The following is a 72,089-nucleotide window of genomic DNA, read 5'->3' as shown; positions in this document are numbered from 1 at the left end:
AGACCAAAACAACCACCACCCTATCATGCATGATCAAGGGTGATGGTGACTAAGAAAAATGACATGTTTCATCACTTTGAGTATGAAACATCTCATTTTCCTTGTATTTGGATTAACGTCCAATCCAAACACATGCAATGTAACACAACATGCTGAACTTGCTCAAGTTTTACTTGTCATGTTTTATTTACTCATTTTAATTACCGATCCATTCTTTAACCGGCTAAGTCCAAAAGATAAGAGTCCTTTAATGGAAAAAGGGCTTATGCCACAAGTACCTTGAGCACGAAAGAGGCCTCATGCTGTTGGTAATGAACTCCCAAAGGAATTAAACCATTAGGCATGAGGGTCTCAATTCCACACTCAAGCCAACAAGAGGCTCAAAGCCACTTTCAAAACAAAGTAAAGAGTAAAGAATAGAGAGAGGTTGCAAATATTTCAGTGCTGACATGGCATGCAAAATGACATCAAATCATGCAAGCAACACATGCAAGTCATGTTTAAGAGCCTAACTCATTAAGCTAGTGAAGACCATTACACTATAGCCATGCAATACAAGCTTCAACTGACCAAACCAGCTCAAAATAGAGTTAAAATATGCCAAAATAGTGGCTAAAACTTGCTGAGATTAAGGCATAAAAGGCTAGAAAAACATGCTCACATGTTAGCTTGCAAACAAGACTCAAGAGCAACTCTAAAAAGAAATGAAAGAGTGAAGCAAATGAGCATGTGATAGACCTATAAACACTGAAATTACATGTAAAAAGACACTTCAACATGCAACCATCTCAAGTAAATCAAGTTTGAAGGGCTAGAATGCTAAGCTAGTGAAGCTATTGGCACTACAATTATGCAAAACAAGGCTCATATGGCCAAGACAGCCCAAAACCGAGCTAAAACCAGTCAAGACAGTAGCTAAAACATGCTTGCATTAAGCTAAGTTAAACCACAAAAACATGCCACCATAGGATGCTAACTAGGCATGCAAGTGAGACACAAGGAGGGGAGGCCAACCCCTCCATATTTGGACTTCAAAACATGTTTTCCACCACTGAAATAACTCTGAATTTCAGTGGTTTACAGGCCCAAAAATTTTGATTTTAATATGCTAAAAGATGGTGCAAAAAGCTTCACAATTAAGCAGTAAGAAGGGTGGACAACCCCTTAGCATAAAATGACTTCAAAGTACCATATTAAGCTTCAAAAATCAAAGTTTTTTATAGTTGAAAACTAGGCCAAAAACAATATAAAAAGATGACCAAACAAGTAATCAAAATAAAGCCTACAAGGCAAATCCTATACCTCTTGAAGCACAGCACAAAACAGTCACAATTCTGAACTAAAACCACCCTTAGGAGCTCAAACTAAGCCTCAAAGAACCTCAGCTCCAAGATGAGGATGTTTGGTTAAGGGTCTTTGTGCAAAAGTGTAAAGAAAATCAACTATAAGGCATAAAACAAGAGGAGAGAGAGAGAATTCTAGAGAGATAGGGAGAATTTGCTCAAAAATTATCCAACCTCTCCAAATGGGGGAGAGATCCCCCTATATATAGAAAATCAAGCTAAAAGCTTGTATTCATCCCTCCATACACGTGTATGGAGATGAGCATCAGTGAACAACAGCTGGCACCGTTGGCAAATAAATATCAAAAAAAGGAGAAAAATGGCCGTCGGCCATCATCAGTGGCTGACCGGCCATCAATATAGCCGACTGGCCATCAACATAGCTGACCGGCCACCACTGGTGGCCGACAGGCACAAGTCATGGCCGACAGGCTATGGGGATGGCCGACAGGCCACCATCTCCTCCAGAATTGAAGCAACAAGCTCTTGGTCCATAACCAAGAACAAAACGGACAAGATTAAAGGCTCCAAGGCAAGGCGCTCGGTAGAGACCTTCAGGGACTCAAAATGAACACGAGCAAGCACAATCATTGGGTGTTCAAACAATGATGTCCAAGTCTTGAGGACGGTCAAAAATGGGGTGTCTACAGCATCATACAAGGCTCCATGGTGGCACATAATTCTGAGTTGCTATGCAAAAGTTCCAAATCAGCCATATAGTCACTACAACATAGGTTTAGTATCTGGGGTGTTCAAACAAGTTACACAATCACAAATTTATAGTCTTGATGGTCTAGTTAATAAAACAAATAACATGACAAATCATTCCGAGCAAAGGTATAGTTATATATATGCATGTCTAGACTCTAATAACATTCCCAGTACGGATTCACAAGTGCGATGTACGGATGGACACAAAACTGTTTCCCCCAGATATGATAGTTAAGGCAATGATTCATAAGTCTACTGAGTCTAGATACAAATGCAATAGATACAAAGAGTGTGTCGAGTTCGAATCAATTTACGTCCCAAGCAAAGGTATATATATATGTATATATATATGTAAGACCAAACATTTTCCATAGCATAGGTAATTTGTCAAATCCGTAGAGTTTCAAAAATGTTTAATAATTAGAGTTCTATCCTGTTAGTTCTAGTAACATTTCATACATCAATAAAAATCAAGGCATGAAGCATAGGTTCATGATTCTAATAATTAAATTAGTTCAGTCAACATATTAATAATTTATTTCATGCCAAAGGTTACACGAATTTCCAAATCAATTTCCACTAGTACATTTTGCACACAATGAAAATAGTACCTGTGTCAGTTGTTTTAGTATTCCTAGCATTTTCTGGAACTAGGGTATAAACCATTCCTTGCTTAAGATTGCTCCCCTCGGGAATAGAAATTGTATTTGTTCTAAGTACAGGAACATAATCAGTCGTACTAGCATTATGCCTTTTGTTGTTTAGATGAGTTTGTGGGCAAGATTTAGCCAATTGTCCTCCCTTTTCGCATTTAAAACAGGCTCCAGATAGGCGGCAGCAAATGCCCTAATGTTGTTTCCTACATTCTCGACAGATAGGTATATTATTGTTCACATTATTTCCCCGACTTACATTGTCAAAAGTTCTTGCCTTAGATTTTTCATTCACGGAGGCCATTGAGTTATTGGTCAGTTCAACTCTTTGTTTCTTTTGTTTCTTACTCTCTTATTTAGTTGATGATGACGACTTTGATATTTTCAAGGTTGCTATGTTTGCCTCAGACATCAAGGCCCTATCAAGAATGTCAAAATAGTTTGACAATTTTAATACACCAACTCAGTCAAACACATCTAAGTCAAGCCCACTTTCAAATTTCTAGCCTTTTTGTAGTCAGTGTCTATCATGTGTGGTGCATATCGGGCTAGTTCAATACACGGTCATGTCACCCTGCTTAAATTGTTCAAACTCGAATACCTTCCTATCTCAGATGCATTGGGAAAAATATTTTTCATAGAAGAGTTCTTTAAATCTAACCCATGTCATACCCTCATTATCATTCCGTACTAACATCCACCATTTCCTAGCTTCTTCTTTAAGTGTGAATGTTGCCAACAAAACATTCTGTGCCTCAGTACACGGAAATACTTCAAATATTTTCTCAGTTTCTAAAACCCAAGCCTCGACTTTCAACGGTTCAATACCCCCCCAAAAATTCCTGTAGCTTCATCGTATTATATTTCTGTGTCAGAGTTATCATATTAGTATTAACTGGTATTTGCCTTTGTTGTTGTCTCATAGATTCGGTTAAGGCTTCAACCATTCTCTCTAGCCGGTTAATTCTAGCAGCAGAAGATCTAGATTCGTCCATGTTACTTGTCCTTTTCATTTTTATATAGGTAAACAGAGACAATAGTAAACACAGACAATCAGTTCTTACAGATTAAATAACTTGCATATTCATATGTTCATGTCCATATCAGTTTCATATTCAGTAGTGAAATCAAATTACTCGTTCTTACACATAACCTTTTCGTCCATGCTCATAGTTTTCATTTCCATTTCAGATATGTTCACAAAAATTTACACACACTTACATATGTCAATGCAATGTCCCTATTTCTTTTCTAGGACATCCTATAGCTCATATGGACGCGTGTGTGTGGTATAACTCGTGCTCTGACACCACTCTATCACGACCCAAACCCGCCCCTATAGGTTTAGCATTGTAATCGGCCAGCAATCCTGGGATTATCGAAGTCCTCTGAATAGATTAAATAAAATTAAGGGGCTAGCGGAAGCAAATACATAAATATAATTGTCTAATGAGCTGTGCTGACTTATGTGAGACAAAAAACTTTAAACATTTACTTACATATATCACAACATCATCATTATGCCAACCAAATGCAGATACAACAAAAAAAGACTTAGCCTTGTATACAAACTAAACAAAAAACATTAAGAGCTTAAAACTTGGTCACAAAACATCTTAATCACATTGACTTTCAAGAACCTCCACGTGAGGCACGATGGTTGGCTTAACAAAACAGAAGTTAGACAGAAGTCCTCATGCCTGATCTTGCACTCGCTCACCTACATATATATACAAACAGTGAGCTATAGCCCATTGAATGAATTCCAAACATATCATATTCATAAAACAGATCATAGTGGGAACAATTCTCATATCCGAACATAATAATGGTATATCCCATAGAACACATCACATCATCATCTGACTACACCACTTTGACAAGTGGCTAACGAGATCTCGTAATCACATATATGTCATGGACCTGCATTAACATGCCGTCTCCCATGACTTGGGACTATCTATGGATGCCATAATAGATTTCAAACATAGGATATTCGTTCACGTAAACAAATATCATTTTAGAAATTATAACTTATCAAATCACATTTGGAACATAATTCACATGAACATATCTTTACAATAATGTTACTCATAGTAGGCTTTCGAAAACGGTCAATCAATCTTTGAACGTTGACCTACAAACACAAAAGTACATAACACAAACATATCTTATCATTACACATGCACTTGGCCATCACGGCTTAGCTTTCTTTGTATTGGTTTCTTATTCAGTCCATTTCTCATAACTTGTACACGTGAACCACATTGTCGGATTTGACTCAAATTTTCTAATTCAATTACTCATGTCATTTCTTAGCTTATTAGTTTTAATGACTCATAATCCATGCCTAAATATTCTCAAAAAAGAATGGGAACAAAATATGAACACCGAATGTCTTTTAAAAAATATGCTGAAAATGGCCTGACCGCTCGAGCGAACTACTCTGTTTGCAAAAGTACTGGATGGCCTCATTCTATGCTCGAGACACAACTCCTACGCTTGAGCAGTCAAACAATAAACAAGGGGTTCGCTTGAGCCACCAAGTGGTCGCTCGAGTGGTCTGTAACAAATTACAAAACTACTGGATGCTCGAAATGTTTGCTCGAGCGGTAAATCCGTCGCTTGAGCGGGCTACAAATTTTATGGGTTTTTAAAACAGAGTTTTGCGCTTTCAAATGCAAATTCAAAGGCAAAACTCATACATGGCTTGCCTTTAAAGCTTGAAAACTTTTCCAAAACATAAACATATGATTTTCACAAACTCTTTTTGCTCAAAACTCATGAATTTACCAAAATTATGCCCAAAACTTCATGCATGTATAACATACAGCTCTTTTCTTCAAGATCCATGATGTTATACATGCATGGAAGTTTTAGGATACAACTCTTTTCTTCAAGATCCATGATGTTATACATGCATGGAAGTTTTGGGATACAACTCTTTTCTTCAAGATCCATGATGTTTGGCCTAATTTGCTTCCAAGGTTCCATGCATGTAGAAAATTCCTTCTCAAAACAAGAATTCAAGTGAGAAAACATGATGATTCTAACATGTATGTACCAATAACTTACAATAACAATTTAGATCCTCATAATCAAACTTGACATGGCAAGGTTAGAATTCTTTTCAAAACTCTTCGAACATGGAATTTGCTTTCAAAACTTGATCTAACATGCATGCATGTTAATTTCATGGTCTAAACTCAACATAAATGATAAAGCTCATGATCAAAATGATGATTTAACACTCATATATGCATGCATGTATGAATTACAACTGAATTCTTCATTCTAAACTTATAATATGCATTTAAACTTTTATTCTTCATGTATTCTCATGTTTGATGACTTAGGTTCACAATTTAGGAGTTGAATTCTTACCTAGAGTCTCCAAATTCTCTTAAGGCAAAGATGAGCTCAACAATGGGAAAAGATGAGCTCATGTAAGCTTAAGGCTCATGTTTATATAGTTGTAGTGGCTTAACACAATAATTAATACATTTGGCCAACCAAACACAACATAATTAAGTAAACTGAATAAGTTTTTAATAAAATTTTCCATATGATTCTAAAATTCTGAATAACATATTGATGTAACCAATTTCGGTTTCAGAGGCCAATAAGGCTTTCAATTTCCAAATCAAAACGGAATTCTAGACATATATTTCTACATGTAACAGATAGAAAACCAAATAGCATACAAAATACACAATTAGCACATAATTCCGTTTTAAACACTTAGTTAGCATTCTTAATTATGGATCGGGGTTGTTACAGTTTGGTTAGGAACTTTTAGGAGTTACAGAAGAAGAAGAAGAAGAAGAACAACAACAAGAATAAGAATATACACTAGATTCTCTATAATTGTGCCAACATCATGAAAGAACACACCCACCTCTTGCTTTTAAGTTCTTATTTATAAATTATAATCAGTTAAACAAAGGCAACCCGAAAGTATTGAAGAAAACAAAGAGTATAACAATTAAGGTCGTATACATTAGCTAAAAATAGATGGAAACAGAAAATATTCAGCATCTAAGAAGCACTTGGAAAGCTACAGGCGCAACAAAAAATAAAAGAAAATAAACATCTTTCCCTAATTTTACAACCAACATAAATATATAAAAATAAAACAATAGAACAATTAAACGACATTCTCATATAGCGTCTTGCACTGAAGAGATAGAAATCATAAATTTTCAATATGTATAAATTATAATCTTTGATCAACATTTGGTAAATTCATAGCATTTTCGAAATATGAGTGTTTCAAAAAAGTTCCAGAGAGATTGTTGGAGTGTTTTGTAAATTTATCTTTCTTATATACTGAATTAATGGTAGGCATTCTTATAATTTCTTCTATATTTGCACATTGTTATTCTAAATGCTTTAAACTTGAATTCCTTGCATATGAGTTCCTTAGAACTATAGCTCAAATAAATCACTATGATTGATATGCTTGTGTATATTCATTTATTGTCTTCGTTTTTACGTACTGTACTATTCTTGGTAATGAAGGTTGGAATAAAATGATCATTCCATTATTTGGTTAGCTAAAAAAAAATACTGAATAGTCATTCAAATTGGTATGACCATTCAACTCACATGGCTGAATTGCCATTCTGTTTGGTACCATGAAATAGGCATTCCATTCCTTTCAATTCTTTCTTTGCGACAAAAGTTGCCCCATAATACATAAACAAACATTTCATTTCATGAAGCTTCTTTGATAATTTCGTAATGTGACAACACTAGATCGTGGCATGTCTCCTCGCTCACTCATATCTCTACTTTCTTCATCTTTCTTTTCAAGTCTCATATTTTTGTTAATGATCTAATTTATTTTCTTTTCCTTGTCTGCTTGATATTTGCAATTATTAATATGTGGCTCACTTCTTATTGGTAAGGAAGAATGCTAGGTAGCTACTTTCTTTATACTCTGTTAGGTTGCTCATTTTGTTTGATTATCATTATGGTTAATTCTTCTAGAAGAAAATGGGGATTTCTTAGAATAAAATTTTTATAGCTGGTGTAATCACATGATCTAATAATTAGACTCAAAAAAATTACAGGTTGATCGAAAACATGTTCTGTTGATTATCAATTGTGGTTGTATTCTTTGCCTTACCTTGTATAGTAATTTTGTAAAATTTTTATTTATTTGTACTGTTTGCCTGCTTGTTTTGATGTAGATGTCTAGACATGAAGTAACAAAGTTATTATAGACTGTGGAATGCTTCCCCAATGGATATAGCAAAGCAGTTAAATAAGCAAGATATGTGTAGATTCTGGAATTGAAGGGGCTTCCAAACAAGGGTACATGCTCTATGATTTTATTGTTTAGCCAAAAAAAAAAAAAAAAAAATTTCCCAAGTTTTTTGTTTTTGTTTTTGGCCATCTATATTTACAGGTTTAATTTGTTTCATCAGGGATATTACCTTCACTTGAACTTGTATACAGCTATTGAATTCTCTGCTATGATAAATTTTGATCCTATCATTTTAGTTTTGCAATTTTCAATTTTTTTTATTAACTATCATACTATATAAGAAAGTTTTGTGTGAGGTGAAATAGTTCTTTAGAATGAATGAATGACCTCTAATTTTGTCTCCTGTAGATCTTCGGGAATTTAAGTAGTTCTTTATAAACCACCTTGGTGTTGTGCCAATTACTAGGGAGTAATAGGTCTTTTTGGAGAGCTACGAGGTCTCAAAATTTCGTTACAAATTACGATTTTGTCACCTAATTTTCTTCTTCCCTTTTTTTCTCTATATTCTTTTAATTGAAGGTTAAGCCCTTGGAATTTAACTAAGAAATTAGTAATAATAACAACAAACAATTATGAGAAAATAATTTTAATAGAGCTGTGTTTCTTATTTTTTTAAATTATGTATTTTTTTTTTTAAATAATGGGCATCAACAATAGCCAGGAGATGGCGCGCCTTGCGTGCTGCCATCTCACTAGTATATTATATTTGTCAATGACAGGGAGATTTTAGGCGAGGGTGTGGGAGGAGTCTTCCCAATGTGGAATACCAATGACGCAAGAGGAAATATCAAGATAGGTGCTTGGGAAAAAGAGATATTGAAGAGGATTTGGGGTCAGCCCAAAACCCTCTTCCTCCAATTCTGGATCAAATGCTGCAGCACAACGAGAGGTGGAGATGCAAAAACTTTAGATCTAAGGTGGAGATTACTTTTGACATGAAACATATTACTATTGGCATGGTATAGATTACTAGTGGATATTTCTTTTTTGTGTATGGAGGACATGGTTTTTGTATGATACTCTTTTTGTATGGAATTATTATTTTAGGTTGGATTATATTTAGTTTGTATGGAATTTGACGCTAAAAGACCAAATGTTTGTATGGTTGAAAGTGAAATAGAAACATGAATATGTATTGTTTTGTTTATATACAGATTGCAGGTTGCATGAAATAAATATAGGTTGTAGAGAAATTAATAATAATAATAATAAATACTTAATAAAGTTTTTGGCGACTAAACGTTTAGTAGCCAAAAAAAAATTGAAGTTGTTGGCGACCAACCAATTGGTAGCCAAAAAAGAAATAAATATTTTTAGCGACTAAATATTTGATAGCCAGAAAGAAACCAAAGATTTTTGGTGACTAAAGATTTAGTAGCCAAAAATAAATGAGACTTTAAGCGACTAAATAGTTTAGTAGCTTAAAAAACAAAAAAGATGAAAATAATTTTTCTTGGCTACTAAATATTTAGTAGCCAAAAATAAATGAGACTTTGGGCGGCTAAATAATTAGTAGCAAAAAATAAAATAAAATGAAAAATAAAATTTTTGATGACTAAATTCTTTGGTCCCTAATGTAATAATATTGTGACTAAAACTTATCCACGACTAAAAGTTTTAGTCGTTGAAACTAAAATTAGTTTTATTTAAAAAAATTTTGGCAACTAAAGATTTAGTCGCCAATTTATGACATTTGGCGACTAAAAAACACTTAGTCGCCATTTACTTTTCACAAAAAATGTTCAACGACTAAGCGGGCGACCAAATACTTTAGTTGGCAAAAACTTTCGGCGACTAAATATTGACTGTTGGATACTAAAATTTTAGTCGCCAGAAGTGCCATTTGTTGTAGTGTTTTTAATAGTTAGATGGCACACTTTTAAATTTTGAAGTGGGTTAGTATACTTTTCTTTTAAATTTCATAAATCATTAAATAGTTATATTTTTGTTCCTGAAAAGTGTTATCCAATAGATTTTTTTTAAATTTTTTTAATAATAAATAAAAATTAATCAAGAAATTTAGTATGTGGTTTTGGAAATAAATAAAAATAAAAATAATTTTGATTTTTTAAAATATAATTTTGAAAGCTTACTATATTGAATTTTGAAAGGAGCATTATTATAAATTTTGAAAAAGATTTGCGTATTGATTGTAGCATAGATAATGTGACCATTAGAAAGGTTTTATACGTTTCAGATTCTATTGAAATGTGAAAATATATATTTTTAAAAATCATAAATTATGGAATAATTACAGTTTTTTATTTTTTTTATTTTATAATTACAATTAGATTTTAGTGAATTGCTTCAACATAAGTGACACACAAATTTAAATTTTGAAATAATTGAGCATACTTTCCTTTTAGAAGTCATAATTTATGGAATAATTAGAATTTAAATGTTATGGTTAAATTTGAGTTAACCAATAGATTTTTTTTTAAAATAAAAAACAATTAGATTTTAGTAAATTGCTTCTATATATAGTGGCATACAAATTTAAATTTTGAAACAATTGAACATACTTTCCTTTTAAAAATCGTAATTTATGGAATAATTAAAATTTTATTGTTATGATTAAATGAGAGTTTAACTAATAAAATGTTTTTTATTTTTTAAAAATAAAAAAATGATAAAATTTAGTTTAAGAGCTTAGAACTCTCACAAACCTTATCATTAGAAATCCTTTTTTATTTATATAATAGATAAATAGTTAGATAGATAGATAGATGTTAGAGGGTAATTCCTTTCCGTAGTAATTTATTCATATCTCTATGGCAAATCATGTGAACATTGGGTCCGGCTTAGGCAATAATGAAATTCTCGCGTGATTTCGGAATGTTATGGGACAATGTTCACATCGAACTGTGTTTTTAATTAATGAAATAATATATTACCCTATCTTAGCTAAGAGACACAAACTAGTCTAATTTTGTAGGAAAAATTAAAAAAAAAAAAGAGTTAAAGTTTTAATCATATAACAAAATAAATTCTGAACTTTTTATTTTATTAATTTAAATTTTATTTTTTTATTTATTTTTAATCTAAATCATTCATCTATTTCTGTTAAGAAACATTGACAAAAACAGTTTATTTTAACTATTAGATTCAATGTACGTGTACAAAAAGTGTCTAAAATACCTAATTCAATGGAGTTTTTTTTTTTTTTTTTTTTGTTGATAATTCAGTGTTTGGGCCAATTTACATGCCGATTTAATTGAGTTTAATGACTAAAATATATATTTTTCGATAATTTTATTACTTGACAAAATAGGCGAATGGTTTACATTGAAAAAGAATAAAATATTAGAATTTAAATTAACAAAATTAAAACTTCAGAATTTATTTTATTATAAGTTTTAAATCTTAAAATTTGTTTTAAAATTTCCGTAATTTTTTATTTTTTAACAAAAAATACAACATAAATAAAAGTAAGATACTCTCCATGGCACAATAATATTCACCAAATTTTTTAGACTAAAAAACTCCTACCCCATCATCATAGTGGGTAGAGGGCGGGCCCAAATCTTAGACTTGGACAAATCGACCCACATCAACTAAAGCAACCAAAGCCTTCTCGTTTTTTATACAAATATGTGACGTGTTTATAATACAGAAGCTAGTTTTGTCCAAACACCAATCAAGAAATCGATATCTAAATCAAGAGAAGAAGCTCCAAGAGAGAAAGAGAGAGAAGAAAATTGAAATGAAGATCAAATCTTACCACCTCTACTTCTCTTTTGTCTTGCTTTTGATAGTTTTCCTCGGTTTCTCTTTGGCTAAAAAGAGTAACTCAATGATCTCTTGGGGGTGCAATGTTATCATTGCCGAATGCTTAGCAGATGAGAGAGCAGAAGAAGAGTTGTTGATGGAATTAGAGACGACTAGAAGGTTTTTTTACTTTTAACCAACCGAAAATTTTGTATAGCGCTCAACAGAGGCCTCTACTATGTAACACAACTCTATACGCCAATTGCATTGTGCCCATCAATAACTACACTCGGCCTTGTACCACCTTTAATCGATGCAGTCCCAATTCCCAACCTAGTTGAATTGTTGAAGCCACAATCACAATCACAATCACTATCACGTGATTCATGGGACATCGTGAGGGATTTGGAACATGTGGAATGGGAAATTTGAGGCCTCTTAGTTCTTCTTGATTGATTTTTTTTCCCCTTCTTTTTTCTAATCATAATGGTGTGTGTATGTCTTTAAATAACAATGTAATTAAATGATTAAGGCCGAATTGTGCGACATTGAGGTTGTTAATTAAGATCTCTTAACTTTACTTGCTTGTCATATTATATATTTTATGTTTATTTAATGTCAATCAGGTTGTACATAGTCGGAGCATAAAATGGGCAAAAATACAGAATTTGGAGAGAAAAGAGCTTCCTGCACGTGCGTTGACTTTCCCGCACGTGCGTTGACTTTTCTTGAAAAATGGGCCCAATGTTTTAAACCTGTTTGAAAGACAGCAGAAGTATAAATAGGCAAGAAAGAGGCTGGATTAGGGTTCTGAAATTGATTCCAAGAAGAGAGAGGCTACGGTTTGGAGGAAAAGGAGAATTCTCAAGCTTTCAATCCAACTTCCATAGGGTCTTCCATCTTTTCTACCTCTTCCTACTCCTCTATGAGTGGCTAAGCTCATCATTTCTAGGGTTTTGATGAAACCCTAGCCACGTAATAGGATTTTTCATATGGTTTGATTGTGATTTGGTTTGAATCAATGTATGGATGCTGTAGAAGTTTATAATAATTATTCTTTTCATCTCTTCAAGTATTTTACTCTATGTGAGTGTTTAATGTTTTCCATACATTAGTTTTTTTTGTGTTTGTGTTCAAAGTACGACCCGAGTCATGCTACGAGAGACTTGTTGTGTTGCTAACGTAATTTAGAGCAAACACCTCGTGCTACTCGGGATGACTCGTGCCTGTACATTGAATGCAACAACCCTCTTGATCAATATTTCAAACTTGTAGTTGTGAAATATTGGGTATTTCCAACTGGATTGCAATTGATAGCCGATGTTTAATCTCATTTATATGGTTAGTCGTGAATTCTTTGCCCTAGGATTTTTCTCAAAAATTAATATCTCAAACCCTAATTTTAACTGTCAATTTAATTTTGTAATTTCAGTTAATTCCTTTTTAGTCATAAAATCTCTCAATCTTTTTAATCAAAATTAATTTAGGAATTTAGCAATTAAATTAGTCTAATTTCACAATTGTCCCTGTGGATCGATACCTGGACTTGCCATTATTCTAAAAGACTTTAGTATAGTTCAGTGTTTAATTTTGGTGTGTGTAATGACCCATCAAATTTTGGCACCGTTGCCGGGGACTTCTGGCAAAATTAATTAATTTAAAGTGATATTCTTATTTTAATTTTTAGTTTAGGATTTTATGCTTTCATGTTGCTAAGTGTACAAAGCGTTTGAAAGTGAAAGCTATCACTGAAGTGCAAGTGAAGCCAACCGAGCTTTAAAAAAAAAAAATAAATACTGCAGCACTAAAGTGCTTAAAAAAGAAGCAAACACTCGCAAACAAGGCACCAAAGTGCTACAAAGAAAGACAAAGCTCAATTGGAGGTTGGAGACAACGTTTACACGTCAAGCACCCACAAGACGAGTAAAGCGTCCACAAGACGAGTAAAGCGTTTTCGTTAAATCGCTGTGAGTATTCTCTTCTTTGGTATTTTTACTTACATAACTTAGTGCATAGAGTCAGAACTTAGTGTGTGTGAGTGAGTAGTGTATGCACGGGCGCTGTTCTTGTCACACTGAATTGTGGAGTTTGGACCTTGAACTAGAAAGGATTCTTAAGAAACTTAGAGCCTCTGCTCGTGTTCCTAGGCTTGAATATTCATATCCATACATTGAACCAATAGAGATAGAAAACCCGAATGGCCTAAATGGGCCCAACCGGACCCTTAAGGATTACTTCACACCCACTGCATACACATTACCATCATACATCCAACTACCCGACACCGCTGCTGCTCATTATGAGATTAAGTCCAGCACTATACAAATGCTCCCATCATTCCATGGACTAGCTCATGATGATCCTTATAAACATTTGAATGAATTTCTGGAAATTTGCTCTATAGTGAGGATCCAAAATTTCACAAATGAGGCCTTAATGTTGCAATTGTTCCTATTCTCATTAAAGGACAAAGCTAAACACTGGCTGAACTCCTTATCTGCTAATTCTATCACAACTTGGGACCAATTACAACAAAAGTTTCTAGAGAAGTATTTTCCCATTGGAAAGACCAACCAACTTAGGCAAGCCATCACCAATTTTGCTCAAATTGATGGTGAGCAATTTCACGAGACATGAGAGAGACTTCGTGACCTTCTCCAACAGTGTCCCCACCACCAAGTGCCTGATTGACAACTTGTTCAAACATTTTACTATGGCTTAACTAAGCCTAATTACCAAATGGTAGATTCATTCTGTGGTGGGACATTCATGTCCAAAAATGACGCCAAGGCATGACAATTATTTGAGAACTTAAGTGATAATTTCCTTCACCATGCATCCGCAGCCCGGCAAGTCCGGCAACCAGTAGTTGGAGCCCCGAAAAGAGGGGGCATTTATGAGGTGGGGCAAAGCCTAGAGTTAGCCCAACAAGTAGAGGCATTGTCCCACAAAATGGACCAATTATTCGCTGTGGGACATGCCTATACACAGCAAGATCAGCCTCAATTTCACAAGACGTGTGCTATTTGTGCGAGCCCTGCTCATGACTTGAGTGAGTGCCCTTTTGCATCACAATTTTCGGAGTTAGTCTAAGAGCAAGTGAATGCGGCTCTAGGATTCTCCAACCTGGGTAATGACCCATACTCCAACACATACAATCTGGGATGGAGAAATCACCCTAATTTTTCATGGAGACCTCTTTCACAAGGCACTTCTTACAACCCTCCACCACCAAGGCAGAATTTTAATAATTTTCCCAACCAATCTTTCTATCAACCACCACAACCTTGCTGACCCTCACAACCCTACCGACAACCACAACCCCCACCTGTTCCTCAAGGCAACTCTGCCTTTGAGACTCAGGTGTTAGAAGTTCTCTCAGAACTTAAGGGGTTAGCACCAGTAGTTCACTCCCACACTCACTCCATTGCCAAGCTAGAGGCCCAATTAGGTCAAATAGCTAACAACATGAATAGGAGAGAGGAGGAAAAATTACTGAGTCAGACCGTGGCCAACCCTAAGGGTCAATATGGAGCAGAGGGTTCGGGTGGAAATGGAAAGCACCATGAGCAGGTGCAAGCTGTGATTACCTTGAGAAGTGGGAGGGAGTTAGAGCCTCGGCTAGTTGCGTCTGATGCAACTAGAGCTAAGAAGGTTGACCATGATGGTACACCCAATGAGAGCAAGGGTGAAGGGGAAATACCTAAGAGGGATGACTTAGTCCCTAGCACTTCACATGAGCCTAAGGCACCCTTTCCCCAATGCCTTGATACACCGTCCCCTTTCAATAAGAAGGCGACATCCATGGAAGCGATGATGTAGGTCTTTAAACAGGTAAAAATCAACCTCCCCCTATTGGAGGCGATTAAGCAAGTACCCTCCTATGCTAAATTTCTAAAGGACCTATGTACGCAAAAGGGTAAATCTAGGACACATGCGTCCCAAAAGGTCATACTCACGGAGCAAGAAAGCTCCATTTTGTTGAATGACACTCCCCTTAAGCTTAAAGACCCGGGTGCCCCAACCATTGCATGCATTATAGGGGACCATTTAATTGATAGGGCCTTGTTAGATTTAGGGGCTAGTGTTAATTTGTTGCCGTACTCTGTGTACAAGGAATTTGGGCTTGGTGAGTTGAAGCCCACTACTGTTACTCTCCAATTGGCTGATCGGTCCCTCAAAGTGCCACGTGGCATGATTGAGGATGTGCTAGTAAAGGTTGATAGGTTTTACTTTCCTGTTGACTTTTTGGTGTTAGATATGGAACCGGTAGTCAGTTCTAGGAAACAAATCCCAGTGATCTTAGGTCGACCTTTCTTGGCCACGCCTAATGTACGCATAAATTGTCGTATAGGGGTTATGGAAGTTTCATTTGGGAATATGCAAGTGAAACTTAATGTTTTTCAAGCATCCCAACAATCCCATGAGAGAGAGGAGTGCTTATTTGTGGATGTTGTGGATGACATTGTGGAGAAAGCTTTACCTTCCATTCTTGTAGAGGACCCTGTAGAGGCTTGTCTAGCTCATTTTGGGTTTGAGAATTTTGATATCGACAGGTCGGTTAAGGAGGTGAATGCTTTACTTAATGCTTCTTCTACACCAGATTTTCCTCCGTGGAAAGCTCGATTTGAGTCACTTCCTCCTCTGTCGAGAGAGCTCGCCATACCATATTTGGTCACACCACCTACACTTGAGTTGAAGCCACTCCCGGCCACACTCAAGTATGCATTTTTAGGGCCCCATGATACTTTACCAGTCATCATTGCATCTGACTTGACTGCAAAGTAGGAGAGTCAGTTAATGAGTGTTCTCGTGGCACATCGGAGTGCTATAGGGTGGTTAGTGGCTGATTTGAAAGGGATAGATCCCTCCATGTGCATGCATTATATACACCTAGAGGAGGACACCAAACCTTCTCGTGAAATGCGACGGAGGCTTAATCCCAATATGAAAGAGGTGGTGAAAAAGGAGGTGTTAAAATTGTTAGATGCGGGTATTATATACCCCATCTTGGATAGCAAGTGCGTGAGTCCCATACAAGTGGTGCCCAAGAAATCGGGCATCACTATTGTTGAGAATGAGAGAGGAGAGTTAGTCCCCACAAGAACCACTACTGGGTGGCGAGTGTGCATTGATTATAGGAGATTGAATTCCACGACTAGGAAGGATCATTTTCCCTTACTTTTTATTGATCAGATCCTAGAGCGGTTGACGGGGCAAGGTTTCTATTGTTTTCTTGATGGCTACTCGGGGTATAATCAAGTCTTGGTGTACCTCGCTGACCAGGAAAAGACCACATTCACTTGCCCTTTCGGCACTTTTGCTTATAGGCGCATGCCCTTTGGGCTATGTAATGCACCGACGACTTTTTAACGGTGTATGATGGCCATTTTCTCTGACATGGTGGAGAAATGTTTAGAGCTTTTCATGGTTGACTTCTTCGTGTTTGGGCCATCTTTTGAGGAATGTTTCCAGAACTTAATCAAAGTCCTTATTTGTTGTGTGGAGACAAACCTGATTTTGAGTTAGGAAAAGAGCCATTTTATAGTTCGTGAGGGTATAGTGTTGGGACACATTGTATCCCCTCAAGGCATAGAGGTTGACAAAGCTAAGGTTAATCTCATTGCAGGCCTTCCTCCACCAAACTCTATGTGTCAAATTAGGTCTTTCCTAGGGCATGCAGGTTTTTACCGTAGGTTCATCAAAGACTTTAGTAAAATATCATGTCCTTTGTGTAGTTTACTTGCTAATGACGCGACTTTTATCTTTGATGAGGCATGCTTGAAGGCTTTTGAAACATTGAGAATGGCCTTTACCACCGTCCCAATCATGAAATCACCGGATTGGTCACTTCCCTTTGAAATCATGTGTGATGCCTCAGATTATGCTATTGGGGTTGTGTTGGGTCAAAGGGTCAATAGGGCACCATATGCTATATACTATGCTAGTCGCACTCTCTCGGATGCACAATTGAATTACACTGCCATCGAGAAAGAGTTGCTAGCTGTGGTCTTTGCCTTAGATAAATTCTGGTCTTATATCCTAGGTTCTAAGGTCATAGTCTTCACTGATCATGCCGCTTTGCGGTATTTACTATCAAAGAAAGAGACCAAACCTAGGTTAATAAGATGGATTTTTTGCTTTAGGAATTTGACCTAAAGATCCGAGATAAGAAAGGATCTGAGAATGTGGTGGCGGATCACCTTTCCCGAATCCGTGTTGAGTATACTAATGACTCTCTAATTTTGCATGTTTCATTTTCGGACTAACAACTCCTTGTGGTGTCATGAGCGAGCCCCCTGTGGTTTGCACATATTGTGAATTACTTGGCCATTGGGCAAATTCCTCAAAATTGGTCTAAGCAAGACAAAGACTGATTCTTTTCGTAGGTCAGGTATTATTTTTGGGAGGATCTAGAGTTGTTTAAATATTGTTCCGACCAAGTGATCTGACGGTGTGTGCCGAAGAGTGAGGTGCATAGCATTCGCACTTTTTGTCATTCTTCTGCATGTGGCGGTCATTTTAGTGGGCATAAAATGGCCGCTAAGATTTTGCAAAGAGGGTTTTCTTGGCTCACAATTTTTATCTGCCTATCAATTTTGTAGAACTTGTTTGCGCTGTTAGAAAATGGGTTCGATATCTCAGTGTGACATGATGCCAATGTCCCATATTCTTGTGGTAGAGATCTTTGATGTTTAGGGGATTGATTTTATGGCCCTTTCCTATCGTCGTTTGGGTTTGAGTATATTCTCTTGGTAGTGGATTATGTGTCTAAGTGGGCGGAGGCGATAGCTACCCAAACAAACGATCATAGAGTAGTAATAAAATTTTTGCATGAAAACATCTTTAGTCGTTTTGGGTTTCCTAGAGCCATAATAAGTTATTAGGGTACGCATTTTTGTAACCGGTTCTTTGAGTCGGTAGTTAAGAAATACTCTATCACTCATAAAGTTGGCACTCCATACCACCCTCAAACTAGTGGCCAAGTGGAAGTCTCTAATAGGGAGGTGAAGCACATAATAGAGAAAACGGTGAGGCCAGATAGGAAAGATTGGTCAAAACGTTTGATTGATGCATTATGGGCCTACCGCACTGCTTATAAGACACCTATTGGGATGTCACCATATAGGGCGGTGTTTGGCAAAGCTTGCCATCTCCCGGTTGAACTTGAGCATCGAGCGTTGTGGGCCATAAAGAAGTTTAACTTCGATATGGCTGCTGCTGGGCTCAATTAGAAATTACAATTCAATGAGTTGGAGGAGATTTGGAATGATGCATATGAGAGTTCGAGAATTTTTAAAGCTCGGACTAAGGAATTCCATGACAAACACATTAATAGAAAATCTTTTGAACCCGACCAAAAAGTGTGGCCTTTTAACTCAAAATTGAGACTCTTTTCTGGTAAGCTTAGATCAAGATGGAATGGTCCCTTTGTGTTTGTAGAGGCATTTATTCATGGTGTCGTTGAGGTGCAAGATCCAAAGAATGGCCACACTTTCAAAGTGAATGGCCAAAGACTGAAGCCATATATAAAAGGGATTGGGAATGGAGATATGATTGAGTCCATTTCTTTGATGGACCCTTTTTACTATGATTGAGAGATTGATGTCTTGTTCCCTTTTCTTTTATTTCCTTTCTATTCTATTATATTTTTCTTTATTCTTGCTATGCTTTATTTGCATCTAGGAGACTTTAAATCCTCTAAAGGTGAAATTCCCTTCGTGTTTGCCGTGCCCAAACGGCATCTGAAGGTCTGGTATAGCCACCTAATTGTGTTTGTAGTGAGTGCCTAGGAGACCAACTTAGATAGTGAAAACTAGAGTTCGAATGGCAAAGCCTAGAATGCAAAGGTTTGGAATTTCCGAGACTAAAATCTGGTTTGAATACCCAGGGGTGTGGAGATTGCTTCAAAACCACCCTGGCTTGAACTCTGGTAGCCCCATAGGTCGAGTTAGCCTTAGGCGCCTTGATTCTGGATACCGAATTAACCTAGTCTGTCACCCTGTTGGAGAATAGGAAAAGTTACAAACACTATTAGGAAGAAAAGTAGTACCCGTGGTTTTCGTGTGAAGATTATACATTTATTGAACTTTTATTTCTTTTCATAGATTATTCTTATTTTGATTATGAAATAATGTACAAGTTGGGTTGAGAGAGTTAAAAAAAAAAAAAAAAAAAATTCCGGCACGTGCGGCAAACCCCACCGCACGTGCGGCCAAAGTGTCGTGTCCAATCTCTAAATTTTCTACTGCTTTAAAAGCAGGTGCGTAGAGGAGGTGTGGGTGTGCGTCCACATGTGCGGCGTTCACTCCCGTACGTGCGAAAAGGCTTAGAATTTTTTTATTTTTATGCAGGTACGCAGGGGTGGTGCAGTTTGCACACCGCACGTGCGGGAAATTTTTTGAATCAAATAGGCTGCTTGTTTTATATGCACGAGCGTGGCTTGGTGCGGGGTGAGTCCGCACATGCGTGGAACAATCCCGCACGTGCGTGACGACGTTCCCAAAAAAAAAACAAAAAAAAAGAAAAAAGAAAAAGAAAAAGAAAAAGAAAAAGAAAAAGGGGGATTTCTTTTTTGTATAAATATTTTTATTTTATCTATTTCATTTTTACTTTTTATTTATTTATTTATTTATTATTACTATTTTTTTTTTGTTTAAAAAAAATCAAATTTCTTTGTTCAGTTTATTTCATTTATTTTATTTTATTTTCGTTTTTGAATTTTTTTTTTTAGATTTCTTTAGTCAACTTATTTTATTTTATTTTATTTTATTTTCGTTTTTGAAATTTTTTTTTTGAATATCTAACCTAGACCCACTTTTCTTACCATCACTCTCATAGATTTTGTCTCTCTCCCTCTCTCTCTCTCTATCTATCTCTACCTCTCATATTCTCTCTCTCTCTCTCTCTCTCTCTCTCTCTCTCTCTCTACCTTATCATCTTTTTCCTCCCTTTCTCTTTCACTCAAGCCCAACCACTGCTAACATTCTTCTTTCTTCTTTCCACCATCACCAACCTTCACCCTTTTTCTTCCTTACCACCATCTCACCGTCGATGCCCTATTTCCTCTCCATCCGTCGAATATCCGGCGACCACCATTTTTCCAGCGAATCTCCCTTTTTTCTCTCTTTTTCTTCACTATTTAAAGGTAAATCCTTTCTTTTTGTTTAAAACTTCATATTTATTCTTTCAATCTTCCATTGTAGTGAGATTTAGGGATAGTTTTATAGTGATCTATTGTTCATCCTTACAAAAAAAAAAAAAAAAAGTAAATAAATTACCATAGAGTTTTGTTTTTGTGGTTGTAGGAGTAGATAAGTAGAGTTTGGTTTTTGTTTTTGTTCAAGTCATCATCTATTGTTGATTCTTAAAATTAATAATAATAAAAAAAAAAATCATGCTTAGCTCTTTGTTTGTTTCATAGGTTATTTATTTATTTATTTAGTTGTTTATTTTCTGTTATTTTATTTATTTAGCTTTTTTGTTTGTTTATTTTATTTGTCTTTATTTAGTTGTGGTGTACTAATTTAGTTGTTTTTAATTTATTTTTCTTCGTGTTTTATTTTAGTTCATTTATTTCTCTCTTAAAAAAAATAATAATAATAAATACCAATTTTATTTTTTTATTTTTTATAATACATAACTTTTCTAATTCACTGTATTTTCCATCTATTTATTTAGTTGTTTAGATGTATTCTATTATCTCAGTATTACTTGTTAGTTTAATTCAATACTTGTTAAAATGTTAATATGTAAGTTTATATTATTCTATTTTATTTTGTTTTAGTTTTCAAAAAAAAAAAAAAATTATGAGAATTGCATGTGGTATTTCAATGGGCAGACTTGTGCTTAAATATCTTATTTGATTCTCATGCTGGTTTCATGGGTATATGTGTCTATTGTTGGTGTGTGCAGGACATGAGTCGACGGATATCCACCTAGGCCTCCAAAAAGGCCAGAGGTTGCACCTTTTTGGCGCCACCACCGCCACTGTTACCACCATCCTCGCCACCACAACCGGTTGACTTGCCACGGTCGGAGTGGGCTTCACGCCTGCTTCACAAGCTTACAGAGTTTAACATCACATATTTTCAGCGTGACCCGGTTACCTCTTGGGCCGTTGAGCAGCTTCGCCTCCGGCAACAGTTGGGCCTGTGCACTGTTACGACGCTTACTTATCCTCGTTTGGTACGACTCTTCCACCAGAACATGTATGAGTCACTCACCGAGGTAGGATTGTTGTCCACCATTGATGGCCATCTCGTCAGCATCACCTAATCCATGATTGCCGACGCGTTAGGGTTCTTTTCCAAGACGGAATACCAGCTCTTCCCGGAAGTTGAGGACCAACAATCCATATATAGCCTCATCCAATAGTACTTCCCGGCGGCCCATGGTGACACCAGTTACATGTGCTTGCACCAGAACAAGCTGCCTGGCCGCTTGTTATTCATTGACTCTGTCATACATAAGAATGCCCTTCCACTTGGGCATAAAGCTGAGCGCTGCTTGGAGTTTGTTCGGGTCTTACACGATTATCAGCATGGCTATCAGGTCCCCCTTGTGCACATCATCTGGATGTATATGCACAAATTTCTACGGTGGGCAATTCGGCCTCAACCTATGTAGAACCTGACTTGGCCCCTGCCATTTGCCAACTTGCTCACACTTGTCTTCGAGCTGAACGGCCTTCCCATTGATTCGACTGAGGAGATTGACAGAGCTTGTCCGACTTTCGGGCAGCGGGAATGGTAGCATAGCATATCTCATATCCCGTAGCAAGTTGGTGCCCCGGTTGACGAGGCCCTGGACCTTGTCCACGACCAACCACCTCATCCTGCCTTCCTTGTGCCTCCCCAAGGGGACCCATTCTACATGACTCGCGAGGAGTACTTATAGCTTCAGCACTCTGTGGATCAGGTCCACAGTACTCTTCGTGATCACCACCAGAGGCTCATGGGGTTGCACACGAATTTTTAGGCGCATCGAGACTACTCTTAGGTGGATTTCGACCAGCTCAACGCTTGCCAACTCGACATTCAGCAGTCAGTTGCATCACTACAAACTAACTTTTATACATATCGAGACTCAAGCCAGCAGCGTTTTGACCAGCTCGGCGCCCGGGTTTAGAATGAAGCATTTGAGACGCGATCTTTGATGCACGCCTTGTTTGGCCAGCATTTCTCGCCACCGCTGCCATCGGATTCTCGGTAGTACTGGCCTATATTTTGCTTTGTCTTTGTTATTTTTATTTTTCTTTTTAGTTCTTTCTTCTTTCGTACAATAAAAAAAAAGTGTGTGAAGTGTGTGTGTGTTACTATATGCCTACCTGGATGTGCACCTACAATCTCTGGTAATATTCTCTCATTTCTCTTTACTTTTCCGTTGATCATATTCAAGTTGGGGGATAAGGGTTGTATTTTCTTTTGTGCATTTCTATTTGGCTCATAATTCATACTTATTCCTGCTTCACTTGATTGCATTACTTTACTTGATGTTGACTTGTTGCTAGTAGGGTGATGATATTTGCATATGTTAATTGGGGAGCATAGTAGACTTGTAAGAAAAGGGTTTATTGGGTAAATACTCACATGTGATGTTTGCACTAGGATAGTTGTTTGTGTTTGTGGAATTAGTACACTTGTCATGAGTATGCCTTAATTCACATGAACACACTATCATAGCGGTGACCTCTTTATTATAATCCCTGGTGTACATCATTGATAATGGCTAGGGTTGTAGAAAAGAATAAATGAGTAGCCAAGATTCTTTTTTTTTTATAAAAAAAAATGGACTTGTTTGGGTTCGTAGCCTTTTTAACTCGAGTTATTAAGCCTATAGGGGTGTCTCTACACCTAGTGCCCTAAAACCGTCTGGTTTGGGAGTCATTGTTCCAATACTTGCTACATGGGTTAATTAGAAAACTTAAGGGACTTAGACATTACATAGTTAAGGAAAAATAAGAAGAATAACTTGTTCTGATTTGTTGCATTTTCAACTCGAGTTATTAAGCCCGTAGGGGTGTCTTCACACCTAGTGCCCTAAAACCGTCTGGTTTGGGAGTCATTGGCCCAATGCTTGTTGCATGGGTTGATTAGAAAGCTTAATGGATCAGGATATTGTACAATCATCTAAAAAAAAAAAAAAAACTTTTGAGAATCTTGGCTGCAACAGTTTAGTTTTTCTGTATATGTTGGGTGTTATTATGAGTTACACTGGGCTATTATAGTGGACAGTTAACTAATATGGAGATTGCAGTTTACACCGAGGGTACTAATGATGTGTCTACTAGCATGCACAGGGGACTTTACTTTTGTATTAACTGAATTATGGTTTTGACTTAATAGATTCCTTCATGCTTGTTCACTGTGCCTTCAATGACTCATTATGTCTCAATATCACACTGTAGTGGCACATAAGTTGATTGTTAGGTGGAGTAGTGTGGTTAATTGTTGTTGAGCATATATGAATATGTTAATGTCTGTAGGTATCATTTTTGGAAACCCTCACGAGACTTTACTCGTCCACTTGGGGTAACTTTGTGGTTTAAAGGCTTATTGCATATGCTAAATGTAACCGTTTTCCCACGAAAGAGGAAATAATTATATTTTGTTTCATTTCATTTTATTTTTATTGCTTGCTTGAGGACTAGCAAGTTGTAAGTTGGGAGATGTGATTAAGGCCGAATTATGTAACATTGAGGTTGTTAATTAAGATCTCTTAACTTTACTTGCTTGACATATTATATATTTTATGTCTGTTCAATCATGTTGTACATAGTCGGAGCATAAAATGGAAAAAAATACAGAATTTGGAGAGAAAAGAGCTTCCCGCACGTGCGTTGACTTTTCCCGCACGTTCGTTGACTTTTCCATATGTGCATTGACTTTTCTCAAAAAATGGGCCCGATGTTTTTAACCTGTTTGAAAGACAACAAAAGTATAAATAGGCAAGAAAGAGGTTGGATTAAGGTTCTGAAAATGATTCAAAGAAAAGAGAGGCTAGGGTTTAGAGGAAAAGGAGGATTCTCAAGTTTTCAATCCAACTTCCATGGGGTCTTCCATCTTTTCTACCTCTTCCCACTCCTCTATAAGTGGCTAAGCTTATCTTTTCTAGGGTTTTGATGAAACCCTAGCCATGTAATAGAATTTTTCATATGCTTTGATTGTGATTCGGTTTGAATCAATGTATGAATGTTTTAGAAGTTTATAATAATTATTCTTTTCATTTCTTCAAGTATTTTACTCTTTGTGATTGTTTAATGCTTTCCATACATTAGTTTTCTTTGTGTTTGTGTTCAAAGTACGAGACAAGTCATGCTACGAGTGACGGGTTGTGTTGCTACGTAGTTTAGAGCAAACACCTCGTGCTACTCGGGATGACTCGTACCTGTACGTTGAATGCAACAACCCTCTTGATCAATATTTCAAGCTTGTAGTTGTGAAATATTGGATATTTCAAATCGGATTGCAATTGATAGCCGATGTTTAATCTCGTTTATATGGTTAGTGGTGAATTCTTTGCTCTAGGATTTTTCCCAAAAATTAATATCTCAAACCCTAATTTTAACTGTCAATTTAATTTCTTAATTTCATTTAATTCCTTTTTAGCCATAAAATCTCTCGATCATTTTAATCAAAATTAATTTAGGAATTTAGCAATTAAATTAGTCTAATTTCACAATTGTCCCTGTGGATTGATACTTGGACTTGCCATTATTCTAATAGAATTTGGTATAGTTTAGTGTTTATTTTTGTTGTGTGTAACGACCCAACCGTTTTCCCACGAAAGAGGAAATAACTAGATTTTGTTTCATTTTATTTTATTTTTATTGCTTGCTTGAGGACTAGCAAGTTGTAAGTTGGGGGATGTAATTAAGGCCGAATTGTGAAACATTGAGGCTGTTAATTATTAAATGTCATAATCATCCTTATTATTATCCCCCACTGTATCATTTATTTGATTAAGAAGCATAAATATGAATATTTTACATCTTTATTAGTTGTGTATCCGATAATCGAACCAATCCAAGTTTTCTTCGTTGATCTTGGAAATTCGGATGCATCTATTAATAATGTGTTTTCGTAATAAATATAGTAAAATTATAAAGTTATGATTATTATAGTAATTTAATTTTTTAAAAATGATTTACATATAAAACTTGATAAAATGAACGATTGAAATCATTAAAACAAGTCTCTTGAATCCCACAAGACCCAACAACGTCATTAATTAGAGACAAACATGTCCCTTAGTATATTATGTTGAGGAATAATTCCTTTTGGTAGTAATTTATGCATTTTTCTATGGAAAAACATGTGAACGATGGGTTCAGCTTAGGCAATAATAAAATTATTGCATGATTTCTGAATGTTATGGGACAATATTCACATGGTATTCTTAATTAATGATATTATCCTATCTTAGCTATGCAAGAGACACAAAAGTACTCTAATATTTGTGTGTGTGTGTGGAGAAATTACAAATAAAACTTCAAAGTTTTAATCTTGTAACAAAATAAATCTTAGATTTTTAATTTTATAAATTTAACCGTTAATATTTTAATTTATTTTCAATCTAAACATTTGCCTTTTAATTATTAAACTCAATATAGGTGTGCGAAAAGTGCCTAAAGTACCTGATTCTATTGAGCTTAATGACTAAAATATATTTTTTCTAATAATTTTACTTAACAAAAATAAGTGAATGTATAGATGAAAAAAAATCAAAAGATTAAAATTTAAATTAATAAAATTAGACACGCATGATTTATTTTGAAACAAAATTCAAACTTTAAGAATTTTTCTATAATTCTTATATGGAGAGAGCAAGAGAGTGAGAGAGAGATAGGGTTGCTGCTCGCTAGCGAAGGGCGAGCCGATAGAGTGAGAGCAACAGAGGAAGAGTCGACAGAGTTAGAGACTTGTAGTTCAACGATGGAACCCAACAAAGGCTTGTAGTTCAAGGGTTATATAGAGATTCAACAATAGAACCCAACAGAGGCTTCTCGTTGTTAATGGAAATCAAGGGTTACACAGAGGAAGAGAAGAAAATGGAGAGATGAAATAGAGAGAGTGAGGGAAGTGAGATAGAAATAGGAGGGTTAACCGGTTGCCCCGGTTTTCAATTTTTTACTATTAAACAATTCAATAGTCTTGATTAATTGTTTATAATCCAAGGGCTAATAATTAGGTTGCCTATGGTGTGCAACCTTCAGCAGGTTGCATACTTAAACAACACCCTAATAAATAATACTAGCTACCCTAGCAACTCAATAAATTTTCCAAAATTTATTAAACTACACTACCCTATCCTAGGGGTCAGAGGCCAGTTCCAGACCTTGACTTAGATAGGTGACCCATCACGAGTAATGCTAGGGGCCCCATATATTTTATTAAATATTTTACCAAATGTCTCACATGGGTGTAGGAACCATTTGGGACCTACATGGTGTGGGTCCTACACCTATGTGAGACATTTGGTAAAATGTTTAGTAAAACATTTGGGGTCTCTAACATTACTCTACCCACCACGTCAACTAAAATAATCAAAATTAACTTTTTTATGTAAACATCAAAAATTTGTTGAAATAATATTTTCCTACGCAAAAAGGCAGAGCTAGTTTTGTCCTAACAAAGATCAAGAAATTGATATCTAAATTGAAGAGAAGAAGCCCCAAAGGCAAAGATGAAAACTAAAATGAAGATCACACCATACTACCCCAATTTCTCTTTTGTCGTAGTTTTGATGGTTTTCTTCCATTTCTCTTTAGCTAAAAAGAGCAACTCAATGATATCTGGGGGCTGCAATTCCACCATTGTCGAATGCTTAGCAGATGGAGGAGAAGAAGTAGAGTTCTTGATGGAATCAGCGACGACTAAAAGGTTTCTTGCTTCTAACCAATAGAAAATTACGTATAGCACTGTACAAAGGCCTACCGTATGTAACATAAGGTTGTACGGCAATTGCATCAGGAAAGCCAATAACGATATTCGGACTTGTACCACCAATAATCGATGCAATCGCAGTCCCCGTTGGATTGATGATGCCATGAATCACAATCACGTGATTCATGGGACGTTGTGAGCGATTTAGAACTTGTGGAATTGGGAATTTGAGACCTCTTGGTTCTTCTTCAATGTTTTTGTGTGTTTGTTTTGTGATCATATGTAGTCTATGAAGCATGGGTACTTCGAAAATCATGCCGTACTCGTACTAGGTACTTACCGGTGTATGATACCTTTTATGGTACTTTTGCATACGTACCGGGTACACAAAACATGTACCCAAATTTTTTCTTCTTAATTTTTGGCATACCCAGACGTACTTAGTATACACCAAAGCCATACTGTATCTCAGTTGAAACAATATTTTCTTCTATTATCGAGATAAAACTTCTTTCACTAGACTTCTTTTTTATTTTTAGTTTTATGCGTAGCATGATTTTAAAATTAAACTATGATCTGTAAGTTATTTAATATATTGACATTTAATTTTGATTTATACCTTTACTTTTGGCATTATATGTTAATTATAGGTTGGATCTTAACAAATTAAACCATTTAATTAATTTTTATATTACTCTAAATTAAAAATAAATATTTTTTTACAAGCATACCAAGCCGTATCCGTACTCTACTTTTTTCATATTTTACCATATCGACGTACCTGTATCGTACCAGTACCATTCCTCGTACTCGTACTCATACCCGTATCCGTGCTTCATAGTCTATAGTGTGTATGCCTTTAAATAACAATGTGATTAAATGTCACAAGCATCCTTATTATTATCCCATGCTCTGTATCGTTTATTCGATTAAGAAGCATATTCATGAATGTTCTACATCTTTCTTTGTTGTATATCATATAATCAAATCAATCCAACTTTTCTTCATTGATCTTGGAAATTCACATGCATCTATTAGTAATGTGTTTGGTTGTATTCTCCTAGCTTAACGAGAGATTTGGGGAATTTTGAATTGAACAGACATAATCTTTGTTGATTTCCAACCAATACTGACCAAAAGTAGTACTGACACTTACGGTTACTCTACTTTGTTGCCATGAACAAACCTATTTGGTTGCTACACTCAAAAGCCTGAGATAGTGGAAGTCTAACAGGGATCCCATGAGTATATTCCATAAGATAATCAACATGTTAATTTCTCTAACAAATTGATCAAATGATTGATATCTAGCTGATCATTAAATTTGGCAGAAATTTGTAAAGCATTTACAATGAGCAACCCTTCAAGTTTCATCCAGACCAGAGCACGAAACAGTTTGGCATGCTATCATGGTTGATTGTTCTCATGTAGATTAATCAGACATTGGTTTCGCAATAATTCCAAAAACACATGATTTATACACATAATATGCAATAGTACATTTGATTCTCAAAGGTGGGTGATTATTCAGTACTTCTAGAGTATGGATACGTGGTGCTCCATAAGATTTTGATTGGTAGAAAGACATAAGGGCCCACAATTTATGTTGGGGATGAGAGAATAACATGAGACTAAGTAATTGGTGATTAGCTTGAAGTATGGCCACGTGGTGCTTCGGGAATATTGGATAATTTCCCCTCAAGGCTGCCAGTTCTAAGAAATTATGAAGGCCAAAGGGAAATTGGACTGGCTTGAAAATGTCTATCAGATGACCCAAAAGGTCCCCCTCATGAAGCGCCAATTTTGACCGAGTCCGGATCCTCTCCAACTTCTCTCTCCAGTAGTTTCTCCGAGCAACGACTCAGGTAGAGCCACATTACTTCCAAAGAAATATATGGCTTAGATTTATTCTTTAAACCAAAAAAAAAAAAAAAAAAATACACACCCACACCCATTGACACACACACACACACTCTCTCTCCGTTCCTTTCTCACTGACACACACACATTCACAACACACATTCTCTCTCTTTCTCTCTCTCTCTCTCTCTCTCACACACACCCACATTTCTAAAAAAAAAAAATTAAAATCACACACTCTTCTCTATTGCATTTCTAATAAAAAATAAAAAATTATTTTAATCTTTTTCATTTTATTTTCATAATATATATAATTTTTAATATAAAATTTTAATTTTTATAAAATTAATATCATTGTAAATATACTTTTAAAATAAGACTAATATTAAATATATTTAATAAAAGTTTAAAATAAATAAAAAGTAATTATTATGTTTAGTTATGCTTTCAAAGTATTATTTTTAAAATATAAAAATTATTTTGATGAAAATAAACACACAAAAATCATATATTTTTGAAATTCTCAAAAATAATCTTCAATCCAAAACATATATACATATATGAAAATAATGACTTTTATGCATAGATGTAAATTTTTTATTTTCTTTAAAACACAAATTTAATCTATGCAAAAGTATAAATCAAATATAGAATTTTTTTTATTTCCTTTAAAAATTTTTTAAACTTGTTTGGTTAATAAAATTAAATTAAAAGTCATTATTTTCATATAATTTTTTTGGAATGAAGATTGTTTTTGAGAATTTCAAAAATATATGATTTTTGTGTGTTTATTTCATCAAATTAATTTTTATATTTAAAAAATAATAATTTAAAAACATAACTAAACATCGTAATTACTTTTTATTTGTTTTAAATTTTTATTAAATATATTTAATATTTGTCTCATTTTAAAAGTATATTTTCAATAATATTATTATAAAATTTAAATTTTATAGTATTAAAAATTATATATATATATTATGAAAAAGTTTAAAATATTTTTTATTAGAAATGAGAGAGAGAGAGAGGGGTAGGATGTGACGGTGACGTGTGCGTGCCGTGAGGTGAAGGAGAGAGAGGAGTATGAGAGAAAATGAAATGATTCAGTATGCATGTGTTTTGAAATTTTTTGTTTAAAGAGATAAATTTAAATCATTTATTTTCTTGTGGGGGTGACGTGGCTTTATCTGAACCGTCCCGCAGGAACAGCCGGAGAGAAGCTGGAGAGGATCAGACTCGTTTTGACCACCATTAAGCAATCCAAGCACTCTCTCTAAATCAATTACAAGTCTTTTCTTACCTTAAGTTGGCTTAAATTGAAAAAACTGTGTCACCTTAAGTTAGCTTCCAGTTTGGACTTGACAATACATCAAAACACTTTAATCTTCAACACCCTCAATATGCTCACCTTCGCTCTCTACCTCCATTCCTTACTCCACCTCCTCACCTCCACCGCGGCTGTAACACCGCCTTACACACCCACGGATTACTTCCTCCTCAACTGCGGCTCATCCTCCAACGCCACGTCGCGAGACGGCAGGAGCTGGGACGGTGATGCCACCTCAAAATTCTCACCGTCCAACATCGGCACCACCTCATCACCATCCACGGCCACCGAACAAGACCCTTCCACCGACATCCCTTTCCTCACCGCCCGCATCTTCACCTCCGAATTCACCTACACTTTCCCCGTCTCCTCCGGCCCCAAATTCCTCCGCCTCCACTTCCACCCAGCCACCTACTCAAATCTCGACAGATCAAAATCTTACTTCTCCGTCACCGCTGCAAACTACACCCTCCTAACCAACTTCAGTGCCTTCCTCACCGTCTCTGCTTTGGTTCCCCAACAATCCTCTCTTGTCAAAGAGTACATTGTCAATGTCAGAGACACCCAAAAGCTCGACATAACATTCAACCCATCTCCCAATTCATACGCCTTTATCAACGGCATCGAAGTCGTTTCGATTCCCAACAATTTCTACATGAAAGGCGACAATCCTATCCCTCTTGTTGGCTATCAACAATTTATCTATATCGATAACAACACTGCTATGGAAACTCTGTACCGGTTAAACGTCGGTGGCAACGAGGTGTCTGTGAATGACGATACCGGCATGTACCGGCCGTGGCATCCAGATGACATGTATATATACGGCGCGGCCGTTGGTTTGGTGCCTCACCTTGAGGTCCCAATTCGGTACACTAAGACACCGAACTACACTGCTCCGGCGACTGTGTACACTACGGCTCGGACCATGGGAAATGACCCAAAGGAAAACTTGGAGTACAATTTGACTTGGATCTTCACCGTTGACTCTGGGTTCCTGTACCTGGCTAGGCTTCATTTTTGCGAGTTTCAACTGGAGGTAACCACAGAACATGAGAGGATATTTTCTGTGTACATGAATAATCAGACCGCTGATCAAAAGGTTGATGTTATACGCTTGAGTGGGGGTCGCGGAATTCCTGTTTTCAAAGATTATGTTCTTTCAGTCCCACTCGTCGATGGTCTCCGGAGTAAGGTGGATTTGTGGCTGGCGATGTCCCCGAATATGGACTCCAAGTCCAGGTACGCTGATGCAATCTTGAACGGTTTAGAGATCTTCAAATTGACTAAATCGGACAGAAGTCTCGCCGGGCTCAATCCGGAATACGTTCCTGCACCGCCGGCACCATATCCAAAGCTACCGGGCAAACAGAATAGTAAAACGTCATTGTTGTTGGTCTTGGCCGTCGCCGGAGGTGTAATCAGCGGAGTGTTCTTGATTTCAGTGATTGGTTTCTTGATTTTCCGGTGTCGGAGGAGGGTGAGAGACTCCGGTGCAAGCGTGGTCAAGTCATCATGGGTCCAATTTTCAATTTTGCACACGTCGAAGTCCACGAAGACTAACGCTTCATCACTGCCGCCTAGTCTCTGCAGACATTTCTCACTCACAGAGATCAAATCTGCTTCATCATTACCGTCTGAAGGGTTGTGTCGTCGCTTCTCACTTGCTGAGATTCAATCTATGACCAACAACTTCGATGATGAATTGGTCATTGGAAGTGGTGGATTTGGTAAGGTCTACAAAGGACTCGTTGATGGTGAGGAAACCACTGTCGCTATAAAGCGGTTGAATTCAATGTCTAAGCAGGGTGCACATGAATTTTGGACAGAGATTGAGATGCTTTCCAAGCTTCGACACAATCATCTTGTCAGTCTAATAGGCTATTGTGAAGAAGGCGATGAAATGATCCTTGTTTATGAGTACATAGAGAATGGTACCCTTGCGGATCATCTCTACAAAATTAATACCAGTGGAAATATTTGTCACATATCATGGGATCAAAGACTCAACATTTGCATTGGTGTTGCACGTGGATTGGATTACCTTCACACGAGTACTCAGCAAGGTGTCATACACCGAGATATGAAAACCTCAAATATTCTGTTGGACAATGCTTGGGTAGCTAAGATTTCAGATTTTGGTTTGTGCAAAATGGGCATCACAAGCGATTTTGGAACCCACGTTAGCACAGACATTAAAGGCACATTTGGTTATTTGGATCCAGAGTATTTCATGACTCGTCGGCTAACCAAGAAATCAGATGTGTATGCCTTTGGTGTCGTGTTGTTGGAAGTGCTTTGTGGGAGGCCAGCAGTTGATATGAGGCTTGAGGAAGAACAATGCAGTCTAGCCCTATGGGCTCAACATTGTATCAAAAAGAAGAAACTTGGTCAGATCATTGACCCTAGTATGAGGGACCAAATCTCGCCACATTGCCTGAAGTTGTTTTCAAAAGTTGCTAACAAATGTTTAAATAATAATCCAAATGGACGTCCTACAATGGCTGATGTAGTGGTGAGCCTTGAGTGCGCTTTGGCGGCACAGGATCAACAGGGATATACAAGTAGATGTTGATCTGCTACAAGTATCATCCCCTCGTATGCATTGCTGGGCTCAAGATCAGTGCAAGAATATACAAGCAGATGATGCTCTGCCACAAGGTACAGTCCCCTCTCCCTCCACTCTTGTGCATTACTATGAGAATTAGGTATGCTCATGGGTCGATCCGGGTCAGGTTAGCTCGACAATCGAACCAGAAACATTGAGTTCATTTTTTGTTGGACCAATTTCACCCGCGTGCTTCTTCGAAATCACATTTCCGCGAAACTGATTTTGGCGGTCAGCTTCAATGGGCTCTGGTAACCGCCTCCCTTCGCCACTTAACCGCCTCTGCGAAGCGAGACAGTGGAGATGAAAGGTTCCTCATTACTAAGAAGGTGATCTTTGCCATTATTTTTGTCACGATCCAACTAGTCGATTCCTAAGTTACCAAGGATTTATTCTAAAATCAAATAAGTTAATAATGCAGCGGAGTAAAATAAAAGACGTACATAAATATTTATTTTATTTAAAATGTACATACGGTTTGTGTTAGTTTTTAAATCATAAAAATCGAATGGATCGGTGCTAAATATATTCTTAACACTGACTGAATCGAACCGTGTATATCCCTACTCTTGGTTCTTCTTGATTGATTTTTTTTTTTTTTTTTGATCGGAATGGTGTGTGTATGTTTTTAAATAACAGTGTAATTAAATGTCATAATCATCCTTGTTATATTCCCTGCTGTATCATTTATTTGATTAAGAAGCATATAGATGAATATTCTACATCTTTGTTAGTTGTGTATCGGATAATCGAACCAAACCAACTTTTTTTCATTGATCTTGGAAATTCGAATGCATCCATTAGTAATGTGTTTTAGCAATAAATATAGTAGTAAAATTATAAAGTTATGTTTATCATGTCAATTTAATTTTTTTAAATAATTAGCGTATAAAATTTAATAAAATGAACGATTAGAATCATTAAAAGAAGTCTCGTAATGAATCCCACAACAGCCAACAACACCATTAATTAGAGACAAACAAGTTCCGTAGTATATTATGTTGAGGAATAATTCCTTTTGGTGGTAATTTATGCATTTTTCTATGGCAAACCATGTGAACAATGGGTCTGGCTTAGGTAATAATGAAATTATTGCATGATTTCGGAATGTTATGGGACAATATTCAAGTGCTACTCTTAATTAATGACATAATAAACAAAATATTAATATATTATCTTCTCTTAGCTATGTAAAGAGATACAAAACTATTCTAATTTTTTTTTTGAGAGAAATTACAAATAAAACTTTAAAAAATTTTAGTTTTATAACAAAATAATAAATTTTTAATTTTTAATTTTTAATTTTATCAATTTAAGCGTTAATATTTGGATTTATTTTTAATCTTTTAACTATTACACTCAATGTAGGTGTATGAAAAGTGTTTAAAATATCCGATTTCATTGAGTTTAATAATTGAAATATATTGTTTCTGACAATTTTACGTAACAAAAATAAGTGAATATTTAGATGGAAAAAAAGTCAAAAGACTAAAATTTAAATTAACAAAGTTGGAAGGGGCATGATTTATTTAGTTACAAAACTCAAACTTTAAGAATTTTTTTTTATAATTTTTCTAATTTTTTATGAATAAATAATACCAACTACCCTTAGCGGCTCATTAATTTTCCCAAAATTTATTAGACTACATGAATCCGGATCCTCGGTTGCGTTTTCCTGTAGCGCTTCCTGCGTCGTTTTGGGGCCAAATTTCAATTTAAAAAAAAAAAAAAAAAAGCAGAACTGTTGACAGAAGAGAAGAGAAGAAGGAAGGCCGAGAAAGGGAGGAGGAAGAAGAAGAAGAAGAGGAGAGGAGAGAAGAAGGATCGCAGGAGGTTTTGATGTTAATCACAGCTTCATTTATTTAAAGTTTGTGAAAATGGAGAAGCAACAAATTTTGGTTGTGGGTCTGTCGTGAATTCGGGTAGAGAAATGAAATTAGAAGAAGATTTCCAGAGTTGTTGCGAAGATGAAGATGAATTGATGGAGAGAGAAGAATCAGCGAAGGAAAGTTCGAAGGCCATCTTCTTCCCTCTTTCTCTTTCTCTGTTTTAAATTGAATTTTTGATGTTTTTTGTATCCCTCTTTCTCTTTCTCTGTTTTAAATTGAAGTTTTGATGTTTTTTGTATTATTTGTAGATCCCATTTAATCTGTATCCCTCCCTCTCCCTCTGTTTTTTGTAAAATTGAAATTGCCCTGAACCCAGCAGCGATCTGGATCTGTGAAATTGCCCTGAACCCAGAACCCAAACTGAAGAATAGATCCAAAAAATACCAACACAGAGGGAGAAAGAGAGAGAGAGAGAAGCAAAGTTTTGTCCAGATTAAGTCCTCTCTCTCTCTGGTGATCAAATCTTGTTTTATATCTATATCCAATCTTGTTAACTTGAAAAGGAAACAAAAGTTAATATATATCACCAAAGTTATATATATATACAAAAATCTGAGAAGAAGAGAAGGGAACAATTTTGAAGAAAAAATTGAACATTTATATATATATATATATATATCTCAGATTTTGATTTCTGATATATATATATACAAAAATCCAGATGGGTTTGATTTTATATATATCTCAGATTTTGATTTTATACAAAAATCCAGATGGGTTTGATCCAGATGGGTTTGATTTTATATATATATACAAAAATTGCTTAAATATTGAACATTTATATATATATATATATATCTCAGATTTTGATTTTATAATCCTTCTTCCTTATTGATGTTGATCAACAAAATCTTGATGGGCTTAAATATTGAACTGTTGTCCCTCTGTTTTTTTTTTTTTTTTTTTTTTCTAGATCTAGAAGAAAGAAATGAGGAAGAAGAAAAGCAAGGAGGGGGTGATGTGGCTGGGGGAGGATCGCCAGAGGGGGAGGGTTAGGGTTGTCGTCGGAGCTGTTGGGGAAGATGAAGTTGTTGGGGAAGATAGAACCATGAACTGAGACAACAGTTCTGCATTTTTTTTTGTTTTTCTTTTAAATTGAAATTTGGCTCCAAAACGACGTCGTTTTGGGGCGCCGCAGGAAGCGCTACAGGGAAACGTGACCGAGGATCCGGATTCTAGACTACACTACCCCATCCTAAAGGGCAGAGGCCAGGCCCAGAGATCGAGATGCTTTCCAAGCTTCGACACAATAATCTTGTCAGTCTTATAGGCTAATGTGAAGAATGCGATGAGATGGAATTGGATCCTCCCCTTCATTTCGGTCCTTCATTCCTTTCTTGAAGGGCCTTTGGGCCCACTTTGAGGCCCAATTTTGATAATCTGAACCGTTCATATTTTTAGATTTATTTAGTATATCATACCTGTAAAAAATCAAGTTGATCGAATATCATAAAGTATGTGTTCGGAAAACTGTTTATTAAAAAATAGTTTATAGTCCCAATTTTCTGAACGCATACTTTCTGATATCCGATCAACTTGATTTTTTACAGGTATAATATACTGAATAAATCTAAAAATATGAATGGTTCGGATTATCAAAACTGGGCCTCAAAGTGGACCCGAAGGCCCCTGCAAGGAGGGAATGAAGGAGGGGGCTCAAGGAGGGGATCTGGACTCGATGAGATGATCCTTGTTTATGAGTATATAGAGAATGGCACCCTTGCTGATCATCTCTACAAAATTAATACCAGTGGAAATATTTGTCACATATCATGGGAGCAAAGACTCAACATTTGCATTGGTGTTGCACAGGGATTGGATTACCTTCACACGAGTACTCAGCAAGGTGTCATACACCGAGATATGAAGACCACAAATATTCTGTTGGACAATGCTTGGGTAGCTAAGATTTCAGATTTTGGTTTGTGCAAAATGGGCATCACAAGCAATTTTGGCACTCACATTAGCACAGACGTTAAAGGCACATTTGGTTATTTGGATTCAAAGTATTTCATGACTCGTTTGCTAATCAAGAAATCAGATGTGTATGCCTTCAGTGTCGTGTTGTTAGAAGTGCTTTGTGGGAGGCCAGCAGTGGATATGAGGCTTGAGGAAGAACAATGCAGTCTAGCCCTATGGGCTCAACATTGTATCAAAAAGAAGAAACTTGGTCAGATCATTGACCCTAGTATGAGGGACCAAATCTCACCACATTGCTTGAAAATGTTTGCAAAAATTGCTAACAAATGCTTACATAATCATCCAAATGGACGTCCTACAATGGCTAATGTAGTGGTGAGCCTCGAGTGCACTTTGGCAACATAGGATCAATGCAGGGATATACAAGTAGATGTTGATTTGCCACAACACTACAGGAAATTACACTTTCAACTACTAAATTTTTAGTTGCTGAAGGTTGTTTTTCAGTCGCTAAAAATCAATGGCAACTAAAGTTCTTTTTTACCTAGTTAGTCGCAGAAGCCTTGTCAGCGACTAAATTTATGTTGGTCACGAACGATTTAGTCACCAAAAGTAACCAAATCAAATCAAAATGAAATTCTTTTTCAGCATCGCTAAAATGTTTTAGTCGCCGAAGGATGTCATGTTCTTTGGTGACTAAAGTATTTGGTCAGCAATAGTTTCTTCACTTTTCTTGATTTGTTTTGGCTACTAACTATTTTTGTTGCGAAAAGTCTTTTTTTTTTTCTTTTTCCTACTAAATATATAGTCACTAAAATCTTTGCTTGCTTTTTTCACTACCAAATATGTTTAGTCACCAAAAAATTCACTTCTTTTTTGGCTACTAGACATTTAGTAGCCAAAAAATTTATTTAGTGTTTTTCATTAATTTCTCTACCACCTGTATTTATTCCATTATTAGTAACATTTACCCTGTATCTAAACAAAACAATACCTATGCTGATTATATTATCAACCATTTCACAACGTGCACATATCTCACTTTCAACCATCTAAAAAATTCATATTTTTCGTCAAATATTCCAAATGTAATAGAAATTCTATACAAACCAAATCTAATCTCAAAAACGTAATTCAATACGAAACAAAGCACTATACGAAAACCATGTCCTCTGTACACAAAAAACTAATATCCACAATATCACGCCAAAGAGTGTAATTTGTATCACGCAAACGAGATAATCTGTACGATGCCAAAAAGATAATCTGCACTACACCAAAATGGTAATCTATACCACTTCAAAAGTAATTTGTATCCCACCGAAAAGGTAATTAATACCACGCCAAAAGTAATTTGCACCATGCCAATTGGAAATCTGTACAAATAGTAGTAATCCGTAGACCAAAAAAAAAAATAAATAAATAAAAGAAGAAGTTGCAACCATAATTTCACGCCAAAAACCACCTGTAAAAACAAGATTATAATCATTACTATTGATTGAATAACATTGGCATATTTAAAATTATAAATACATATATATATATAAAACTCGGATGTAATTAAACTTTTCAAATTAATCATTAGTTTTGCATAGTTGAATGTATATAAAACAAAATTACGCCTAAAATTCAAATGCATATATAAGGCAACTAGTAATCTTATAGCATTAATCATTAAGAATAATTAATCATTAGTTTTGCTTTTTGGGCCCTGAATGCCTTTTCGACTAAGTTTTATGCTTTTTTGACTCTAACTCACAAACGATCCTTGGCCCTACAATTACACTATGATTCATATCTAACTATCCAGGCATTTTACTATAAAAAATGGCAGAGTTTTGAAAGTTTAGCCAATCATAAACAATTAAAAATACAATAACTTCAAATTTGTTTCCAAAGCCAAAGTTGAAGTCTAGAGCTTAAAACAGGAAGTTAAACTCAAAATATGTGATGAAGGTATGCGAAGCACCAAGGAAAAAGAAAAAGTGGGTACAGTTAAGGCTGTGCAAAATACCGCCCAATCTTCTAAAACCGCACCTATCCGCATCAATCCGCACTGCTCTAACCGCTAACCGCGGTTTAAACGTTAAAATTTATAATCTGCCAACCGAACCGCTCCGCTCCGCTAAAGTTAATACATATATATTTTTTAACTTTCAATGAAATATCAATGTAAAAATGAGTGTGAAAAAGATTTAAAATATAAAATTTATTACAAATTAGTGGTTATATATATGAAACATATTATGTAATATTACTTTGTGTTATATATCTAAAAAATATTATACAAATTAGTATTATATATTATGCAAATGTATGATAATTAGTTAGAATATTCTTCAATCCGCCAATCCGCCAAAAACCGTCCAAACCGCAATTTGTCAATCCGCCAATCCGCTAACCTGCCATTCGATTTGTAATTTTACTCTCAAACCGCCCGAACCGCACCGCGCACACCCTTAGGTACAGTTGCATTGAAGAGAGCCGTTGAAAAGGTCCTTTCAATAGTAGGCATGCTTCAACTCTACTATGAAGAAATGGCCTCACATAAAATGACAATCTAGTTTTCCAAGGGAAAAAAAATATCAAACCTAGAATAAAGGTATGGATGTGGTCTTTATGGTGGTGGAAAAGTTAAGCAAGAATTATGTTTACCGACCACTTTATTATATAATAAAGTTCCATGGGTAAATAATGTGCAAAGAAAAACGAGATATTTCATAGTTTATGGTGGTACAAGATATTTTGAAGAGTCCGTATAACATAATTTATGATGGTACAAGATATTACACAATTACACACACTCAGAGAATTAACTTGCAACATAATTCTTAGCAAGGATGGTAGTCTCATGTCCCAAATGGTATTTCATTTTGTAATAATAACGGCAAGGAAACAAATCAAATAAATTGTAGTGAACAAATTCCATAAAAGAAAACTAAATTATGATGTTATTTGCTAACCTTATGTAGCAGAGTTTCTCTTTGATTTTCCTAACACTGTGTTTGGTTAGAGGATTTGAGAAGGGATTTGGAAAATGAAAGAGAAAAAGTATGTGAAATTACGTGAAATGTAGGCATATTTTATTAATATTTCACCTATCTTTTCCTATTTCCTTTCTAAATCCATTCCCAAATCTCCCAACCAAACATAGTGTAGTGCCAGTAGTTCTATTCATCACATACCTCCATAAAATTAGTTTATACTCCAATCAAAATGAAAGCAATTACTAGTATCTATCTAGTACCAAAGAGGGGGAAAAATTATAAATAAGCTGAATGGAATAAGTTCATTTATAAACTTCCAGTATCATATAAGCTTGTAGCTTCCTATCATCAGGTAGTCTCTAGGAGCTTAAGATAGGGCCCTTTCACTACCAACAAGTTTTGTATCAATATCAACCAATGAAAAACTACAAGCTGTGTGTTTCATATCAATTACAAGTAACACAGATGCGACTTAAGAAAAATAGTACTCTAAGGAAATCATATACATATATTTGGATGTGAAGAGTTTAAGCAGAAGTCGAAGTTAAGAAATATGCACATTTGTCAATCATAGAATCATTCAATATCCATTACCATCAAGCATATAAACATTGCATTTGAACATCATGGCATCAAAAATTTTAAAACCCAAACATAAACTTCATAGTTATTATCAGGATTGGATAGAGTGGGCAGGCCAGGATAAGGATCTTTGTATATATCAATAAATAAATAGTTGAACAAGAAGAGTTTCCAATCATGATCTCCTGTTGACGACAACAAACATTTTACAAATCCAATCAATAAATCACATTATAAATTTCAAAAGTTATTCGCAGAAGGGTCAGTAAAAAACTAAAAACATATTTGAAGTTGGCATAATGCAAAATAATTCAACAAAGAGAGATGAAAAGTGTAACGCCCGCAAAATAATTACAATAATTCATCCACAACTGACTAGTACAAAATGACATAATCAAAATAATAGCCTTTCATTTATCAGAGTTAACTTACAAAAAAGTGACACATGCGATATGCATTCATAAGCTTTATCCTGAATTTGTAGCATGTGATATCAACTTAATTATCAACAAAATAAATGCCTTTCGAGCTTGCAACTTTCCAAGGCTAAGCTTGGTTACAACAATAGAGAGAGTCTTAAGCTCCATACATATAAAGCCCTAGGCTTGTATAAGTATTAAACACAAAACAATAAGACATAGCCTTCAGCTCCCAGGTCCTCTCAATCTAAACCCTTGGAGGAGGCATTTCACCAATACCTGAAAATGATTTCCCAAGTAAGGTGAGCCAAAGTCTAGTAGAAACAATCTAACACAATATATGAATCTTAACGAAGATATAAGTACAATGTGCATGTACAAAGCCTTTGACAAAACATCCATACGCTACATGATCATAAAGTACCAAATTTTATATCTCAATCCATTTTCCTTCAATTCATTTCAAGTTAATTTGTTCATCTCAATTCATGAGCCAATTTCATTATCTTCTAGACAACCCAACTGAGAATAAAACTCAGTGGTTCTCAAATCAACACAACTACCAAACAAACACTTCAAGTTGCCATTTTACAGAAATTTTGTCCGCGGGAATCGGCACCCATGTATATGCGCAGTTTCGAGACTTTCACTCTGGGCACTCTGACCAACTTAATTTCAATGGAATCCATTCCCTATCTCCATCCAAAATATGGAGTACATCCATTTTCTCCTCCCAAACATCATACATATACAATGTATTTAAAACATAGTCATATTGAATGACAACCAACAAGAGATTAGTTTCAATTCACCTAATCCTCATGCAATTTCTGCAACAATCAGAGTTATCTTCCACCGATGGCCCAATACAGATATTTCTAAACAGATATTCAATCTCAAGACATATAATTTATTTAAATTTTTATGGATGTGAGATAATACATATCCAATTTCACCATTTATACCAATATTCATCTAATTTCATATTTACAACGCCAATTTCATTTATTTATACAAAATAAATATTCAAACCATTTTAGGGCAAACTACTTTTTTCCAAATATCAACCCAAAGGCCAAAATCAATTATTTTTCCACAAGAAACCTCATATTCAGATCCCACAATCATCTATATCACATTCACTTAGAAACCCCTCTTTTGATTTTTAAACCCAAAACCTAGGTTTATTCAATACTCCTAAATCCCATCATTGTTACACAACAACGAATAACTAAGCTAAAAATCATATGAAAGTGTAGAAAATCGCTACCTTAAGCTTAGATGACCAAAGCAACAATGGAGGAACTTCAGAGATGCCGAAACCAACTTCAACTCAGATCAAAATGGAACTCTAGAGACGTTCTACCTTTTTAACAAAGGCACATAGGTAGAGAAATCCATGGATCTAGGTGAAAATGTAAAGAGAACGTAGATTTTAGAGAGAGAGACTCTAGATCTAGGGTTTTTGAAAAGTAGAGAGAGAGAGAGAGAGAAGTGAAAAAATGATGTAAAATGATCTCATTATGAACTGATATACGCGCAGTCCGCTCGAGTGTGAGAAGTGATGCTCAAGCGCCAGACACATTGTTCCACTTGAGCGTAAGAAGTGACGCTTGAGTGCAGAATACGCACTTTCAGAAGTTTTGCAGACGAAGGACATCGCTCGGGCTCAAGATTGGACACTCGAGCGCTCACCTACTTGAGCGTAAGAAACGCCGCTCGAGTGTAGAATACACTCTTCTAGTATTTTGTAGGTCTGCAAAAATACTGAGAGTTTGCAAAGCCTACTAGAGTGCAAGAAGTGTCACTCGAGCGGAGGAGTAAAAATTTGGGCTACAAATGTTTGAAAAAAAGGCAACCAACTTGTTCCAAACACAACAACTACGATCCAATAACCAAATTTAAGGAAGCATAAGGGGAAAACAATAATGAACAACATTCATAAACCATAAACCCGAGTTCGGAATATCACAGGAGTCGGGTTAAAACCAGAATCGCTATAAAAAGAAAACCTGGTTTAGTTGCTTCATACATTCTTTTGATGTTTGATTATCTGCAATTACCTTGACTTCTTTTATTGCTCAGAGTTTCCCATTCTCACTGTTAAAATCGCCAAATATAAGGATATACAAGAAGATGATGATCTGTCACAAGATATTGTCCCCTCATGTGCATTGATGGCACATGAGCAATGCAGGGTTATACAAGCAGATGATGCTCTGCCACAAGGTACAGTCCCCTCTCCCTTCACTCTTATGTAATACTGTGAGAATTAGGTTTGTTCATGGGTGCATCCTGTAAGACTAAATTAATTATTTAGTCATTATGTTGACCCACATGATATGATAGAGATTTTGCAGGATTATAATTCCATATTTTTTGCTACAATTAATTGGTAAATAAAAAAGAGTGTTTTCCAAGTATCCTACTTTGATGGGAAAGTAGAATCATTGTTGAATAAGAAAACTGGTCCTCTTTCTACCTATAAAAAGACATTCAGACTACCTATCAAATTATTGGTAAGAAAACTGGTCCTTTCTCCTATAAAAAGACATTCAGACTACCTATCAAATTATTCTGAATTTAATGTATTCTAAAGAGGGTTAAGAGAGAAACCTTTTTCCACTAATATTGATATTAGGTTTACGTTCAATCAATTATGGATCACTTGAAGGTTTCGCATAACTAATTTAGGTATGTTATTTATTTTACGCATTATGTTATTATTTGTGAAAATATGATAGTTCACGATTTTAGATTATGAAAGTTGTTATATGCATAACACCATAAAATTTTTACAGATCCAGGTCAGGTTAGGTCCCCAATTGAACCCAAAACATTAAGGTCACGTTTGTTTGGGTGGACATGAGGTTGGGATTGGACTAATAGTCCAATAAAATTATTAATCCGATGTTTGATTAAACAATTGAAATAGGGACTAATTATTTTAAACTTGACTTTTAGTTAAGATAGGATACATAATCCAACGGATTTGTAGTCCTAAGACTATTAGTCATGGGAATGTTAATCCAGTCCGCTCAAACAAACATGGCCTAAGTTCATTTTTTGTTGGACCAATTTCACCCACATATACTTCTTCGAAATCACATTTCCAGGAAACTGATTTTGGCGATCAACTTCAGTTAACTCTGGTAACCGCCTCCCTTTGGCACTTCACCGCCTCAGCAAAGCGAGATAGTGGAGATGAAAGGTTCCTCGTTACTAAGAAGGTGATCTTTGTCATCATTTTTCTCGTCATCAGACTCAGTGGTCACGAGGTTCACAGATGCAAAACTTTTTGAGTGTGGAGATAAAATACCAAAGTCTCTCTTTCAAGAAGTTTGAGATCTTTTTCTTTTATAGAATTGAAGAAGATTTGACTACAACAAATTAGACCGGGAAAAAGCAAGAGACTGGTTAGCATGAATAAGTTTAAAGGGAGAAACTGAGACACTTTATTTTATATGGTGAATTACACTAACAGTCCTTATAGTTTGGGTCTCATGTCACTTTGGTTCTTGATTTTTCAATTATGATATATTTGATCTTGAATTTTAAATCATGTTCTAAATAAGGACAATTGAAAATATCATTATTTAATTTCAAGGGCAAAGTTATCAATTTTGATAAAATATAAACTAATTTGACAAAAATAAATGTCAAAAAATATTTAATTTTTAAAAATAATTTCTACCCACCAAAGATAAAATTATATAAAATTAATAAATATTTTAGACATTTATTTATTTTACCAAATTAATTTTTATTATGTGTTTGGATGATGATCATGTATTGGGTGGTTGTTAGGCTTTTAATGTGTAATCGATATATTTAATATATAAAATGTTTTTTGTTTTGGATTTTTTAATTTAATGAATTGGTTTAATAATGATATCAAAGTTGTCATCATATTTGACTTTTGAAAAAATAGAAAATAAAAATAAACACCCATTACATGATCATCATTCAAACATATAATAAAAATTAATTTGGTACAAAAAAATAAATAAATGTCTAAAAAATTTATCAATTTTATATAATTTTATCTTTAGTGGGTAGAAATAATTTTAAAAAATTTAAAAATATTTTTTTGACATTTATTTTTGTCAAATTAGTTTATAATTTATCAAATTGATGACTTTGCCTTTGAAATTAAGCAATTGTATATTCAATTGTCTTTATTTGAAACAAAATTTAAAATTCAATATCAAATGTGTCACAATTAAAAAATCAGAAATTAAAGTGACACAAAATCCAAATTATAGAGACTATTCGTGTAACTCACTCTATTTTATATCTACATATTGTATGGAGAATGATGATGACCATGATCTGGGTCGAAAGGTTAAGTAATTTATGGCCCTTGAGGAATAGTTACTTGGCAAATATCATGTGTTACTTGTGCATGCAGGTATGATGGGCAGTTCTCAATTAAATGATTAAAAAGTGGTAGAACTAAGGATAAAGAGATAACGAAGTTTCTGGGCACAAGCAATATAGGATCTCTGCACAAGCGACAGACACAAGATGATTACCGCAGGACTATTGAGCCTCCTCGCATGAGCGGCCATCCATCGCACGAGAGACCACCTTAGGCGTATGAACGACCAATCCCCAAAGGCTTACTGTCAACAGCAGAATATCTGGGCTGAACCAGGCAAAAAATCCCTTTTAATCCGAAAACACAGAATGATCGGGCAGATTTTCTATTTGTGAAATCAAGGTAGAAGACTGAGCTGCTAATTTGCGCAGAAGTTCATGCGATCGAGCTAACATCTGGCTCGCTCGTGCGACCGAAATTAGTTCCACTCGTGATTTTAACGAGCTGTTGCTCACTCAGAATGACCGAGCTTAAACCCTGCTCAATCGACCGAGATTGAGAAAACCGGGCTGCCCTTTACACTTCATTTTTTACCCTGCAAAATCCTAGGAGACCAGGCACACCAATATTAGGGCTCTCAAAGACCGAGCAACCAATATCTTTGATAAACACATTTCACCGAGTAGGCTAAATCGTGCTCCATGTGTCGATACCGCTACCTGGTAAACATGTCGGGTGGCTTGGCCGTGTTCCGCGTGGAGTACGGCATTCCGGTAGACGTACATTTGGAGCTCGGTAAGGAAGACATCCTTCCATGGGGCAAGCTGGATTATTGCCCCTTTACCGTGTTGTCCATAATTAAGGGAGGTCTCCACTTCCCGATGCAGCCATTAATCAGTGAGTTCCTAAGAAGGACCGGGCTGGCATCGACTTAAGTCTCAACGAACACTTAGAGCATAATAAACGGAGTCGCTGAGCTAAATAATCGGCTAGGTTTGAATTTGGGATTGACCGAGATCTTATGCCAATTCACGCTCGGTCGCACGGTCGACGGATTTAATTATCACTTAAAAATAAGGCTGGGCAGAGAGTGATTAGTAACTGGCACACCGGACAAGGACATGCATGATAACGACTTCTTTTGGGTGTCTAGCAATTATGAAACAGTTGACGTGCCCAGTAGGTACATCAGCAAGAATTTCGGTTCATCCTATAAGCCGAGCTTCCTGACTAGTTAATTTTGTTGCTTTTCATTATTCCAAGCTAATTGTCTTCCTTTTGCAGCTATCGAAGAGTTACAAGCCAATTATCTCTATTCGAACGAAGAGGCGATCAGGGCCATGCTAAGATATAGGCACCGAGATTGCCATGAGCTTCTATGTTACGTGCAGAGCTACTACTATTCAGCAAACCGGAAGAGCAAAGTTACTAACTTCGCACACGGCTGCTCTTGATTTTAACTTTGAAATGCTTATTTATTTAAAAACTTGGCAAAACAATAAAAATGCTCTGCATATTGATGTCAATGGATAATAGACATGTTGAGCTCCCTGAACACATATATATCATAATTGAGCGACTTGTCATTATCGTGAAAAAAAATTAAGTACTATTGGAACTTGTGAAATTTATGATGAAAGTTAAACGTAGTAAAACTGTGAAGGACAAGTACAATTATCAGTGACAAAGCAACAACTTGGATATTGATGTGCAAATGATGGAATAATAAAGAAGCTAAAGAGATTAAAAGAAGCGACATATACTAGAGCAAAATGTTGAACCTACTAATAAAATTGATGTACCAATAATAAGACGTTTGAACCAATATAAATACAGTATGTACAAGAAGTAAATGTTTTGTTGGCAATATCAAATGATATCTTGGTTTGTTGTGATGTTTGCAGTTAATATTTTGATAATATCAAGGATGTAATGTTGTATTGGTCAATGACTTGATCTATCAATAGAGAATCGACAATTTGAGAGCACCGGTATAACTATCTTTCCATTTTCCATATGTATTGTATAATTTTTTTTTTGAAAAGCAAATATATTTTGGATGTATTAATACATATATATACATATTTACTACATATTATAATTCCTTGTATAAGAAAAAAGCTGGACTTCCAGATGCATAATTCTGACTCTTTAGTTGATTCTTTAGTACTTTGATTTATCAAGACGAATGTGCACTAATCTTACATTTTTTGGTAGCTTTATAACCACCTCCAGCTTACACACCGGCAGTGCAGACAATTCCAGTGGATAATGATATTATTAACACTACAGTAAGTCCAACACTTTTTGAGTTATTTATGCTTCATAATTTCCATTTCTTTTATCTAATGTGTTTTTATTTTACAGGTTTTTATTGGAAACCTGGACCCCAATGTCACAGAAGAGGAACTGCGGCAAATATTTTTGCAGTTTGGGGAAATGAGGCAAAAGTGACTTAAAATGGACTGTTTACGAATTGATATACGCACAGTTCGCTTGAGCGTAAGATTTGTCACTCGAGCGCCAAACACAATAAGTTGTTCCGCTCGAGCGCAAGAAGTTTCGCTCGAGCGAAGAATACAAACTCCTAGTAGTTTTACAGACTTGCAAAAGTACTGGAGGTTCCCAAAGGTCGCTCGAGTGCAGGGAGTTTCGCTTAAGCGAAGGGACAAAAATCTGAACATCAAAAGTTTGAATTTACGACTACTTGAAATTTAGGAATACGAGAATGTTTAAGAGTATTTTGAAGTATTAGCTCACTAGCCCTTCTCTCCGATGTATCAATAAGTAGCTCGATCAAGACCGGTACTGAGTTGAAAAATGGAACGACAACAAGGTGGGTGGAATCCAGTATTCCGTCGACGACAAGGTAGAAATGGGGCGGCAGCACAACTGCACACGATCTTTGTTGATGAGATCCCACATTTGATGAATCCTAAAGGTTTGTACACCATATTTTCCAACTTTGGAGTGGTCAAGGATGTCTACATCCCCGACAAACGAAGAAAAGCAACGAAAACCAGATTTGGATTCGTACGATACGACTGTCCTGTTGCAGCGGAGATTGCAATTCAGAAAGCCAATGGAGTATGGTGCGGCGATAAAGCTTTGAAGGTGAAAAAAGCAGATTTCGGAAAAGAAAAGAATCTGATTAATCCGAGACCAAGAGCATACAAACCAGATGGAGTCTCAACAGTGTCTGGCGCTGGGACTGGAGGGAGACACTCTTATGCGGATGTCTTAAAAGGAGGGAGGTCGGGTAGTGATAATCACATCAGAATTCAAGCGGAGGAATATGCCATTGGTTGGCTACTATTGAGTGCAGTAATCAAGCTTAAACCTCATTGCAACTTTGATGGTTTCAAGATCGAATGTCATAACAGAGGATTGAAGGACATACAACTTAGAGAAGGAGGAGGCCGAAATGCGTTTATCACTTTTAACTCTAAAGAAGAAATGAAGCAATTACTGACCAGTTATGGAGGTTGGTTATCGGGGTGGTGTGAATCAATCTTTGAGTGGAACAAAGGTGTGAAGGTAGACAATGAAAGACTGGTTTGGCTAAGCTGCTTTGGAATGCCTCCCAATCTATGGAATGTCAATAACTTCAGGAAAATTGGTGAAGCGTGTGGTGTAGTTGTGGAGTTTGATGATAATGTATCAAGTATGAAGTCTCTGAAGTGTGGGAAAATCAGAATATGTACATCTCATCTGGAACATATTGACAAATTGGTTATTCTAGAAAAAGATGGTAGATCCTACCCTGTTCGAGTAGTTGAAGAAATGGATTTGTTAACAACATCCCTGGATAGGGGTGACCATTGCTCTGCAACTCACCATGCAAGCAGGAGTGAAGGTGACGACGCAGGAAACATTGGGGCTGGCGTGGAGAGAAGCCTCTACATGGCACATAGTAAGAAGTCTAAGGAGGCGGTGGTGGGAGCAGGACACAAGCACACGTGCCCTTCAGACTCTGTTTCGGTGGTTAACGAGATAGGCGTGGAGATAGGAATTCGCAACCATGATGCTGTCCACCCAGCACTCAATGTCAGTCTGCAGGCACCATTAGAAAGGGAGGTTGACAGGGGTGAAAGACGAGGAGGTGGGATACTAGACACACCTAATGGGCCTCATGGGCTTATAAGAAGTTTAAGGTCAGAAGATGTCAATAGGCCTGCTATAGCTCTGGAAGTAGTATTGAGTAAAGCCCAATTTGATGGGAATTGTCTGGGGCCTAATAAGGCAAAGATCAGTTCTGTTAAGGAGGCTAACCCAATAGAAGAAGGTGAGGCTTCTGATAACATCGAAGATGAATCCAGCCCAAGTGATGAAGAAGAAGAAATACATCAACCTGGTGCTTCTGGTTGGGATAGGAAAGCAGAGGCCCAGCTTAATGAAAGCAGGGGGTTTGGAAAATTCTGGACAAAAAAGGGGCAGAAAGGAATACCATTTAGGAATGGGTTTCAACGAGGAGCCCTTGTTCGAGCAGCTACAATGGCATCTTCATCATCTTTATCCATCACGAATGCCTTACGAAAGCAAAACAGAATCAGAAAGGAAGCAGAAGCTACGGTACAGTTGGGAAAGACTTTGGGTCTGGAAATGAATGGGCAAGAAGCAGAAATTGTGGACCGAGTAATACAGATGGAAATTGAAGATATGGAGAGAAGGAAAGCAAAAGTGTCACGACCCGCTCCCCGTACCCAAGGGTTAGGCATCGTGATGGCCAGTAACCGAGGTTACCTCCGGCCAAATCTTTAAACAATTTAATAAACGCAAGCAGAAGAAATATTTAAATAAGGGTACTAAAATAATCATTGGAGCTTCTATTTTTATTACAAAAGGTATTGACCAAAAAGGCCGATTTTTACATTAAAAAAAATACATCAATAAAAGTGCTTTGTGCCTACTCCACACGCTGGTCCCGACATGCCACCTGAAAGTGGTAAAAAAAAAACTATAAGCTCATGGCAGAGTGAGAAATATTATACTAAGAGTATAAGGCATAAAATTCACCATGGATAATTAGTTAGGCCAAAAGAGCTTGATACATATAATACGAAAATCATTTGATATATACTTCAGATCATATAATATGAAAATCACTATACAACCATAACCACGGTACATCACTAAGTGCCAAGCACCACACTGGTCAATGGATCCACGACAAACACTGGACCACAAAGTGGTCAATCACTAAGCCCATGGTTATTTCAGTCCCCCAAGGCATAGGACTCACTAAGCCAATGGTTATTTCAGTCCCCCAAGGCATGGGACTCACTAAGCCAATGGTTATTTAAGTCCCCCAAGGCATGAGACTCCCGTGGTGGTACTTACAAAACACATTTTCATATAAGGTCACGACCAAATATTCTTTAAAAGTAAAACAAACACATCCATGGGTTTCCTTTAAAGCAAATAGGGTTCAGAAATAAAACCACGTAACTGAAACCTTTATAAAACATAACTTTTATAAATATACTAATAAAACATAACTTTTATAAAATAAATTTTGGTAAGTCAAAATATAAGTAAAATACATTTTAATAACTCAAGGTATAATATAACTCACCTTAACTTTAATACCCTACTATTTCTTTCCACTATTAAAGACCCTTTCAACTTCCACTATTAAAGACCCTTTCAACTTCCAGTATTCTTTCCTTCTTTCTCTCCTCTCTTTTCTTTCCTTTCTTTCTTATTTTCTTCTTTCCTTTCTTTTTCCTGATCATCTCCTTTTATACTAGGCAAATGCTTGCCCAGCAAGCTTAAAGTCCACACGTGGCCAGTCCCCAATTCATCCCACTGATTTGAATAATAATTCCATAGATTTAATCTTATCCAAAATAAATATTTAAAATAATTACCTTTTGACCCAATATTTTAATATAATTATATAAATAATTTAATTCTTAGTTAAATCACACTATATCTTATACTAACAGAAAATAAGTTATTTATTTTAGTACCACACCTATTATTATTATTATTTATATTATCTATATTATTATTATTTACATTTTGACCCCTAAACTTTTAATAATTATATTATTTTATAAAATTACACATAATAATATACAATAAATTATATATTTTCCGAACTGAGATTAAATAATATTAGTATAAATTTTACATAACAATTAAAAATCTGGGTTGTTACAATCTTCCCCCCTTTTAAAATTTCGTCCTCGAAATTTGTCACAGGTGTAAGTTATCCGCTGCGCACTCTGATATATATGTATATATATTAGATGATTAATCTGATAGAAAATAGTACCTCAAAAAAAAACTTTACCAAAAATCACTCACTGTTTACTTGTCAAAATTTATTTGGGGCCAAAATGAGAAATAATGGGCGACTTTAAAAACTTTTCACTCGTTTTGTTTATGATAAAAATAAATAAATGAAAATAAAATGAGACCACAATGACAGAATTATATACAAGAATGAAAAAATTTGAGATGAACTTTTCATTGATGAGAAATAGTTTCAAAATTAGTATCTTTATAATTTGAACCCACTCTTAAAACATCAAAATAATTTTTTTTTTTTTCAATACTGAACTGAAAATTATATATATATTTAATTATATTATAATTTTAGTGGTGCTTGAGCCCGACATCCTTCTTTTCTTGTCATTCTTTTACTATAACAAATATAAATTATGTCTAATATCCTTCACAAATTCATTTTTTTACTATAACAAATATAAATTATGTCTAATATCCTTCACAAATGAGGCACACTAAAAAAAAAATTATTATATATATATAATCATATAAAATTATAATATAATTAAATCGACAAACAAAATATAATAATTCGGTACTAATTACCCGTTATCCCACTTCTTAAACGTGCGTGTGTCCTATGCTCCAATGATGATTTTTTTTTTTTATAAACCATTGCTCTGATACCATTTGTCACGACCCGCTCCCCGTACCCAAGGGTTAGGCATCGTGATGGCCAGTAACCGAGGTTACCTCCGGCCAAATCTTTAAACAATTTAATAAACGCAAGCGGAAGAAATATTTAAATAAGGGTACTAAAATAATCATTGGAGCTTCTATTTTTATTACAAAAGGTATTGACCAAAAAGGCCGATTTTTACATTAAAAAAAATACATCAATAAAAGTGCTTTGTGCCTACTCCACACGCTGGTCCCGACATGCCACCTGAAAGTGGTAAAAAAAAAACTATAAGCTCATGGCAGAGTGAGAAATATTATACTAAGAGTATAAGGCATAAAATTCACCATGGATAATTAGTTAGGCCAAAAGAGCTTGATACATATAATACGAAAATCATTTGATATATACTTCAGATCATATAATATGAAAATCACTATACAACCATAACCACGGTACATCACTAAGTGCCAAGCACCACACTGGTCAATGGATCCACGACAAACACTGGACCACAAAGTGGTCAATCACTAAGCCCATGGTTATTTCAGTCCCCCAAGGCATAGGACTCACTAAGCCAATGGTTATTTCAGTCCCCAAGGCATGGGACTCACTAAGCCAATGGTTATTTAAGTCCCCCAAGGCATGAGACTCCCGTGGTGGTACTTACAAAACACATTTTCATATAAGGTCACGACCAAATATTCTTTAAAAGTAAAACAAACACATCCATGGGTTTCCTTTAAAGCAAATAGGGTTCAGAAATAAAACCACGTAACTGAAACCTTTATAAAACATAACTTTTATAAATATACTAATAAAACATAACTTTTATAAAATAAATTTTGGTAAGTCAAAATATAAGTAAAATACATTTTAATAACTCAAGGTATAATATAACTCACCTTAACTTTAATACCCTACTCTTTCTTTCCACTATTAAAGACCCTTTCAACTTCCACTATTCTTTCCTTCTTTCTCTCCTCTCTTTTCTTTCCTTTCTTTCTTATTTTCTTCTTTCCTTTCTTTTTCCTGATCATCTCCTTTTATACTAGGCAAATGCTTGCCCAGCAAGCTTAAAGTCCACACGTGGCCAGTCCCCAATTCATCCCACTGATTTGAATAATAATTCCATAGATTTAATCTTATCCAAAATAAATATTTAAGATAATTACCTTTTGACCCAATGTTTTAATATAATTATATAAATAATTTAATTCTTAGTTAAATTACACTATATCTTATACTAACAGAAAATAAGTTATTTATTTTAGTACCACACCTATTATTATTATTATTTATATTATCTATATTATTATTATTTACATTTTGATCCCTAAACTTTTAATAATTATATTATTTTATAAAATTACACATAATAATATACAATAAATTATATATTTTCCGAACTGAGATTAAATAATATTAGTATAAATTTTACATAACAATTAAAAATCTGGGTTGTTACAAAAAGGGGTGGCGCCAGATGCTTAATAAGCACTTGGTAGGAGGCTTTAGTGTGTATTTATTTTTCTATGAAGATTCTATCCTGGAACGTTAGAGGTTTGGGAAGGGATGATAGAAGGCGAAGAGTAAAGGAATTTCTAAGGCAGAAAATGTGGATATGGTTCTACTGCAAGAAACAAAAAAATCAAACATTGATGATAATGTGATAAGATCTCTGTGGCCTACTGACTCGGTGGAGTACATAGAAGTGGATGCGGAAGGAAGTGCAGGAGGAATTCTGTGCATCTGGAATCCCATGACTTTCTCACTACAGAAGTGTTGCTGCTCAAGAAATTTCATCCTTTTGGCAGGTATCATGCATTCTTGTATTAACTGTGTAATTGGTAATATATACGCTCCTAATGAAGATATGAATAGGAGGAGGTTATGGGGCATCCTATCCAATTTGAAAACTGTCTTCTCTGATCCTTGGTGTTTAGGGGGAGATTTCAATCAAGTTAAAAATATCTGTGAAAGAAAAGGGTGTATAAGGAGGGATAGAGGCATGGAGGAATTTGGTACTTTCATTAGCAATCTCGAACTGGTGGATATCCCAATGTTAGGCAGGCAATATACTTGGGGTAATTCTCAAAGTTGGAGCAGAATTGACAGATTCTTAGTTAACCCTGAGTGGCTAGAATGGTACAGATATAAGGTATGGGGGTTACCAAGGCTCTTTTCTGATCATAGCCCCATTTTGCTGATGGAAGATGATAGAAACTGGGGCCCAAAGCCTTTCAAGTTTATCAATGCTTGGATTTTACACCCTAAGTTCCTTCCTGAAGCAAATAAAGTATGGGATTCAACTTATGCACAAGGTTGGGCTAGTTTTATAATTATGGAGAAGCTGAGGGCTTTAAAAGTAGCTTTGAAAAAGTGGAATGCGGAAGTGTTTGGTGATGTAGAGGCAAAGTTGAAAGAAGCTGAAAATGAGTTACATTCTATGGATTTACAATCTGAATTGAGGGTGCTGACTGAGGTAGAAGAGGGTCAAAGAAAGGAGATAAGGGGTTTGATTTGGAAACTTAGCAAGAGAAAGGAATGGATGTGGGTGCAAAAATCGAGGATGGACTGGGCGTTGAAAGGAGATAGAAATACTCGATTCTTTCATATTATGGCCACTAAGAAACACAACAGAAACCTGATTGCCTCTGTTGTGGTCAATGGGGTTGAAGTGGATGAACCTTCAGAGGTCAAACAAGCAGCTTGCTCTCACTTCCAAAATCTGTTTTCCGAACATTGGAGGAGTAGGCCAAGTATTGGAGGTGTTTTTAAGAAGATTGATGCTAACCAAATAGGCAATATTCTGGAGAAAGAATTTACAGAGGAAGAAGTATGGTCTGCAATAAAAGAGTGTGACGGAAACAAAGCCCCAGGCCCAGATGGGTTTAATATGTTATTTTTTCAGAAAGGGTGGAAATTCTTGAAAGGTGTCATTATGAAGTTTATGGACGAGTTTTTCAGTAATTGTAAATTAGGGTATGGGGTAAACTGTTCTTTTGTTGCTCTTATCCCTAAAAAGGAGAATCCAACCTCTTTTCTCGATTATAGACCCATCAGTCTAATAAATTCCCCATATAAAGTGTAGTCCAAAGTCTTGGCTAATCGAATGAAACAAGTCCTGCCCGCTGTGATTGATAAGGCTCAATTTGCTTTTGTAGGGGGAAGAAATATTGTAGATGGGGTGCTTATAGCCAATGAGGTGGTGGATTGGTGGAAAACATCAAAGAAGAAGGGTATTATTCTCAAACTGGACTTTCAAAAAGCATATGACACTGTTAGCTGGCTATGTTTGCTACAGATGTTAGATAAATTTGGTTTTGGTTCACGTTGGATTCGATGGATAAAGGAATGTGTAGAATCTGCTAGAATTTCCATCTTAGTAAATGGCTCACCTACAACTGAATTTCGTCCGCAAAAAGGGTTAAGACAGGGAGATCCCCTTTCCCCTTTCTTGTTCAATGTTGTTGCTGAAGGTCTGAATCTCTTGTTAAAAAGAGCTAAGGAATTGAGAATTATAAAAGGGGTGGAAGTGGGTTCTAGTGAGGTTAATGTGTCTCATCTTCAGTTCGCGGATGACACTATCATATTTTGCGAGGCTGAGTGGGCTGAAATTGTGGCTATCAAACGAATTTTAAGATGCTTTGAAATGGTCTCAGGTTTGAAGATAAATTTTCATAAAAGTATGATCTGTGGGGTGGGAGTTGATCATGGGCTAGTTGAGGAGTTTGCAGAATTACTCAATTGCCAGAGTCATAAATTACCTTTTAAGTATCTAGGGTTGCCTCTCGGAGCCAACCCATGTCGTAAGCAAACATGGCAGCCAGTAGTGGATAGGTATAAAAAGAAATTATCAGGGTGGAAGCGAAGGATGCTATCCTATGCTGGCAGGGTCACCCTCATCAAATCTGTTCTATCTTCCCTACCTGTTTATTATATGTCTCTGTTCAAGATACCTGTGTGTGTGGCTAAGGAACTAGATAGGATTCAAGCTAGGTTTTTATGGGGAGGGGACGAGCTTAAAAGGAAAATTCATTTGGTAAAATGGAAAGAGGTGCAGTTGTATAAGAAGCAAGGAGGCCTGGGTATCAGAGACATCAGATTAACAAATGATTGTTTGCTTCTTAAGTGGTGGTGGCGATATGCCTTGGAAGATGACGCTTTGTGGAAGTCTGTAATTGCTGCCAAGTATGGTGTATCGGGGGGCCAATGGTTTCCTTCAGTGCATGCCTCGGCTTCTGTTTCGTCTACATGGAGACAGGTCCTTGATGTGTCATTTTTAAATCCTCGGCTGCATAATTTTTTTCTGGATAATGTGGAGCTTCGGTTAGGTGATGGGAATAGGATCAAATTCTGGCAGGACAATTGGCTGGGAACATCAAGCCTTCAACTACAGTTTCCAAGATTGTACCAGCTGAGTTTAAACAAGGAGATAACATTGAAGATGCAAAGTGATTGCAGAGACAGTAGCAACAATTGGTATCTTAATCTTAGAAGGCCTCTATTTGGATGGGAGGAGGAAGAGGTGATCAGGCTGCAATCTCTGCTGGGAAGAGGTCCATGCTTCATGGCTAGTCAAAGGGATTCAATTAGGTGGAAGGCTGAACAGTCAGGTATATTCACAGTTGGGTCCGTGTATAGCTGGTGTAAACAAAGTGTTCAACCTACCCTAAGTTACCCAGATTTGGTATGGAACAACTTAGCACCTCCTAAGGCGAAATTCATTACTTGGCTCGCTTGGAAAGGTAGGTTGAAAACATCAGCATTTCTCAGCAGAATTGGAGTATTGAGAGGTAATAGGCCTTCATCTTGTGTGCTGTGTAAATCTGAGGAGGAAACCTCTAATCACATTTTCCTATTCTGCTCATTTGTATGGCATGTCTGGTCAAGTATCATGGCCTGGTGGGGAATTCAATGGGTGTTACCAGGGTCTTTTGAAGGCTTAATGCAATGGTGGTTGGGATGGAAGCTCAGGAAAAAGGAAAAGAAAGTGTGGAGGGCTGTTTTTATTTCTACTATTTGGTCCCTATGGACGTATAGAAATGACTGTTTATTCAATAACACGCAGCCTGATGCAGATGTGTTGTGTGAGCTTATTAAAATTCGAGTGGCCATGTGGATGAAATTTGTTAATGTGGGATGTTGCCTCTCCATTCATGAGATTGTGTCAAACATAAAAGAAGTGAGGCGCTTTATTTGAGGTATGGTAGTTGCTGGGACCACCCTTGGGTTATCAGGAGGTCTGAGGGGATGGAGAGTAGGTTGCAGGTTGGAAGTTCTTCAACTTGGGCTCTGTATCTTTGTGGCCTGCTCTGTGGGTCAGTGTGATGCTAGTTCTGGGTCTGCTGTTGATTGCTATGCATAGATTGTTGTTGTCAAGTTGCTGTCCAGATTTATCAGAATAGTGAATTGGTCTCAATCTGAGTGCTGCATTTTGCTCTGAATCTGTGTGGGGATTGGTATAGTTTCTCAGCAGTGGTAGTGTGGAATGGAACTTCAAGCCCAGATGATCTGCCTGATGCTGTATCTGTTTTAGTGGGTTGCAGAGGGTTATGTTGATCTGATATGCTGTTTGGGGAAGGCTGAAGTTGTCATGCTTATGTTTCTGCAGAGGGGTTCTTTCCTTCTTGTTGTTGACATACACAATTCAAATGCTGGGCTGATACCAGCTGGGTGGAGTTTATAGTTGTTAGGGTATGCAAAGTTTGTGCATTATGAACTGAGGCTGAATTTGTTATGCTTATGTTTTGCAGAGGGGTTCAAATATGATCAGCTTTGAGGGTCAGATCTCCACAGAAGCTCCAATAGGTTACAAGGGTCCTGAGAATCATTCAGTAGAGCTGATGATAGTTTTTGATGTTGCTATTGGGTGTTCATTTCAGTTAATTAATGGGATCTGTCAATAAGTGTAAATTTGGATATTTGGGCTGGAATCTGATAAAGTGCACAGGGCAGCAGGAGGCTGATGTTGCAATTCTTGTTTGCTGCTGGTGGTGTTTGCGAGGGGTGGAGTTGGGCAGCCCTTGCTGTTAGATAAATGAATGGCTAGGCTCTGGCTGTGTGTTTGGCTATGCTATGCTTGAATGGCTATGCTTAGGTGCTAGATGAATGATCTGTTCTGCTCTGTCTGGGTTGGGATGGGTGGCTGAATGGCTAATAAAGGCTGCTTGAAGGTCTGGGTTGGGATGGGTGGCTGAATGGCTAATAAAGGCTGCTTGAAGGTCTGCGTTGGTATGTGAGTTGATTACGGCAGAAACTTTGGTCTCCAACCTCCTATTTTTATGTTCGTTTTCAATTGGCTTCTCGCCAATCTTGGGTTAAGTGCTTGCATATGATTGTGCTTCCTTTATGGTGCCAACCTAGTTGGGATTGTGAAGGTTAGCTATGATGCTTGTGCACTTCCCTGATTTATTGATGTATCTTTGCTTGTAATTTGCTTCTTTCATCAATAAATCTTTTCTTTTGCTGATCAAAAAAAAAGTTTGAAAAATAAATTACCAACCTGTTTCAAACGCAACCAACACAACCCAATAGCCAAACTCAAAGTGGTACAATGGGAAATAAGACATGAATAACTATAAAAGACAACAAATCCCGATTCAAAACATGCAATGGGTCGGGTCTGAACCAAAAACGTTATAACTTGCAAAACATGGTGGATCCTGTTAATTTTTTTTAATCTCAATTTTCAATTAAAAAAACTAAAAAAAAAAAAGGCTCAAATTGTTAAAAAGCGACTTTTGTTAAAACAAATAGAAGTAAATGTTCTTTTTCTATTAAAAGTGATGGTTTATAAAATATCTTTTTTTTATTTAAAAATGAGGGTCATAGGTGATAATTTATTGGTCATCTATAATTATTTTCAAATCAAATGAGAATACTATTCTAAATTTTTCTTCTTGCCTTTTTTATTTTTATTTTATCCATATACTTTTATTTTGTAAGAAATTTAATTTTATTATACTTAAATATTTTATTGTAATTTTTAAATTAAAATAAAATTTTAAAAATCATATTTAAATTATTTTATGTCATTATAAAATATAAGTTGTTTTTAATATCAACTTATTCGATGATCTCTTTCTAAAAGGTATATTTTTTAAACATAATAAAAAAATTCTACTAAAAAAAATTAACCATATTGCTTTTGCTTTTGTTCATTATTATTAAAATTTTAATTAATCTGATTTATTATTAAAAAATAAATTAACAAATAATTTTATATACTTATATATACAATTTTATTTCGATTGCTCAGGTTATTTGGTATCTCTGCCCAAGTTCATTCAAATTTATTTGAATGTTTAAATTTTACATAGGTCCTCACCGAATTAAAAATTATGTTGCCCAATTTTTAAAAAATTTAAGGAGTGACTCAAGTTGCTTCGATTGAACTTGCACAAATTTACAACTCTAGTAAAGGGGTTGAAAATTATATGATTGAAATTGCGACAAATTAAAAAGTGATACATAAATTGTGACAAAAATCTAACTTAAATTGTAGGTTTTAATATGTTATATAATTTTATAATTTACATACAAAAATCTTACTATATATATTATTTTATAGGGAAAATTACACTAACAGTCTCTATAATTTGAGGTTCGTGTCACTTTGGTCCCTGACTTTTCAATTGTGACTCATTTGACCATGAATTTTGAATCTTGTTTCAAATAAGAACAATTGAAAATATCATTACTTCATTTTAAGGATAAAGTTGTCAATTTGATAAAATATAAACTAATTTGACCAAAAAAAAAGTTAAAAAAATATTTTTAAATTTTTAAAAATTATTTCTACCCACCAAAGATAAAATTATGCAAGATTGATAAATCTTATACCTATTTATTTCTTAATTTATTTTACCAAATTAATTATTATTTTCTGTTTAGATGATAATCACGTAATTGATGGTTGTTAGGCTTTTAATGTGTTCTCGATATATTTAATATATGAAATATTTTTAGTTTTGGATTTTTTGATTTAATGGATTGGTTTAATAATGATATCAAAGTTGTCACCATATTTGAATTTTGAAAAAATAAAAACTAATTTAATGAAAATGAAAGCAACTACCCATTACATGATTATCATTCAAACACATAATAAAAATTAATTTGATAAAAAAATAAAAAATAAATGTGTAAAAGATTTATCAATTTTACATAATTTTATCTTTGATGGGTAGAAATAATTTTTCAAAATTCAAAATATTATTTTGACATTTATTTTTGTCAAATTAGTTTATATTTTATCAAATTGACGACTTTGCCCTTGAAATTGAGCAATGATATCTTTAATTGTCCTTATTTGGAACAAGATTCACAATTTAGGGTCAAATGTGTCATAATTGAAAAGTTAAAGATCAAAATGACACAAGTCCCAAACTATAGGGACCGTTAATGTAATTTACCCTATTTTACATAAAAACATTTTATTAATTTTTTCACACCCTGTCCATACTACGAGTTTTCACTAGTATGTCTCAATTACAATATATAATATTTGTGTTTTTTTAATTATGATTTATTATGGTATTAATTATAGTAATTTGATTATGACTTAATTATATATATTGTGATGTTAGTTATGACTTGTTGTAATATTTGTTATAACATTATTTTGGTTATATCCAATGTGCTGTTTGATTATAACTCTTTCTTTTTTTGTTGTAATTATGATTGAAAATTTTATGACATTTGTAATAGTCAACCCTACAAATGTCTCCTTCCTTTTCGATGCTAATATTTATTGTTACCTTCCCTAATTGGACTATAAATTATTAGAAAAATTAGTGAAACATCCCTCTTCAACTTTGTATAGTAGGAGAGGTCCAAATTTTTTTTTTTATTAGTTAAGGTCTCTCAACATTTTCACAAAGAAAATTCGACTCAGAGAAATTTGGCTCGATTCAGAGAAATTTCACCCGCCTCAAAGAATTTTCAGTCCTGACTCAAAGAAATTTCACCTGACTCAGAGAAATTTTTGCCCCGACTTTAGAGAAATTTCTTTATGAAAATAGAAAATTTTTTGAGTTGGACAAAATTTTTCTAAGTCGAATTTTCTCTGTAAAAATGTTGAAAGGCGTTAACTACTATAAAAATATTGTATGTCTTATAAAATCTTAATATGAGGGACCTTAAAAAAAATTCCCCTAAATTATTTCATTTCATTCAATTTTAGTGTTCATTCTCTAAATCAATTACTATATTTCAACAATGGTAACAATTTAAATTGCATTCTTAGGGGTTGTTTGTCAACTAACAATAATAGTTTAAAAATTAAAAAGTCATTAAAAAACAAACAAATATCCAAAAGTCAGATTTATTTTTATTTATTCTACTTTTTTTCACATATTTTCTTAAAAAAATAAAAATATATCCCAAACATATTTTAACAAATAATAATAATTATAATAAAAAGCCACTAAAAAAGCGTGCCTCCAAAATGTCCCCAACTAGCTGAGTTTTGTTGCTCTAATTCAAAAATTAATGTATTTTTCAAACTTAATGATGTGGTGGTATTAAAATATTTTAGGCAACTCTTACTTTTATTCCTTTTTTAATCATCTATCAATCATCTCATTTACACATTCTTAGATCTAAAAAAGTGAGAAAAAAATTACTCCATGCTCCATATAGCATTGGCTTGGCTTGATTTGTGATATTGCCACATCCCAGGCCAATGTTCTTGGAGCAATCCCCTCTATACTCTTATCCTCTATATTTTTTCATATTTTATATTTTGGATTTCATTCTAGTTCCACAATATTAATCTAAACCGTTTATATTGTAAATCTCATAATGAAAACTATGTATGCAAAAAATTAGCTTCATCGAATATCGATGAATGTATAAATAAGTCACTTTTTGTTTTATAGAATGAAATGTTTAAGTTTAAACTCACAATTACTGTTCATTTTAAAAAAATAAGATGCAATTTATTCTTGTATCTAGTGATATGAATGTTTTTTTTTTTTGTGTGTGCATAATTTATCGAAATTGTTGGGATTACAAGTGAATGGTTTAGATTATTATTGCGGATTTAGAATTGAGCTAAAAAAATGAAGTATGGAGGAGTATTATGAAGAAGAGTATGGAGGAGAGCTATTCCCAAATAATTGCCCGGAAGTGGACTTCTATATCATTTTGCCCGAAAGTGGAATTCTATATCATTTTTCTAATTTTTTATTCACAGTGTAGCCATTAATAGTTGATTTATGATGCGCAATTACTAAATGACACACATTAATATTACGGACTACAATATTATAAACTCATCCTTATCATTTACTTAGAAAAAAAGATCAATGACTCAAATTTATTTCATATGTGGATAAGATATTTTATCAATTCGATTTCCACCGCACAAATACATTCGGGATAAATTCGAGATCTGTAAGGATGGTTCTATTACAAAAGATAGTGTACTCTTATTATCTGTTTTTTTTTTTTTTGGGCCACATCACTTTTTTATCTTTTTACATATTTTTTCGTAAAAAATTAAAAAAATACTAAAATAACCTATTTTAACTTCTGCTAGAACAATGCATTCTTCTTCACATCTTGGCTATTTTTTTCAAACATTGTTTTGAATATCGGCCCCGTTTGAAAAGTTAATTATTTTGATTTTTGGTTATTTTAGTAGGTTAAAACTGTTATATTTGGAAAGAGGGTTTGATTTTTTTAAAATTTTTTTTTTTAGTTAAATGTGATATTTATGAGGAAAAAAATAAAATAATTATGAATTTAATGTGATATTTTATACAGTAAAATCTATTTAAATTTTTAGTACTATTTTAACTCAAAATATCAAAAAAAAGTTTCTTCCCAATGCATACAACACTGCACACCCATATATTGCTACCTAAATCTTGTACTATATTTTATATTATTATACTCTGTGCAAAAATTTAATAATAATTAAATTTGACGTCTTTTGGTTTCTAAATTTCATAGTCGACCTATATATAACATTTTTATTTGTCATTTTGTGAGAGAATAAAAAATAATATTTGTATCATTGAGGTAAATATCTTATCAAAATAGTTAAATTTTTAGTCAAATTTTATCTGAAAAGTTATGTTTCTATATTAAACACTGGTGGGAATACACCCTCCAAAAAAACTCTATTTTTTTTTCAATTCTATTTAAATATTTTTTCATTGCTAACAATCACCCTGTGTTATGCACTGAACAAAATAAATAAATTATGTAAATGATAAATTCTATTGTATAAGTTAAAATATTTACATTACATATGTTTTATATTAAAATATTATGAAATCTTTAAATAAATATTAAAAGTGTATTGTAATAAATAATCCTAAATTGCATTAAAAAGGTTGAAGTTTCAATTTGGGAAAAGATTTAAAAGCCAAAAGCCAATTTTTAACTCATTTTGAATTACATTATCTCTCGTATTTTTTACAATTTTTTTTTAAAAAAAAGCCAAAAAAAGGCCAGAAAAAAGTTAAAAAGTCGACTTTTAACCATCTTTTCAAAATATGAATATGCTAAAGTTACTATTGTACTAAAAAACTTACTAATAGACTTTAACGTCCTAATTAATAAATAAATTTTCATATTTTAGGAGTATGTGCGAGATATTTGACAATGCATAAAAAATCACTTAAAACTAATAATTCAACAATAGATTAAAATTTTAAGTTAAAAAGTATATTTATTATTAGAAATTACTTATTAATTGATATTTAGTTTAAATTTTATTATTTAATTTTTTTTCTTTAATTTTTGGTACAATTACAAAAATATCCCAAGTTTGAGGCATCTAACAAAATAAATTTTGAAGTTTGTCAATTTAAACGATAATTTTTTGATTTGTTTTCAATTTAAATCATTAGTCTATTTTCGTTAAGTAAAATTGATAGAAAAATAGTATTTTAGTCATTACGCTTAATGTAGGTATATATTAAATTTCTAGAATATCTTTTTTATTGAGTTTAATGATTAAAATACTCATTTTTTTCATTGGTTTTACTTAATGAAAATAGGTAAATGGTTTAGATTGAAAATAAATTAAAATTTTAAGATTTAAATTGATAAAATTAAAAAGTAATGGTTTATTTTGTTATAAAACTGAAACCTTGGATTTTTTTATTATATAATTTTCCCTAATTTTTTTATGCTTATAAATTTAATTTATTTCTGTTATAAATGTATTGAAAAGTATGATCTTAGAAATATTATTGTAGAATTCAGAAAAAAAAATAGATTTTTTTTTTTTTTACAAAATAAATATTAATTTTGTGAAACATATATTTGTTAGGAAGTATTTTGGAAGAAAGCAATATTTTCATAACACTTGTATAATATATTAAAAATTATATATTTTATTTATCAAAAAGTGTGATTCGTAAATACTCAACACCACCACAACCATGGACATGATCATCGCTATTGCTATCATCACATTATGCCACTGCCATTACCTCCACTACCACTATTAACACCTTTATTATTATTGTCATTGTTGCTATAAGCACCATCATCATTTTATTACCACCACCATCACCACCATATCATGCCGCCGCGGCCACTGCCACCGCCACTGCCACCATGCTGTTACCACCATCAACCCTACCGCTACCGCTACCACTACCATCAATGCTACCACCACCATGCCACTACCACCAATATCACCGCCACCATCAACATCATGCCACCACCACTACTACCACCATTATCACAATATAAAAACTAAAATATAATTTAAAAATAACAAATTTCTAATTTGATTTTATACATATCAAACAATTTTTTTTTAAAAATTTAATACTTAAATTTTTATCAAATAATTTTCAATTTAAAAAATTCAATATTTAATTTTTAACTTTATCAAACACTACATTTCTGTCTCTCTTCTTCCAAATGTTATTTTTTTAAATGGATACTATAGCGATTCCGGTTTTGACCCGACTCTTGTTGCATTCCCGACTTGGGCTTATAGTTTCTAAATGTTGTTCATTGCCGTTTTCCCCTTAATCCCCTTAAGTTTGGTTATTGGATTGTTGTTGTGTGTTTGGAATATGTTGGTTGTTTGTTTCTCCAAACCTTTGTTGCCTTGATTTTTAATCTTTCTCTCGAGCAGCCATTCTTGCACTCAAGCGGGCTTTGCAATTTTGCTCCTCCGCTTGAGCGGCACTTCTCGCGCTCGAGCGGGCTTCGCGAACTCTCAGCACTTTGTAAGTCTGCAAAACTACTGGGAGAGTGTTTTCTACGCTCGAGTGGCGCTTCTTACGCTCGAGCGGGTGGGCGCTCAAGCGGCCTTTCTTGTGCTCAAGCATTGGTCTGTTGTCTGCAAACCTACTGGATGTGTGTTTTCTACGCTCGAGTGCCACTTCTTGCACTCGAGCGGTGAGCGTCTTGTTTATTGTGTCTTGGTGCTCGAGCAACCTTTCTTGTACTTGAGCGGAACAATTTTTTTGTGTCTAACGCTTGAGCAGACTGTGCATATATCAGATCGCGAAAATGACTTTTTACATCACTTTTTCAGATCTTTTCTTCCAAAAACCTTAAAGTGAGACTCTCTCTCTCTCTAAAATACTCTCTTTCTCTCTCTCTCTCTCTCTCTCTCTACATTTCCTCTTAGATTTATTGATCTCTCCACCCTAGTGTCTTTGGGAAAAGGGTAGAGGATTTTGAGAGCGCCGTTTTGATACGATTGGAGTTTGGTTTCGGGGTCATTGAAGTTTCGTTCTTGCTCCATTTGTCTTCTAAACTTGAGGTAAAGACTCTCTAAGCCTTAATATGAGTTTTAACTTGGTTATAGGTTGTTGTGAGAAAATGGTGACATTTGGGGATGTTTTGAGCAAACCTAGGGTTTGGGTTCAAGTTTCAAAAGAGAGGTTTCTATGTGGGTGTTATATAAATGATTATGGGCTTTGGATGTGCCGTCATTTTGTCTTAAAATAGTTAATTTTGGCCTTTGGGTTAATATTTGGAAAATGGAGAGCTTTGCCCTAAAATGTCTTGAATAGTATTTTGTATAAATAAGAAAGTTGGTATGGAAAATGTGAATTGGGAGGATGTATACATGAATGGTGTTGATGGATTTGTTTAGTCACTCACCTATGAAAATTTGATGATTTATCTGTTATAAAGATTGTATATCTGTTTAGAAATATCTGCTTTGGGCTATTGGTGGAGGATAGTCATGATTGTTGTAGACTTTGCATGTGGATTAGGCAAATTGAAACCAATCCCTCAACCATTATCATTGAATATGATTATGAATGATATATATTGTATATGTATGATATTTGGGAGGAGAAAGGGGATGTACTCAATGCTTTGAGAAGAAGAAAGGAGATGAACTCCATTGAACTAAGTTAGCCTGTGTGTCTAGAGTGAAAGTCTCGAAAACCATTTGTATACATGGGTGCCGAATCTCGCGGACGAAATTTTCGTAAAATGACAAATAGAATTGAATGTTTTTGTATGATGATTTTATCAGTTGGAAACTTTTGAGGTGTAACCTCTGTTGATGGGTTAAATGCAATGGATGTATCTATTGAACTAAAATGAATGATTAAGATGTGAGTTTGACATAGCATACTTTTGGGAAAGGGTTATAAAGATTTTGTCGTAGGACAATGAACATGTGCATCATAGTTATATCCTGTTAATTCTTATATATTGTGTTAGTATGTTTCTATTGGGCTTTGGCTCACCCTACTTGGGAACCATTTTCAGGTGTTGGAGACATGCCTCCGTCGAGACAGTAATTTGAGAAGACTTGGAGCAAGAGTTTCCTTTTATTTTACTTATTTTATATAACCAAGGGCTAAGTTGTATTGAGTTAGACTCTTCCTTTTGCTCTAACCAAGCAATGTCTTGGAAAGATGTAAGCTCATAGTGCATCTATTTTGTTGATTATTAATTGGTATTACATGTTATAGATTCAGGATGAACATTTATGAATGTGTATTGCATGTGTTATCTTTTGTAATACGAACTCTGATGAATGAAAGCATATTAATTCAATTATACTCATTTCTCTTTTGAGTTGGATTAGTTCCATTTTTTTTTGGCGTTACAACTTGGTATCAGAGCGTACCAGGTTTGAATACTTTGGGTACGTGGGAAGTGGTTAGTACTAAATGGGTTTGTCTCGCTTGCTAGAGACTTAAGTGTGAACGATATGTACTTATATGATAACATGCTTATGTGATTATATGGGTATGAGATTAAATTTCTAGGATGTTGATTGAGTCCGCGGGTTTCTAGAAGTCCTCTTAGAAGAGCACTTGATTACTGCTGTTTCTAATCGGAACTCTGGCAACGCCGCGGGACAATCATTATCCAGAAATGAAATCTGTATATGTTTATGTGAATACGTGTTTTTGTGGAGTGAATTACTATTGTCCATCGCATAAGGATGCAAGCGAGTTAGCTTCGGTAAATGTGTAAATGTGCTAATTTCTTTTGTTACCTTTATGTGACAACCCTCATCCCTGATTAGGCTTAATTTGTGATTAAGCATGATAAGTAATTAATTGAGATGAAATCCTGAATTGATTGTATGAGTGTGTTGCTTTAATTGCATTTCTATCTGTTTGCTATAGAATGATCTGTTCATGTTTTGATTTTGAATTGCGAATTGAAAGCCTTATCGGCAACCGATTCAGAAATTGATTAGTTTTATATGCTAATTAGGACTTATGGGATTTTATGGTAGGTTTAATGAAAATCTAATTTGGAATGATTAAATTAGAATAAATAATGTTGAATTACATTAGCTTGAGTTATTACACAATTGCCCTTGAGTGGGCCATTCTCAAAAGCATTGTTTGGGGTTAATTCATACACTTTGACACACCACTCTTCAGCCATTTTCAAGACCAAACCGTGAGTGAGAGAGAGAGTAGGAGAAAAATTGACTCATCTAGAGATTGGCTTGGAAATTAGAGGAATTGAAGGAGAATTGTGTCTTTGAGCTAACATGCTTGGAGTTCAAGACTTAAGGTAGGAAATCCATCCTCTCAATTGTGAATTTAAGTTGTTACATGCATAGTTCATGGAAAATTGGTGTTTAGAGTCAAGAATTAGCTTAAAGTGTTGTGTTGAGTAGCAATGTTTGCATGCATATCTATGTCATTGAGTTTTGAGATCATTTTCATGAGAATTTCCACATGTATGTCCACATTTTGGTTGTACTCTTGAAATTCACCATGTTTTTGAGCTCAATCTTGCATTTGATCATGCTTTGGAGTATTGGAGTTCATAAGAACTCATGCATGTTATGTTCTTGCATTGTTCTTCAAGTTTACATTACAAATTGTGTTCAATTGTCACACCTTTGGGCTTGATTTTGTAAAATGATCTTTGAAACATGTTGTATTATGGGTTTCTAAGTGTTTTCCAGAAAATTAACCCAGAGAAATCGAATTTGAAGCTTTAGAGGTTGAGTTTTGTACTTGAGGATCAATCTGGAAATTTCAGATTTTTGATCCACGCTCGAGCGGAGGACTTCACGCTCGAGCATACACTTTGAGTACATGCACTTCCGCTCGAGCGTCGAGGGTCACGCTCGAGCGTGAAATGCTTATGCCCAGAAGTTCATGTGTTTTGCAGTCCGCTCGAGCGAGGTGATCTGCGCTCGAGCGAGGGTCTGAGTCTTACGCTCGATCATGGGTCGAGCGTCCATCGAGCGTGAAAAGCGTGCAACCAGTACTTTTTCATGAGTTTGTAGTTCGCTCGAGCGAGGGAAGCCACGCTCGAGCGGAGCCTCTTTGTCTGCATGTCCGCTCGAGCGGGGAAAGCCACGCTCGAGCGAGACCCCTGTTTTTAGCAAATTTTGAAAGGTGTTTTAAAGTATATTTTTGCATCCTCATTCCATCCTAGGCATTCCTAGGCCATGTTTAAGGCATCTTAATGAGGATAAAGTTATAGAACCACACCAAGCCACATAGGGGCTAAGTTGTTAATCCCAAGTGTGTAACTTAGTGTGTGTTCATTCTGCAACTGTGTAGGGTTGGCACCCGAGGACGCTGACTAGCCTGTCTATAGCCCAGTAATCTGTGAGTAACAATGTTGTAAAGATACGTTCAATTATAATTATATCTGAACAATTGACTGTACTGCTTTCTGAAATGATATTGTTTATTGAATGAATGTTTGTCCTATTTGTAAACTGTACTCGTGGCATTCATAGCAACGTACTGTTACTGTTACTGCTACTATTACAGAGATCTCTATCAGTTTCAATGTTTGGAACTACTACTGTTTACTGTTTTGATGGCCATCGACTGACTGTTCGGTCTATTAAGACCTACTGTACTGTTTTGCTATTGGACGTACCACGTATGACTGTTATGATTTCTAAATGACTGATATGGCATGAAATATGAGCCACTGATTGAATAACTGATTTACTGATGCAAATAATTATTTTAATTAATGAAAGGACATTCATTCTTAACCCCTTTACGCATTTGTTATTCACTGGGCTTTAGCTCACTGTTTATATATATATGTAGGTGGCCAGGCACCGGACCGAAGCTAGGAGCGTCAAGTTAAGCTCTTGTTTTGTCAAGCCAACCATCGTGCTTCACTTCGAGGTACCGAGTCCGTCCAAGCCAAGGCTATTTTGGGGTGTCTCAGATTCACCCTTTTGTCTCTGTTTTGTAATAAATGCTTAAGACTTTTGACTGTACAGTTATGGTGAAGGGATTGGATCCCTAACTTGTATGTTATGTATATCTGATATATGTATATATGTTATGGTTATGAATGTGGACTAGTCCATGAAAAGTCTTTTTCACGGCTCATTGGACATATTCTATTTACTGTTTGGCTTCTGCCAGCCCCTTACTCTGTACTATTGTTATTACTGTTAAGCAGGCCTTTGGTAATCACAGATTACTGGCCGGTTACGATGCTAAACCCTTATGGGCGGGTTTGGGTTGTGACACTTTATTAGGATATCAGGACGTGGATGCGGTGGTAGGTGTGGTAGTCCTAAACAGCAGGATATGCCGATACCAGATGATATTCCAGCACAGGAGGAGGGTGTAGACACCTCATTTTTGACCGACCTTAAGACTCAGACGTCACCGATTGAGCGCTTGGTGATGTTGCATATTGTGCTCGTTCAGAGATTTCAAAGTCTCGACTGCGAGCCTTGCCTCCGGACTTCCGGACTCTTTCATGCGCTTGCCTCGGTTTGCGAACCAGGCTCTGTTTTCTCTATTTTCTCTTCCTGAAGGGAGAGAGAGGTCTCGTAGATTATCTCTCAGTGGCCGTAGGCTACGTTTCGTGGTCGTAGGCCATTTTGCCCGTTTGGAGTCCGGTTTTCGGTTTTTCGGAGCCGTTGGCCGTGTGCCTCTGTTCGGGACCACTTAACCACCTCCGTTTGCTCTGTTTTTTGGCATGCATCTTATTTGCTCCCTTTTGAGGGACACTGTGGCTCGAGAGACCAACTTTGTGGTCGAACACCACTTCCGGTGCCTAACAGTCAGTTTTCGGGGCCTCGGGCTGCGCGTTTCGGCCCCCGAACCTTCATTTTGCATCGGTTTGGGCTCATTTTTGGTGGAGACCTTATTTTCACTGCTAAGAAGGTCATAGAAGCGTGGGAGGCTAGTAATTGTTCTGACAACCAGTTTTATTCCTCCATCGCCCTCCGTCGCCCGTTTTTCTCACTTGAAAGCCAATGTTGACCACCCTAAGGCCACTTTTTCCAGCCCTAAACCACATATTTGTGTTGTACACACTTGGGAGGCCACCAATATCACATGGCCGGCCAGTAATTGTGTTTGACCCTTTTGAACCCCTCCAAAAAGTGGGCTTTTCTCTCTCCTGGTTTACTTTCTCCAGTTTTTGACCACATGGTTGTGTTGTGCACACATGAGAGGCCACCAATCTGGGGTGGCCGGCCACTAATACTTCTTGAGCCTTTTGACCCTTGGCCGGCCGGCTATGGGGAGGGCCGGCCGGCCACCTGTAACTTAAATACCAGGCCGGCCATGATCCTCTCTCTAGGTACATTACAAATCTGTATTTTGTTTCCCCCCAGATTGTGTATCCGGGGGGCCAACTTTTGGGGGAAAATTTGAATTCCATTTCCCCCCTTCTTTCCTTCCTCTTTTGTTTATATAACAGCACCTCCAGCTACATTTTGAAGGGTTAGAAAATCTTGTCTAGGCCTCCTACATTGTATCTCTCTCTCTCTACACTCCAACCCTCAAAACCCCTCAAATCCCACACCCCTTTCTACACCACCACATAGCACCACACCACCACCATCCTTTCCAACATTTGGAGGTGGTTTTCTAGAGCTTAGGAGCACCTTTTCTCAAGCCAAGAGCTGCTGAAGCTTGGTCTACAAGGGTGAGTCTTCATTCTCCCTCTTTTGTGCTTTATTTTGCTCAATATCTCAGCTCCTCTTGCTTGCACATTTGGGCTCCGACCCTAACTGAAAATAACATTATTTTGAGCTCCTTTTCATGTTTGTTTAAGGGCCTCTCCCTGTTTGAGACTTCCTTTTTACACTTGCTTCTTTACCTCTCTTGTATGCCTCTTTCTTGCATAGTATTTTAGGCTCATTTGTAAACTGTTTTGAGCTTGGTCATAAACTGTAAAGTGGATTATTTTGAGCCCTTCTTCAACATTGTTGAAGGGATCTTCACTGTTTGAGGCTTCCTTTTGTCACTTGCCTCTTTA

The 72,089-nt window shown here is 35.5% G+C and overlaps 1 long non-coding RNA gene and 1 pseudogene across 2 annotated transcripts; both read left to right on the top strand.

Annotated features, from left to right (window-relative positions):
* Positions 1-20,588: 20,588 nt before the first annotated feature.
* Positions 20,589-23,159, top strand: LOC114285855 (uncharacterized). Its single transcript, XR_003637344.2, has 2 exons — positions 20,589-20,835; positions 21,603-23,159. It is a non-coding gene; the product is annotated as an uncharacterized LOC114285855 (long non-coding RNA).
* Positions 23,160-30,707: 7,548 nt separating this feature from the next.
* Positions 30,708-37,825, top strand: LOC114285856 (receptor-like protein kinase FERONIA pseudogene; annotated as a pseudogene). Its single transcript, XR_014341508.1, has 2 exons — positions 30,708-33,422; positions 37,071-37,825. The product of XR_014341508.1 is annotated as a receptor-like protein kinase FERONIA pseudogene (transcript).
* The last annotated feature ends 34,264 nt before the right edge of the window (positions 37,826-72,089 follow it).

The sequence above is a fragment of the Camellia sinensis genome, chromosome 1, assembly GCF_055761805.1.
Source record: "Camellia sinensis isolate YWXY chromosome 1, ASM5576180v1, whole genome shotgun sequence".
In the NCBI taxonomy this organism is placed as follows: Eukaryota; Viridiplantae; Streptophyta; class Magnoliopsida; order Ericales; family Theaceae; genus Camellia; species Camellia sinensis.
The sequence above is the reverse complement of the archived record's forward strand: the minus strand, read 5'-3'. Positions and strand labels throughout refer to the sequence as shown.